The sequence below is a fragment of the Moschus berezovskii genome, chromosome 13 (assembly GCF_049115385.1).
Source record: "Moschus berezovskii isolate FMDL1 chromosome 13, NW_MosBer_1.0, whole genome shotgun sequence".
Taxonomy (NCBI): domain Eukaryota; kingdom Metazoa; phylum Chordata; class Mammalia; order Artiodactyla; family Moschidae; genus Moschus; species Moschus berezovskii.
This window is the reverse complement of record NC_142472.1, coordinates 38945611-39017699: the sequence shown is the minus strand read 5'-3', so window position 1 is coordinate 39017699 and position 72089 is coordinate 38945611. Positions and strand designations below refer to the sequence as shown.

Here is a 72089-nt window from a genome sequence, read left to right as displayed (position 1 = left end):
ACCCTGGGGAAGCTTGATAAAAACTGACAATAGCCTAGGCCCAATATGAGCCTTGAAAGTGTCGATGAGTCCTACATACCTGGAAGAGGTGAAAAAATTGTAACTGGGGGGAGGTGGCCACGATAGAGGCACCAAAATGAAATTAAGTGTAATGATGTGGAGGACTCATTTTCCTGAGAATTCTAAAGGGGCTGTCTCTCACGATAAAGATAGAGACATACACTGAGTATCGCAGGAGCGGATGGCCCCAGAGGAGTGCTGGAAGAGTGTGCAGAGAGGGGGAGAGTTTCCCAAGTTCTTTGAAAGGGAAACCAGGGGAGAAGGCGTAAAGTGTCTAAAGAGGGTTTTTAGGAAATTTGAAGAATTCTGGGAGAGGCATAAGCTTTGCCAACTTCACCCAATAGCATGGATGCTGGCAAGGATTTGGGGATCTCTGTGTATGCCAAGCAAATAATTTGCATCACTATTTTTCAACAGAATAAAGATTATGGGTATAATCCATATTAATCTATAATCCATATTAAGATATAATCCTGAATAAAATAAAAAACATTACTGAGGTCATGTGGCTCAGTCGTGTCAGACTCTTTGCAACCCCATGGACTGTAGCCCATCAGGCTCCTTTGTCCATGAAATTCTCTAGGCAAGAATACTGAAGTGGATTGTCATTTCCTTCTCCAAGGGATCTTCTCATCCCAGGGGTTGGGCTTGCATCTCTTTCATCTCCTACATTGGCAGGTGCAATCTTACCACTGTGACACCTGGGAAGCCTGAAGTCACATGACTTCTTGCTATCTATCTATACATCTTTTCATTAATGAATAATAAAATATATATTTTTGTGTGTGAGTGTGAAGAGGACTCCTTAAAAACTTCAGAAGCACAAGGTTGATGAACTCAGGTTGGAGGCAGCCTCAATTCCTTATTCCTGGAGAAGGGAAAGGCTACCCGCTCTAGTAGTCTGGCTTAGAGAATTCCATGGACTATAGTCCATGGGATCGCAAAGAGTTGGATGCACTGAGCGACTTTTACTTTCAATTCTTTATTAATCTCTCTGTGTCTTTCTACTTCATGTATCATTGTAATCATTGTACAGTGTTGAAATTTCCTGTAGAAATAGCACACAGATTTTGCTTTTAAGAAAAAACCCAGAGGCTCTTTCTGATATAGGGATTTGATGTCTTCTTTGCGTTTTCTCTTGGAAGATGAGAAAAATAAAGGGGATGATGCATGCTTAGGTCATGTCTTGGAGGCTTTTGTTGACTATGACAATGTTAAAAATATAGACAGGCAAAAGAAAACTGACTTACTTCTTGATGTACTCTGGGTGTTTATCTATTGAGTTCAGTTCAGTTCAGTTGCTCAGTCATGTCCGACTGTTTGTGACCCTATGGATTGCAGCATGCCAGGCTTTCTTGTCCATCATCAACTCTCGGAGCTTACTCATACTCACGTCCATCGAGTGATGCCATCCAACCATTTCATCTCATTCTATGTCGTCCCCTTCTCCTCCTGCCGTCAATCTTTCCCAGCATCAGGGTTTTTTCTAATGAGTCAGTTCTTTGCAACGGGTGGCCAAAGTATTGGAGCTTCATCTTCAGCAGGTTTGACCTCCTTGAAGTCCCAGGGACTCTCAAGAGTCTTCTCCAACACCACAGTTCAAAAGCATCAATTCTTCAGCACTCAACTTTCTTTATGGTCCAATTCTCACACCCATATATGACTACTGGAAAAACCATAGCTTTGACTAGATGGACCTTTGTTGGCAAAGTAATATCTTTGCTTTTTAATATGCTGTCTAGATTGGTCACAGCTTTTCTTCCAAGAAGCAAGCATCTTTTAATGTCATGGCTGCAGTCACCATTTGCAGTGATTTTGGAGACCCCCAAAATAAAGTCTGTCACTGTTTCCATTGTTAACCCCATCTATTTCCCATGAAGTGATGGGACTGGATGTCATGATCTTAGTTTTTTGAATGTTGAGTTTTAAGCCAACTTTTTCAGTCTCCTCTTGCACTTCCACATCAAGAGGCTCTTTTGTTCTTCGCTTTCTGCCATAAGGGTGGTGTTATCTGCATATCTGAGGTTATTGATATTTCTCCTGGCAATCTTGATTCCAGTTTGTGCTTCATCCACCTCAGCATTTTTCATGATGTACTCTGCATATAAGTTAAATAAGCAGGGTGACAATACACAGCCTTGACGTACTCCTTTCCCAATTTGGAACCAGTCTGTTGTTCTATGCCCAGTCTAACTGTTGCTTCTTGACCTGCATACAGATATCTGTGGCAATTAGCTAATCATGTTGTGTTTGTTCTTTGTAATGCTGATGTCCCTCTCACAGCATCCTTCTTTCCTCTGCTCTCTGGTTCAGTTGGGTTAGTAGCTTTACTTAGCAATGCTTTCTGTTTCCTGTTAATATTTAAGGACTATCAATAACCTCAGATATGCAGATGACACCACCCATATGGCAGAAAGTGAAGAGGAACTCAAAGGCCTCTTGATGAAAGTGAAAGAGGAGAGTGAAAATGTTGGCTTGAAGCTCAACATTCAGAAAACAAAGATCATGGCATATGGTCCCATCACTTCATGGGAAACAGATGGGGAAACAGTGGAAACAGTGTCAGACTTTATTTTTTTGGGCTCCAAAATCACTGCAGATGCTGATTGCAGCCAGGAAATTAAAAGACGCTTACTCCTTGAAAGGAAAGTTATGATCAACCTAGAAAGCATATTAAAAAGCAGAGACAATACTTTGCCAACCAAGGTCCGTCTAGTAAAGGCTATGGTTTTTCCTGTGGTCATGTATGGATGTGAGAGTTGGACTGTGAAGAAAGCTGATCCCCAAAGAATTGATGCTTTTGAACTGTGGTGATGGAGAATACTCTTGAGAGTCCCTTGGACTGCAAGGAAATCCAACCAGTCCATTCTAAAGGAGATCAATCCTGGGTGTTCACTGGAAGGACTAATGCTAAAGCTGAAACTGCAATACTTTGGCTACCTCATGCGACGAGTTGACTCACTGGAAAAGTCTGATGCTGGGAGGGATTGGGGGTAGGAGGAGACGGGGACGACAGAGAATGAGATGGCTGGATGGCATCATCGACTCAATGGACATGAGTTTGAGTGAACTCCAGGAGTTGGTGATGGACAGGGAGGCGTGGTGTGCTGTGATTCATGGGGTCGAAAAGAGTCGGACACGACTAAGCAACTGAACTGAACTGAACTGAACTGATGATGTGGCTCTGTGAGTGAGTATTGATGTTCTGGCTTCCTTCACTAAACATCAATTTCTGCACATCATTCAAATTTTCATTTAAAATGACTCTTTCCCTAGAGTCCCATATGTATATCTTATCCCTCATTAAATTCTTTTGTGGAGCCTGGTGGGCTACAGTCCATGGGACTCATGTACATGACTGAACAGAGCATAGCAGCAAGTTCTTTTGTGGGTAATTGCTCAGATTTTGCCATTAGAAACAATGCTGTGGTCTACAGGGTTGTGGGATCATGTTGTCTGCCTCCACCCCAAATTATTCTTCTGGTCATAGTAGTCTGAAATGCTCAGGGCACCACTTCCTGATCCTTTGCCCATATGCTCAGAAGGGGGCTCAGGAGTTGAGCCTATGGCCTGCTCACCAGCTTCCCCTGCTTACATTAGTCGATGGCTCAACAACGGGCTTGTGAGCCAGTCAGAGCCAACTACATGCGCTGATTCCTTGGCTGAGACTTCTAAGAGACGCTCAGTGTCTCCTCCAGGATTTACAAGAGGCCAGGAAAGTCTTACCGCTGACACCATCTTGCCACTACAGGGAGCCTCAGAATGACACCCATGAAGAAAGTAGAAAAGAACACAAAGACAGAAGCCACAGAAAAGAGCAAAAACAAACAGACAAAACCTGCATCTAGACAACGTTGTTTGACTTCTGGCTTCAGTCCTGTTAGGCACCTTGACTTTTCATTTATTGAACCACTAAATCCTACACCTAGTCCCCTGCCCCCTAGTACGCATCTGTCTGCCTTGAGAGCCCTGTTGTAACTTCTTTGTTCACATATCTTGTTTTGAGTTTTCATTGATTTTTTTCCCCTTTATTTTTTAATTGAAGCATCAAAGTTGTGTTACTTTCAGGTGTCCAGCAAAGTGATTCAGTTATGCACACACACACACATATATATATATATATATATATATATATATATATATATAAATCTATTCTTTTTCAGATTGTTCACATATCTTTGATCTCATAGCAAATAACAGCTGATACACACTGAGTGCTTGCCTTCTGTCCAGCGTCATGTGAAAGGCTTTCTATTTGGGATCACATTTAGCCCTTCTAATAATCATCACAAATGGCTACTACTACCATCTTCACTTTACACATAAGAAAACTGAGGCTCAGAGAAAAGAGGAGAATAAAACACAAGTGCAAAGTCACAAGCTAGCAAACAGCAGAGCCAGGATTCAATCCTCAGTTTGTTCCAGGGCCAGAGCTACATTGCATCTACTTTTCTGCTAACTTCCTTTATTCATTCCCTATGAACAAAATGAACTTTTATATGGAATCAGAAAGACTCAAACATGTAAAGCTTCTATGAAGAGCAGTGTAAAGAGTTAAAGGTTTTGATCCTGGAGTAGGACACAAGAAAATAAAAAGTTAGGTTTTAAAAAGAGCAAAAGAAGAAGGATCTGAGAGAAGTCCAGAGATAAAGTTTAATCTGTCCAGAGCTGAGAGTTCATGTGAAAACATGAGTGATGAGATTGAGTCAGATTTTCAATCTTACTTTAAAAAGTCTAATCATGGTATTAGTAGCAATGGGGAGCCCTTGATTATTTCAGAAAGTGTGAAAGACTCTTGATTTGGTGGTGCTCCATGAACCATGCATGTTCATATACTTGTGGCTTCCCTCCACATTGATTTCAGTTGGATATTTAAATTATGTTATGTCAGTTATGTCTGACTCTTTGTGATCCCACGGATTGCAGCAGGCCAGGCTTCCCTGTCCTTCACCATCTCCCAGAATTTGCTCTAACTCATGTCCACTGAATTGGTGATGTCATCCAGCCATCTCATCCTCTATCATCCCCTTCTCCTTCTGCCTTCAGTCTTTCCCAGCATCAGGGTCTTTTCCAGTGAGTTGACTCTTCTCATCAGGTAGCCAAAGTATTGGAGCTTCAGCTTCAGCATCAGTCCTTTCAAAGACTATTCGGGGTTAATTTCCCTTAGTATTGACTGGTTGGATCTCCTTGCTGTCCAAGGGACTCTCAAGAGTCTTCTCCAGCACCACAGTTCTTTAGCAGACATCATGTAAATGGAAGCCTGTTGAGCACTGGCACATTTGGGTTTATCCTCCTGGAAGGCTCTTTCTTAGAACCCAACTGTCAACTGCGAAGAAGCCCAAGCAACTACAGAGAAAGGTCCATGGAGAAGAAGAGGTCATCTGACTGACACTCCCAGCTGTGCTCCTGCTGGCATCTACCAGCTCTTGACAGCCACATGAAATGAGGTCATTTTGGATGTTACAGCCATCCTAGTTATTCCAACAGGGAGCCAAAGAATCACCCAGTCAGCCCTTAAAATGGTGAAAAACAATTAATTGCCATTGCTCTAGGCCACAAAGTTTAGGGTGGTTTGTGATATAATAGATCAGTAACACAGTTCAAGCTGGTTTTAGAAAAGGCAGAGGAACCAGAGATCAAATTGCCAACATCTGCTGGATCATCGAAAAAGCAAAAGAGTTCGAGAAAAACGTCTTTTTCTGCTTTATTGACTATGCCAAAGCCTTTGACTGTGTGGATCACAATAAACTGTGGAAAATTCTGAAAGAGATGGGAATACCAGACCATCTGACCTGTCTCTTCAGAAACCTGTATGCAGGTCAGGAAGCAACAGTTAGATCTGGACATGAAACAACAGACTGGTTCCAAATAGCAAAAGGAGTACATCAAGGCTGTATATTGTCACCTTGCTTATTTAACTTATATGCAGAGTACATCATGAGGAACACTGGGCTGGATGAAGCACAAGTTGGAATCAGATTGCTGGGAGAAATATCAATAACCGCAGATATGCAGATGACACCACCCTTATGGCAGAAAGTGAAGAAGAACTCAACAGCCTCTTGATGAAAGTAAAAGAGGAGAGTGAAAAGGTTGGCTTGAAAGATCATGGCATCTGGTCCCATCACTTCATGGCAAATAGATGGGGAAACAGTAGAAACAGTGGTTGACTTTATTTTTCTGGGCTCCAAAATCACTGCAGATGATGATTGAAGCCATGAAATTAAAAGACGCTTACTCCTTGGAAGGAGAGTTATGACCAACCTAGACAGCATATTAAAAAGCAGAGACATTACTTTGCCAAGAAAGGTCCGTCTAGTCAAGGCTGTGGTTTTTCCAGTAGTCATGTATGGATGTGAGAGTTGGACTGTAAAGAAAGCTGAGCGCCAAAGAATTGATGCTTTTGAACTGTGGTGTTGGAGAAGACTCTTGAGAGTCCCTTGGACTGCAAGGAGATCCAACCAGTCCATTCTAAAGGAGATCAGTCCTGGGTGTTCACTGGAAGGACCGATGTTGAAGCTGAAACTCTAATACTTTGGCCACCTGATGCGAAGAGCTGACTCATGTGAAAAGACCCTGATGCTGGGAAAGATTGAGGGGAGGAGGAGAAGGGAATGACAGAGAAGAAATTGTTGGATGGCATCACTGACTCAATGGACATGGGTTTGGGTGGGCTCTGGGAGTTGGTGAAGGACAGGGAGGCCTGGTGAGCTGCGGTTCATGGGGTCGCAAAGAGTCAGACATGACTGAGCGACTGAACTGAACTGAACACAGTTGAGAGTGGTCTTCTTGCTTGCCATCCCCACCCCTTCTTCCTTCCAGCGAACATGACGGGTTCTGTGGATAATGCAAAGATCAAGAGAAGGGAGCCTCAGGATAGCTGTCCTGAAGGAGCATGGTGATCCTTGCCCCTCTGGCTCTGCCTTGCCTCTTTCTGAGCTTCAGACTTTCATTTCCAGTGGGTTATCAATATTTCCAAAGCAGAATTCAGTTTCTTCCCCTTGAAGCTCCCCTTTTTCTCCTATCTTCATGTTGGTCACTGGTATTGCCATGTACCCAGTTGGCCAAGATAGACATTTCAGGCTCCTTTTCACCCTCCCTTCATGGTTGGTCCCCATGTTCTCTTACCAGCCTGTTCTGCTGCAGATATTGCACTGGAGATGGGGGGCGCCTGGATACCAATGGATCTCCTGCAGCCACTATCATAGAGGCCATGGTCACTGGGACCATTGCAGCTGGGGCACTGATTGTTCTCGAAAAGAACGGGTAGCTAGGCCTCTAGCCAATGTGTAGCTTTACCTCCATAGCCAGCGGTTCTGCCCTCTTCCTCCACCTCCAGTCTTGGCACGATGAAGACTCAGTTGCACTCAAGGCAGGGTAGACACAAAGGAGACTGCACTCCTTGTAGATTTAGAAGTTTATCCTCCTTTGTGCAGGACCTAGACCAAGGGCTTCCCAGGTGGCGCTAGTGCTAGGAAAGAACCCACCACCCAGTGCAGGAGACATGAGACCCAGGTTTGATCCCTGGGTTGGGAAGATCCCTTGAAAGAGGGGATGGCAATCCACTCCAGTATTCTTGTCTGGAGAATCCCATGGACAGAGTAGCCTGACGGGCTTTGGTCCATAGGATCACAAAGAGTCAGACACAACTGAAGCGACTTGGCACACAGATTAAAGGCACACATTTTCCAAAAAATGTTTTGAAAAGTCCAAAGCAGATTTAGTTAATATAAAGCTGAATCATTTGTGCTACATTTAGAGTGTGTTGGAGAAGGAAATGGCAACCCACTCCAGTGTTCTTGCCTGGAGAATCCCAGGGACAGTGGAGCCTGGTGGGCTGCTGTCTATGGGGTTGCATAGAGTTGGACACAACTGAAGTGACTTAGCAGCAGCAGCAGCAGATTATGAGCAGGATGCAGCATCCTGGCACTTTGTTAGCCAGGCGATCTGATTTCATTGCTTTCTTTTGGACGCACAATAATGCCATATGAATAAGAAGCCAGGTATCATTCTTAGGTGATTTTTTTTTTCCTCCATAGCCTAAAGATGACTTATCTTTCCTGTTCAGGGCTAGAAGAGGGAGTCAAGAGACCCAGGCTGGGAGTAGCTGCTTGTCTCTGTGGCATCTCAGTGTGCCTTCAGGTGTTTCCCTAGGATGGCAACAGGTGACACCCCTTCTTTTGGGTGGGTGCTGCTCCCTTCCTAGAGCAGATAACTTGGCCACCTTGCCTCCTTGCCTTTTATATGGAGCAGAAAATGGCCACGTGTTCTTCTGTCTCTCCTGGGGTTCTGATGCAGTGCAGCCATCAGCAAGTTGTGTGACTTCACACCTCTGCATCTGGGTTTCTTGTGTCTGGGGTCAGGAGACCTGCGGGGGAGGAGTGGGGGGAAGTCTTACCTCCTCCTCTTGGTCATAGCATGACCTTGAATAAGTTCTTGATTTCAGAAGGCACTCATTTTCTGGTTTGGAAAATGGAGGCAGGTAAATCAGAGAATCTCTAAGAATCTCCTTCCAGATTCAAAAAGCTTGGATATTAATATGCTGTGGAAAACTAGGCACGTATTCAGACACTTCTAGTTTCCTTACAGGACTTGGTTTTAATAGTCTCCTGCCATCTTCTTCCCTTTACTGCGACTCAGTCAATTAGACTGTGTTTTAGTTTTGTTCTGTTCATCAAATGAGGATAATAAGGGATGCCTTCGAGGGAGTCAGGGAGGATAAACTAATTAAGGGTCGGAAAGTCCTAGTGGCCGCGTGCCTGTTAAGTGGTCATGATTCTAAACAGATCCTTCTGGCTCCTCAGCTGCTCACTGCCTGAGTGTCAGATGGTCCCATTTATAACATGATGTCCTCTTTTATCAAAACAGACACACGGAGGCACTGAGAGGGTGGATCTCAGAAGCAAAGGCCAGGATGCTGACTGGAGTGCAGATGGAGGAGGGCAGGAGTCAGGAGGAAGCAATCTGAGTGGAAGCAACTGCTGGTACGATTGAGACTTGGGGACCCCAGTTTGTTGTCTATCATTGGTAAGATTAGGGAGAGCCAGAAAGGATGATGTGGAAATGGGCAGAAGCGAATTCTGGCTCTGTGTCTGCTGTTGGTGATCCTGACTTGGGGTTTCGATTTCCCCTTACTGACCTTGATTGTGTGGGGATCGGGGGCGGGGGAGAGAAGCCACGAGGGGGCAGCTCTAAGAAAGGTAGAATCTACTTCCTTAAGAGAATCTTGCCCTGGCACTGAAAAGCCTAGCCAACTCATTCAACACACCACTAGAGCATATTGCTTGTTGATCTAAGTTATGTTCTTGATGGTTTGACAGTTCAGAAACTAGAAAGCATATATTTCAGAACAGAACATAAACACGAGCCACTGTGTCTTTCAAGTTTTAAATTCTTCTTTGAAGCCTTTTTGGTTGAAATTAATTCCTTCTTAATATTTCCCTATTGCTTTTGGGATTGCCATTTATTTGAGGTATTGATGTAACTAACATGATAAATTGTAAGCTCCTTGAGAGCAGAGAACGTGTTATTCATTTGTGAGCTCCTTACAGTGTCTGCAAACTGCTTTCAACATAAAACATCTTTGATAACCACTGATTAAATTGAATTGTGTTATGTTAAATGAAGAAAGAATATAGAGAATTGAATAATAGGATTTCAGAATTTTAGGATTTTTTATTTTATTTATCACTCAGGTAAATGCTATCGTTTTTTTTTTTTTTTTGCCATTGATTTAACTTCCTTTTAAAAAAATATTTATTTATTTATTTGCCTACATGGAGGAGAGGGGGTGACAGAGGATGAGACGGTTGGATGACATCATTGATTGAATGGACATGAGTTGGAGTAAATTCCTGGAGACAGTGAAAGACAGGGAAGCCTGGCGAGCTGCAGTCTATGGGATCACAAAGAGTCGGACATGACTGAGCGACTGAACAGTAACACAGGTCTTAGTTTGAGTATTTGGGATCTTTTATCTTCACAGAGGCATTTGGGACCTTTAGCTGCAGCAAGTAGGATCTATTTCCCTGATCAAGAATTGAACCTGGGCCCCCTGCGTTGGGAGCTTGGAGTCTTAGCCACTGGACCACTGGGGAAGTCATGATTTAACCATGTTTATGAGGCTAGAACTCTCCTTTTGATGTAATAACACAAAATTAGTTTATTTGGTGTTCTAACCACATTGCCTCGGAAAGTGGAGGGTAGTGACCTAAGGGAAAAAAGTGAGATGAAATTAATTTTGTTTGGGGCAAAGGATGAAAGGATAGAAGAGGATGGGCAACAGGGTGAAAGTGGCAAAGGAAAAGTTTCACTCACTTTATGAGCTGGCCTTTGGGCAGATTTGATTTTAGTTATGTAACCTCTCACTCAAGTGGCTCACCTCTGCACACACCTTGATATGGAACAACTGAAGTCATTTGTTGCCCTATGTCACCAAACAAACACATTAAATGAAGTACACACTCATTCTGTCTTCTGATTAGGTTGAACTTTGGATAATGATGTATATTGTCAGCAGATCCTTCTGCTACTATTCTTACCACATAATTTGCTAAGGAATATTTACCTTTGTACTCAGTGTATCTAGAAGGTAGAGGTTCAGTTCAGTTCAGTTGCTCAGTTGTGTCCGACTCTTTGCGACCCCATGAATCACAGCACACCAGGCCTCCCTGTCCATCACCAACTCTTGGAGTTCACTCAAACTCATGTCCATTGAGTCGGTGATGCCATCCAGCCATCTCATTCTCTGTCGTAAGGTAGAGGTATGAGGTTGTAATTTCATGCTCTTGATAGGCAGAAGGAAAATTTACTGACCCTTAAGTCAAAGGCTTTTACCTTGAGTGGGAAAATATATAGCATCGAAGAAATAAAGTGTTCTAGACTTGCCTTGGCCTGAAGATTTACCTTATTTCTTCTCTTATTTTATAAATGAGACTACTGAGACCCTGAGAGCTTAAATGATATGCCCAAGACTGGAATCAGAATCCAGGCATAGGGTTCTATGTGCTGGATAGTGTTGCTACTTTTCCCTACTGTCTGGCTTGAATTCATAGAAATGATCATTTTCTTCTATTTTGCTTTACTTTGGGTTGCCGTTGTTTTTCAGCCACTGTGTCTGACTCGTTGAGATCCCATGAACGGCAGCATGCCAGGCTTCCTTGTCCTTCATTATCTCCTGGAGTTTGTTCAAACTCATGTCCACTGAGTCGGTGATGCTATCTAACCATCTCATCCTCTGCTGTCCCCTCCTCCTTTTGCCATCACTCTTTCCCAGCATCAGAGTATTTTCCAACGGGTCTTCTTTGTTATCAGGTGGCCAAATTGCTACAGTAGCTGAAGCTACTGGAGCTTCAGGTTTAACATCAGTCCTTCTGGTGAATATTCAGAGTTGATTTCCTTTAGGATTGACTGGTTTGACCTCCTTACAGTTCAAGGGACTCTCAAGAATTTTCTCCAGCACCACAGATGGAAAGCATCAATTCTTTGGTGCTCAGCATTTCTTTACGGTCCAACTCTCACTTCCTTACATGACTACTGGAAAAACCACAGCTTTGACTATATGGACCCTTGTTGGCAAGTAATGTCTCTGCTTTTGAATATGCTGTCTGGGTTTGTCATAGCTTTTGTTCCAAGGAGCAAGTGTCTTTTAGTTTCTTGGCTTCAGTCACTGTCTGCAGTGATTTTGGAGTCCAAGAAAATAAAATCTGTCACTGTTTCCACTTTTTCCCCATCTATTTGCCATGTAGTGATGGGACCAAATGCCATATTCTAGGTATCATATATCATATACAATTCAACAGATTGCCTTCTCTGTGGGTTGATTACCAGGATTTCTCTTCTCATGGCTACTGGAATCTTTATGGTAAGAATGTTAGGCTCCTCCTAGCCCATTTTTAGAGGGTTTAGTTTAACTTAGTATGTATATGTATGAAAGTGAAAGTCACTCAGTTGTGTCCAAATGTTTGTGACCCCATGGACTATACAGTCCATGGAATTCTCCAGGCCAGAATACTGTAGTGGGTAGCCGTTCCCTTCTCCAGGGGATCTTCCCAACCCAGGGATCAAATCCAGGTCTCCTGTGCTGCAGGCAGATTCTTTACCACTTGAGCCACCAGGGAAGTCCAAGAATACTGGAGTGGGTAGCCTCTTTTCCAGTGGATCTTCCTGACCCAGGAATCAAACCGGTGTCTCCAGCTAAGCTACCAGGGAAGCCCCCAGGTATATATGTATGTCTATACATATACATATTTTGGTTGTGCTGGTTTTTTGTTGCTGCACACAGGCTTGTTCTAGGTGCAGTGAGCAGAGGCTCCCCTTTGTTGCAATGCTCGGGCTTCTCGCTGTGGCGGCTTCTCTTGCTGAGGAGCACAGGCTCTAGGTGCACGAGCTTCAATAGATGCAGCATATGGGCTTTAGAGCATGGGCCCAGTGTTGTGGCACACAGGCTTCATTGCTCTGCATCATGTGGAATTTTCCTGGACCAGGGATCGAACCGGTGTCCCCTGCATTGACAGGCGGATACTTATGCACTGTACCACCAGGGAAGTCCTAACTTGGTATGTTTGGAAGCTAGCAAAGGATTTATGAGAAATGACGGAATCCATATATGTAATCCATTTATTGTTACTATTGTATCAGTAAGGAATGCTTTATGCTACAAATATGCTGTTTTATAGGCTTAAGCAATAAAGATAAGTGGGTGAGCAGAATTTTAACAGTGTCTTCAAAATCCAAGTATTTCTAACCTTCTGCTCTACCATTCTCTGTATTATCCTGCTTAATCATTGTTTCAAGATAGCTGCCTTGTTTCTAGGCAGCAAGAGGGGAGTGGATCAGTACTGGTGATCTTATTTCCTTCTTTTGAAGAAATTGATTTTTAGAAGCTTGTCCACCTCCCAACCTATAAATTTTTTACTTCTCATTGGTCAGAGCTGTGTCAAATGTTAACTCTTATTTGAAAAGGGACTGAAAAGGAGTTATATAGCTTTTTTTCCCCTTTTTTTAACCTATATAGTGGATATGGGCAAGAGAAATATACTCATGTGCTGAGTTGGCCAAGCTTCAATGTAATGTAGCCCAGAAGTAAATATACGCATAACTGTAAGTAATATTCCATACCAACTTCTAATTCTGTTTACTTTCTGGTCCATCTTCTCTGATGGAGAAATCAGAATTCTCACTTCTTTGTTTGGTTAGATCCAAGAGGATTTACTGGATGCGCCAAATGTGCCCAAACTGAGAGATATGCAAAATTAAAGGGTCAGTAGGCATGCTGAGCGGAGAAGGCAATGGCACCCCACTCCAGTACTCTTGCCTGGAAAATCCCATGGATGGAGGAGCCTAGTAGGCTGCAGTCCATGGGGTCACGAAGAGTCGGACATGACTGAGCGCCTTCACTTTCACTTTTCACTTTCATGCATTGGAGAAGGAAATGGCAACCCACTCCAGTGTTCTGGCCTGGAGAATCCCAGGGATGGGGGAGCCTGGTGGGCTTCCGTCTATGGGGTCGCACAGAGTCGGACACGACTGAAGCGACTTAGCAGCAGCAGCAGCAGCAGGCATGCTGAGAGGGCTTCCCAGGTGGCTCAGTGGTAAAGAATCCACCTGTCAATGCAGGAGACACTAGAGATGTGGGTTTGATCCCTGAGTCGGGAAGATCTCCTGGAAGAGGAAATGGCAACCCACTCCAGAGTTCTTGCCTGGGTAATCCCATGGATAGAGGAGCCTGGTGGGCTACAGTCCATGGGGTCACAAAGAGTCAGATATGACTGAGTCACCCAGTGTGCAGGCACACACACACACACACACACATGCACAATGGGATCAAATGTGAGTACAATCATCCAAAGGTGAGAAAGTAGATCAAAGTGGTTAAATTTATGGGCTCTGGAGCTAGATTGTTCTAGACTTATGCTCTGGCTCTACCACTTCCTAACTATGTGACTTTACCATGTTACATAACCTCTCTAAAGCCTCAGTTTTTGCATGACATTAATGAAGATAATAATAATACCTTGTTCACTGGGTTATTGTGAGCAGGTATATTTATAGGGCCCTGAGCACAGTCTCTGGCTCATAGTAAGTATTCAGTATCATCACCATCATCATCATCAAACACAAGAGGTTTGATGTATAGATGTTAGGAACTGGTGTCTAGACTGAAGAACTCTCATAGCTTGAGGTATGAGAGGAGGTTAAGTGGAAAAGCAAGAGAATGAAATCAGATAATACATGTTCCCTGCAGTGAGGTGTGCTGCCTCCTTCAAAAGGATTCTCTCTGTTGCAAGATAGTATGAGTGACTCATTCATGGGGGTGTATCTCTTGTGGCTTAAACATATCTCCTGACAGGTGGTGTACTGTATAGGATTCCAGAGTATGGAAAAGACCTGGCTGAGGGGAGAAATGCTGGCAATAGAGTTCTCATGAGAGTAGGGTAGGAACCTTCTGGTCATGGGTCTTCAGCCAAGGGTGCCACAGCCTATGAGAACCTTCATGATAAAAGCCATAGAGAATTAGCTTCTCCCTTTGATCTCTCTTGCTCTGCTTTGATTGATTAATTGTATGTGTGTTTTATGAGTCATTGGGAATGCCCATTAGCAGTGCCCACTTATACAGCAGTAGCTCTAGCAGAGTGGACATTTGGGCTTATTGGAATATAACTTGGTTCACAGACCTATGCGATGTGTAAAGTCCATTACTGCCTAGGATCCAAAATGAGGTGGACCTGCAAACACAGTTCACGTGTTTTTCACTCTTTTCTTGGCTGGACAACATCTGACTACCAAATAAAAGCTATTCATCTTTATCACAGAGAAGGCAATGGCTCCCCACTCCAGTACTCTTGCCTGGAAAGTCCCATGGATGGAGGAGCCTAGTAGGCTGCAGTCCATGGGGTCACTAAGAGTCAGACACGACTGAGCGACTTCACTTTCACTTTCATGAATTTGAGAAGGAAATGGCAACCCACGCCAGTGTTCTTGCCTGGAGAATCCCAGGGACAGGGCAGCCCGCTGGGCTGCCGTCTATGGGGTCGCACAGAGTCGGACACAACTGAAGTGACTTAGCAGCAGCAGCAGCATCTTTATCAGGGCTTCCCTGCTGGCTCAGTGGTGAAAGAATCCACCTGTCAATGCAGGAGATGCAGGTTTGATCCCTGGGTTGGGAAGATCCCCTGGAGAATGAAATGGCAACCCAATCCAGTATTCTTGCTTGGGAAATCCCATGGACAGAGGAGCCTGATGGGCTAAAGTCCACGGGGTCTCAAATAGTCAGACACAACTTAGCGACTAAAACAACAAAACAACAAACATCTTTATCAACAGCTATGAGTTGTCAGGTCCATGGCTCCCTCCCCTTTCAGAAAAGACCTGATATAGACGATAGTGTTAAACACATATGCTAGACGCTATTATCTATGTTAACTAATTTAATCCTTGAAACAACTCTGTAAGATAGGTATAATGATTACCCACATTTTTACAGATGAGAAAACTGAGGTCAAGTAACTTACAAAGACCATGAAGATGTCTGTTGTGTTGAAAAAACAAGGTGGGTAGGTCTAAGCCTGTGTCTAAACTTAGGCTAAGACCCATGACTTTAGAAAGGCTAAGAAAATTGGTCTGTGATTATTCCTGTATATTGTTTTATCCTAACTTTTACATGAAGAGTGGAGTTTACAAAGCACTGATCTAAACCCTTTGTGTTAAGACAGAGATAGTAAAAGAAGAAAAGCTCATGTCTTGGCTTTTCTTAACATACATTAGCCAATGACGTGTGCAAGGCTCTTCTTTGCCCACATCGTGAATTGATTGACAGATGAGAAGATTTGCCTTACAGTTTCTTGTGGGGCAGTTTTTAGGAATCCAGCCTCATGGAAAGGTTTGAAGTGAGGAGAGTTTGCCAAGGAAAAAATAATGAAGATTGAGGTGGATCTTGTAAAGAATAAATAGAAGGAGGTTGGGCAGGAAATTCCCAACATGAAAAATGCAGGACCTACACATGAGCAATTCATTTTCACTGGAATATAGGGGATATGAAAGGGAGTATTTGAAGTAAGAAGAATGGGAAATGGATCATGGAGGACTTGAAATGCCAGATCAAGGAGTAAAAATTCTATTCAGTAGGTAGTGGGAGACCTAATAAAAACAATTCAAGTAAAAATAGGGGCCCTGGGGAATTCCCTGGCAGTCAAGTGGTTAGGACTCTGTGCTTCCTTTGCAGGAAGCATGGGTTCAATCTCTGTTCAGGGAACTAAGATCCTGCAAGCTGTATGATGTGGGGGAAAAAAATTGGGGTTTTGGGAGGAAGGACAACTGTTATTTCATTTACATTTACATATAAGCCCAATGTGGGCAATTATAGTCACTACCTGACTGTGACTCCAGATTGGAGGCTGTGTACACCAAAGTGATTTAGTTTTATACAGATAAATGTTATATTCAAACACATATTCCTTTTCAGATTCTTTTCCATTACAGGTTATAACAAGATATTGAATATAGTTCCCTGTTACAGAGTAGATCCTTGTTGTTAACCTACATTATGTATAGTAGTGTGTATCTGTTAATCCCAGACTCCTAACTTGGCCTTCTTCTCCAACCCCTTTGGCAACTCTAAGCTTGTTTTCTATGTCTGTGATTCTATCTCTGTTTTGTAAGTTCATTTATATCATTTTTTTTTGATTCCACATATAAGTGATATCATAGGATATCTGTCTTTCTCCATCTGCCTTATTTCACTTAATATGATAATCTCTAGGTCCATCAATGTTGCTGTGACTAGCTTTGTTTCATTCTTCTTTATGAATGAGTATTGTGGCTCAGACGGTAAAGAATCTGCCTGCAATACAGGAGACAACGTTCAATTCCCGGGTCAGGAAGATCCCCTGGAGAAGGGAATGACTACTCACTCTGATATTCTTGCCTGGAGAATTCCATGGACAGAGGAGCCTGGCAGACTACAGTCCATGGAGTTGCAAAGAGTTGGACACGACTGAGCAACTAACACTTTCAATATTCCATTGTACATATGTACTACATCTTCTTTATCCATTCATCTGTTGATGGACACTTGGATTGCTTCCCTGCCTTGGTGGTTGTAAACACTGCAGCTTGCGGTATGGTGTTTCAATGCCCATTATTGTCTCTTTGACCACTACAGGTGTCTGAAAGTAAGACTGAGGCAAAGAACGATTACCAAATAAATGGTAAATGAGTGAAACTAGGATTTATGTTTTCTGACTCTTAGATCACTTTGTTCATTTGACAGATATTTTTGAGTATCATTTTAGGTACAGTAGATACAACCATTAATGAACATGGTTTTAGGGAAAATGATCATCCCCAAACTTAATCCACTGCCTGTCTTACTGGCTCCATCTGTACATTTTTGGGTTTAGGCCCTTTCTATTGCTCTAAAACACCTGGTTCTGAGCTGCCATTATCTCTTGCCCAGTTCCTTTCATAGCCTCTTAACTGGGCTCATGGCTTTTATTCTTGAGTTTCTATACACACACAGAAACTAGATTAATATCATGAAAGCAGCAGTCAGATCTTGCCACTCAGCTTCATAATACAATTCAGTGGCTCCTGTGATTAAAATCGAAACTTCTCTCCACATCGCCCAAGTCCTTGATTGGATACCCTTTCCTGCCCAAGACCTCTGATCCTCCCCGCGTCTCTCTCCGTTGTTCACTATGCTCCGTTCCCATTTACCTCGCACTGTTTCTTCAAAGATCTGATCGTGGTGTACTCCTTTACTCCTGCTGTTTCCTTTGCTTGGAATGTTCTTCTTCTAGATTCCAGCATGGCCACACATCCCCTCCCTTGAATGCCATTCAGATTTCTATTTAAATGTCATCTCCTCAGAAAGCCATTCTCTGACTAACTATCTAGCTATCTTTATGCACTTTGCATGACATGAAATTATGCTTTTAATTCTTTGTCTGTTTATTGATTGTGGGTATTGCTCATCAGGACGTAAGCTCTGTGTAGAGAGGACTTCGCTTACTGGCTCATTATGGGTTCCCAGCACCTGTAACAGGACCTGGCCTGTGAACACACAAAAGTTATCATTGAGTGAATGATTAGTATTGGGACTTCTTTCACAGCTTAAAGGAAAAGTTGTTTCATGCTTCCAAAAACTCAGCATCTATCTGTATACCTTTTCCTAACTTATCGCAGCTTCAGATTTGTCCTTCTTGACTTTTGCAACTCCTGAATAAGCGACATCCATTTTAGGCATATTACTGGCAGGCTGCAAACAGTAGAGTGCATTTCTGATTTAAATTCTTTTGGCTGCTGTGAATAGTTTTTCTCTGGTTGTTAGTAATTAAAACAAACAAGTCGAAAGACTCGTATTATTCTATTTCATTGCCAAATTGGATATTGCTCAACTCAAAATTAAATGTACACACACCCATAAAACTAGCCAAACTGGCTATTACAATTACATAAAGTTCCTTGTGTTCATTAGCAGTGTTACCTTTCATGGTTTATCCTGTTTGGCATATACATCAAAGTAACAGTCATAAGACTTATATAAAATTTAGAGCATGTAGATGTGGAAAAAATTTTAAGATTTTTTTTGTTTGTTTGTTTCCAGCTAAATTTCAACAAAAGCATAACCTGTTGCTGTACTATAAAGCTTAAGGCACAGAATAGGGAAACTCAGTATTTTGTCAAAACTTGGTATTTTCAGCCCAACTGTCAGAGTCACCTAAAAATGGCAGACATGATTCAGCTTTACTGTACTCTGCATCTTGGGAATTAGTGTCAGAATACCAGCCCTGATCTCTTTAGTGAATGATTCATTTGCTAACATGATTAACAATTCTGGGAGCCAGCAATGTTGGCCACTAATATGGGATTTTAAGAAGCTGCCTGTTTCAATGGCATTGCAAATATATTTGTTTGTACTTGGGAAGAGGGAGGTCTTGAATCTGCTCTTGTGATTTTTAATGTTTTTATTTGAACCAGGAGAATGAACTTCTTAGAATTTCTAGAGCTTTCCATTTTTTTTATGGGTAGTACCCATCCATGAGAAAAACAAAGCAATTAACCATTTAAGGGAATTGAGAGTAAAAGAGTGACAAAGCATCACCAAGAAAACCTTGTAGATCAAGTTCATAGAGGTTTGACGAGTATGTTGAGTAAAAACTATTTAATGTCAGTTCATTGCTTGATTCAGCCTTTTTGAACACAAAGAATTCAGGAAAATTGGGGCAGATGGTCAGATTGAGATTTGGTTATATGATTCTTAGTTCACATGTCTGTCTCTCAGGGTGGTCTGTAAGCTCCTTGAAGTTAAAACCTTATTCATTATTATTTCCCATTGTTTGGCATGGCAAGTTGTGTAGCTTAATTACAAGGATGATTGTGATGTTGCCGGTCATGGCTAACGTTGCTCAGCTCACCACCAGTCAGGCACTATGCTAATTGCTTGGTATACATTGCCATATTGAATTTTTTTTCTTGAAAATTTTTATTTTTTAAAATTATTTTTAAAATTTTTATTGAAATGTAGTTGATTTACAATGTGTTAGTTTCAGGTGTATAGCAAAGTGATATATATTATATATATATATATATTCTTTTTCAGATTATTTCCCATTATAAATTTTTATAGGATATTGACTATAGTTCCCTGTGCTATATAGTAGCTCACTGTTGGCTAGCTATTTTATATATAATCATGTGCATATTTTAATCCCAAGCTCCTAACTTATCTACCCCCCTTTCCCCTTTGGTAAAAATAAATTTGTTTTCTGTGTCTGTGAGTCTATTTCTCTTTTGTGAATAAGTTCACTTGCATCATTTTTTTAGATTTTACATATAAACCATGTTGTATGATATTTGTCTTTCTCTGTCCAGCTTGCTTCACTTCTTACGATAATCTTTAGGTCCATATCATCTTTAATTCTTTCAATAATATATTCTATCCATGTTTGAGGAGGAAACTGAAGTTTAGAGATGTTCATTAATTTGTCTGCAGTCACACACAGCTAATGAAGTGTTGGACCTCGGATTCCAAACCATTTCTCTTCTTTATTCTAAGTCCATATTGCTAACTATGACACTTTATGCTTGTTGCCTGAATAAGTGAGTGTAGGACCCCTCCTCCACCTGAGTGGAGTTAAAATGTGACAAACAGAACTAGACGATGATCGTGTCCTAGAACAAACCTCACCAACCAGAAAGAGATGAGAAACGTTCAGTGTGGGTAGCAAGAGATGAAAGGATTGCCTGTGTCACTGATTAGCTTTGAAAAAAAAAAAAGAAACCTCAGCGGAGAGGAAAGTAGGAATTTTTAAAAAGAGAAGGTAAGTTTTCATCCCTGGAAGCTTCTGAAGTGATATGTTTAAACTCTCATCCTGTTCAAATTCCTGTGGGTATGTGTGGAGCAGGAGAGGAGAAAGTCCATGGGGAGGTTTGAGCATGGCTCTGCATACTGAACTGCCTTCCCTCCTTCCCCGGAGTCATATGTGCTTCGGAGGCATATGGGTGGAAAGTTTTGCCCACTTTGGCTGCCTTCCCTAATGCGCGTGGGTGGAGGTTTGCATGCCCAGCACTTCCATGGGGAGTTCAGGCTGCTTTACCTGCTCTTGGGTCTAACAGGGTGAGACATGTACCTGTGTTTGCAGGCCTGTCCCAGGAAAACTTGTCATACTGGATATGGAAATCGTTAAAGCAAAGTGAGAGTCCAGGTTGTCTTCTTTTCATGTCGATACTGGGGTTGCTTTCCTCCTGTTTGGCTAGAGCACAGTCCTGATAAAATGAAGGGGGACCAATAGGAAGCCGTTTGCATGGAGTGCTCACCTCGCAATTCTCGGGACATCAACTAAGCGACATTTTTACAGACAATACTCATCCGAAAGGAATGTCCCCTTCGAAAAACAAAAGGAAAGGAATCACGGGTTTCTTTTCCAGTCATTGCCGTCTTCCCTTGATCTGGGTCTTACAAACTCGAAGGCTCTCTAGCTTTTCAGATTCTGATTCTTCCCTTCTTCGGTCCTCAAGTCTTGGTCAGGACTGTCCTCTGGCCTCTATTTGATCGGTAGTTTTCCAAGAACCAATTTAAGTCTCAGCGTACCACAAACCTGCTATAGGAAAAATATTTCACTTTCCTAAAGCCTGCATCATTAGCCATTGATGGAAGGTGTTCTTCCCCCAATGTGATTATGTAAGAATCAGTGATGGGTAAACATCCAGGTGAGGAGATTTAATTTGGATAAATATAAAGCTTGTTCGCTTAATAGGAATTTATCTGATCTTTTCTGTTTTTACTTTCTTTTCTTTGTTCTACAAATTTTCCAAAACAAGTGCTGATTTGATATTCTTCCTATTTCCTGGTCCAGGGTGAAGAGGAACTTTGTGAGACTCGACATTTTTTTGATATTTTGATAATTTCCACTTCAAGGGAAACAAAGGGGAGTACAGATGCATGCATATGCAAAACCAAACAAGATACCTGCAGAAACTGACTCAACCGTTCCCTTCCTTCACCATGGAAAGGTTCTAGTGTGAAGAAGCCATGCTTCTGAGAGGTTAAGGTATTTTCTTCATCTTGGTTGACTCTTTCCAAGCAGGTAACAGTGGATCTGGGAGAGTTTATTGCTTTTGAGGGCTCCTACCCAGAGGGTGGACAGCTTTATCTGCCCACTCCCCAGTCCCTCCTCCCAACTCTCAGGTCTCATTGAATCCATCTTTGATTTCCTAAAATGTACAAGGGCCCCAAATAGTCCCTACCTGATGCAGAGCTAATTTATATGCATCTTTTTCAAAGAGGATGAAATAGTCACTGTTTCTAGTCTCCCAATGTGATTTTTCAAAATTTTTTGACAGAACCTAATTTCTTGAATTTTTTCATGTTTATTGATTGGCAGTTTTCTCCACTCTGTTTGTGCCTTGTATGCTTCTGTGAAAAGGCTTATCAAGTCAAACCATAAGCAGACAGAGCAAATGGGACTTTTGGAGAAAAGGACATTTTTGATGGAAGCTCTTATTTTTTGATAACTGAATAAAATACTTTTTAAGGACTATTTTCCCTGTTGGGACATTTGAAAGAACAGTTACATTCATTTTATAGTTTCTGCTTATTGGGTGTTTCTTTTATCCAAAAAAGAAAGAAAGAAAATTCCACGCTCCACAAATCCATCTGTTGTTACATTTCATGAGAACAAAACGCAAAGAAAAATATGGCTAAACACACTGCATTCACGTTTTCTCCACCTTTGGACTGTTACCAGTCATAAAACTTCATCCTGTATAGACAATCTGTTAAAATAAGTTACTGAGAAACCCAAACAGGTATAAAGGTCATTCTCAGTATGAGTGGGCTTTCTTTTTGCTGTGGTTATAGCCAAACCAAAACTCACTTCGAGATGGTGTTTTATAGTTGATATTTTAAACTGTAAACCATATTATATGATTGTAGAACCGCACCCAGCAGAGTCAATTTTCCTGTTTCGGAACTCTTGTGCGATTCAGCGCATAATTCATGTTCCTTCGTCATGTTCTCACTATGTTCAGACCTCAGAGTTTACGAGCAGGTTGCTTCATTGCATTTTAAACATCGTCTCTCCCAAGGTATATTTTAAGAAAGATATGGGCAATGAAAAGGAAGCCAAATGTATCCTTCATAGGAGAGACAGAGGATGTTTAACAAACTAGGAGGAATTCTATTTCTGGAGATCTCGAGAAAATTTATCAAATTATGGGAAGGGCATATAGATTTGAGGGCAAGTGCATTTAAAGTGAAGAGAGACTCCTCTCTGCCATTTTCTGAGCTCCTGTGAGATACCAGGCATTTTGTTAAGCACTTTACCTACTTTATCTCACTAAATCCTTGATGAGTCTCTGAGAAATATAAAGACCGTAGGTTAAGAAAGATGAATGACTTGCTCAAGTTCAATTAGCTGATGGACAATTAGCTGGAATTGCACACTTAGCTGGATGTCTAGTTCTGGCCTAGTGTGGTTTTGCACCAACTCAGTCTGCATCCCAAAGCCATCTCCTTAATGTAACTGGTGGTGGTCTCCAACAACCCCGCTCCCATGAGTTTTAACCTTGCGAGGGCAGAAGAGAAGTGTTTTGTGGATTTGGCCTGGCTTTTCAATGATAAGATAGTGAATGGCTGGTCATGCTGAAAATTTAGATATTCTTGGTTGGCTAAGCCAAACTGAAGAGCTTCTCTGTGCATCCGGATAAAAAATAATGTGGGGCAAACAGACTTATCTTGCTTTTCTCTAAGCATGAGCAATGGTGAGCCATTATTTTTAATAAAGTCACAGCTGATTTTTTCCTCCTTTTGTGCAGAAAAATTTATTGTTTTCCACAACCCACACTTACCTTAAATAAATCTGTTAAAATGTACGTTTTAAATAAAACTTTTCAAATTTCTTCACTTAGCAGCAGCAGCTTAGAAGCAGGAATGTTTCTTTTCTCCTTCGGTCTAGCCTAAGGGTAAGTGACTCTTTCAGAACTTGATATATGAAGTACTGACTGACTTTCTAGCTTCCTAAATCAGTGTTCTTTACTCTCTAAAGGTAACATATTTATGGCAATTATTATTCTGAAACGTAGTATCATTTTGCTCCATTCATCTGTGCTATAAGATTGTATAACTTTCAGTCAAATAAGATTTAAAAAAATCCTCATACTCCTCCTAGTTGGAAGCTGGCTCTCAAGGGACTTATAATTTAGTTGGGCATCCTTAATTGTTCAGTTGTGTCCAACTCTTTGCTACCCCATGGACTGTAGCCCTCCAGGCTCCTCTGTCCATGGGATTTTTCAGGTGAGAATACTGGAGTTCAGTTCAGGTCAGTTCAGTCGCTCAGTTGTGTCTGACTCTTTGCGACCCCATGAATCACAGCATGCCAGTTAGTTGCCATCTTTTCCTTCAGGAGATCTTTCTGACCCAGGGAACTTCCTGACCCAGGGATCGAACCCACGTCCCCCGTGTCTCCAGCATTGCAGCTGGATTCTTTACCCACTGAGTCATTCGTTGGGGAGTTACAAAAAACAGTAACACTTTGGTTACCATAAGATGGATGGAATATGTTTTGGTGGGAGTAGGCTGGTTGATCACTGCTGCCTGGAGCAGTTGGATGAAGAGAATGAATTAGCATTTGAGTAAAGCCTTTAGGGAGCAGTTGAACCTGGTAAGATGAAGAAGAGCAGGAAGCAGAAATTGCCAAGCAATAGGTGGAACACGAGAGAAAACTCAAAGAAGGGATGAATACAGAATATGGGTGGGGGGCTGACAGAGAATATTGGGAAAGATGAAAAATAATAGTTGCCATACAATTATTGGATCAGATTCTTTGTTTTCTTTGAAGGAGTTTTCTAGATCTGGTTAGAGAAGAAAGCAAACTCTTGCAAGGACTCCAGCTGGCTAAAGCAAGACATGGGAGAAAAATTTATCCTGTTTTTCTTTTTTAAAAAAATTAATTTATTTGTTTTAATTGCAGGTTAATTACAATATTGTAGTGGTTTTTGCCATACATTGACATGAATCAGCCATGGGTGTACACGTGTTCCCCATCCTGAACCCCCCTCCCACCTCCCCTCCCCATCCCATTCCTCAGGGTAGCCTTTCTTTCACACACATTACACATCTTAATGACAGGCACAAACCTTTCCTAGTGCTGTTGTTGATAAGACAATAAATGAATCCATAAAGGAGATATATTATAAGACCAAATGGTCCAAATGAAGACCATCTATAGTAGGTTTATCAGTCTCAGAACTATCGATATTTGGAGCTGGATAATTTTTTGCTTTGGGAAATAGGCACCATCCCATGTAACAAAGAATGTTTAGCAGCATTCCTGACTCTACTTCAGTTCAGTTCAGTCGCTCAGTCGTGTCCGACTCTCCGCGACCCCATGAACCACAGCACGCCAGGCCTCCCTGTCCATCACCAACTCCCCGAGTTCACTCAAACTTATGTCCACAGAGTCGGTGATGCCATCCAGCCATCTCATTCTCTGTCGTCCCCTTCTCTTCCTGCCCCCAGCCTTTCCCAGCATCAGAGTCTTTTCCAGAAAGTCAACCCATCGCATGAGGTGGCCAAAGTATTGCAGTTTCAGCTTTAGCATCAGTCCTTCCAATGAACACCCAGGATTGATCTCCTTTAGAATGGACTGGTTGAATCTCCTTGCAGTCCAAGGGACTCTCAAGAGTCTTCTCCAACACCACAGTTCAAAAGCATCAATTCTTCGGCGATCAGCTTTCTTCATAGTCCAACTCTCACATCCATACATGACCACGGGAAAAACCATAGCCTTGACTAGACGGACCTTTGTTGGCAAAGTCATGTCTCTGCTTTTTAATATACTATCAAGGTTGGTCATAACTTTCCTTCCAAGGAGTAAGCGTCTTTTAATTTCATGGCTGCAATCAGCATCTGCAGTGATTTTTGGAGCCCCCAAAAATAAAGTCTGACACTGTTTCCACTGTTTTTCCATCTATTTCCCATGAAGTGATGGGACCAGATGCCATGATCTTTGTTTTCTGAATGTTGAGCTTCAAGCCAAACTTTTCACTCTCCTCTTTCACTTTCATCAAGAGCCTCTTTAGTTCCTCTTCACTTTCTGCCATAAAGGTGGTATCATCTGCATATCTGAAGTTATTGATATTTCTCCCAGCAATCTTGATTCCAGCTTGTGCTTCTTCCAGCCCAGCGTTCCTCAGGATGTACTCTGCATATAAGTTAAATAAGCAGGGTGACAATATTACAGCCTTGATGTACTCCTTTTCCTATTTGGAACCAGTCTGTTGTTCCACGTACAGTTCTGACTGTTGCTTCCTGACCTGCATACAGGTTTCTCAAGAGGCAGGTCAGGTGGTCTGGTATTCCCATCTCTTTCAGAATGTTCCACAGTTTATTGTGATCCACACAGTCAAAGGCTTTGGCATAGTCAAAAAAGCAGAAATACCAGATGTCAATAGCACCCCACCCCTCCTTCCCCACTTGGGAAAACCAAAAGTGTTTCCTAACATTGCCAATTGCTGTGGGGGAAGGACAAAATCATCTCCAGTAGAGACTTATACTTTATGAATAGAACCACCTAGTGGGCTTCCCTGGTGGCTCAGTGGTAAAGAATCCACCTGCCAATGCAGGAGACACGGGTTTGATCCTTGATTTGGGAGGATCCCACATGCCTCAGATGACTAAGCCTATGTTCCACAATTACTGAGTCTGTGCTGTAGACCCCGGGAACTGCAACTACTGAGGCCGTGAACTGAAACTACGGAAGCCCATGTGCCCTAAAGTCCATGCTCCACAGCAAGCGAAGTCCCCACAGTGTGAAGTCCATGCAATGAAACTAGAGAGTATTAAATAAATGGAGTGTTTGCTTTGAGTCTCAGAGAAGAGATCATAGGGGCAAATAGTTATTTACATGAAGCTGCACCCACTTTTTGCCTTGCTGTGTTCTATTTGAGAGGACTTCCCTGGTGGCTCAGTGGTAAAGAATCTGCCTGCATTGCAGGAGATACAGGTTCAATCCCTTGGTTGTGAAGATCCCCTGAAAGAAGGCAGGCATGGGAACCCACTCCAGTATTCTTGCCTAGAGAATTCTATGGACAGAGGAGCCTGACGGGTTATAATCTATAAGATCGCGAAAAGTCAGACAGGACTGAGCACGCAAGCATGTTCTGTTTGAGAATGTCTTGAATATTGTGAAAGTAACCCAAAATGTCAGTATGAGCACGTCCAGCAAACATATGGGAAAATGAATAGAGTGATGTGACAAGGCCTGATTGTCAGATCCTTTACCAGAAAGTGTAGGTCTGAGAGAGAACATATAGAAGAAGCCAGGCGAGAGCCTCCCTTATATTGGAGATTATTTACAGGTCTCACTGGAGCAGATTATTAGTTTGATATCTCTTGTCTTTGGACTCTGCATCTTATTTTAACCAGTGATTTATGTATCTTCCTCCCAAGGGAGCAGGTTAGAGATCCTGAGTTCTGAATTGTGGAACCTCAGCTTCTTCAGTGAAAGATTTGGCTGGTGAAGAATGAAGAGAGATGGGGGGAGAGTTCAGGGATGGAAGATGAGCTCCGTGTGGCAAAGATGTGTGTGTCCATCCTCCTTCTGACCAGGTGATGACAAAGTAAAGGATGAAGTCAGCCAGCTCACTTTTCAACCTCTCAGGACTCTTCTTGCCCCCAGTTCACTCACATCTTTCATTTCTGAGTAACACGTTATTTTGTATTTGACATATTAACACATTACTAATGACTAATCTCAACAATTCCTGGGGTTGGGATTTGAGGGTATACCTCTTTGGAAGTTCAGATTGGCTGGTCTCTATTTGGAAAATCTCTATGTGAAAATTTCAGGTTGAGTGTCCTCTAAAGCCTCTAATGCAGCTTTTCATCTCTTCCAGATACTCCATCAATAGGGGCATTTTTTGAAATCCAGACTCATGGACTCAAGGGTCTAGTTGCTATCTTCACTTGGACAGCTTGTAGACATCTCCAACATTACACATCTCAAAATGAACCATTTCCCTCCTCCCTGCCCAACCTGCTCCTATATCTTTCCCCATCTCATTCAAAGGTGGCTCCATCCTTCCAGCGGTTTAGGTCAAAACTCTTGAAGTCAGCCTCCACTCCCCACTTTATCTCACACCCAGTCTTCACGCGCCAACACATCTTGTTGGCTTTGCTCTCAAGGTGTATCTAAGATCTGAACATTTCTCACCATCTGCATTGCTGCCATTCAGGTCTGGGCTACCCCAAACTCAAGACAGGGGCCAAGATGACATTTTAAAACTGTAAGTCAGATCTTGTCACTCCTTTGCTCAAAACCTTTCAATGTCTCTGTATCTTAGAGTAAAAACCAGATTATTTTTGTGTGTATGGTTCTACAATTTCTCCCTAATCCTTTATCCCTCACACTTTGTCTCCTGCTACTCTCTGCTCACTCACTCAATAGCTTACCTCCCACTTGCTGTTTCTTAAGCTTAGAAGACACACCTATGTGTTCCTTCAGCCCAGAACTTACTTTTCCCAGGTATCTACATGGTTACATCTGGCCCTTTCAAATCTTATCATACATACACCTTGCAATGAGACTTACCCTGATTTTGCAACTTAAAACTATGAGCTGTTTTGTACTGCCTGCCAACATCTGACCCTCTTATCTTGCAGTCCCCTTTTCCTTGATATTTCTTTAAAAAATATTTTTTATTGAAGTACATGTTGATTCATAATGTTGCTCCTTCCTCACCCTCCTTTTTTTGGTATAAGATAGTGCTTATCGACTTCTAATACAGCTATAATTTGTTTATTCACTATATTTATTTTTTGTCTTCCATGTGAGAATGGAAACCTCTCAAGGGCAGGGACCTTTGTTTAACCCTATGACCTAAAGCACGGTCTTGCACATAGTGGGTGCTAATATGTGCAAGCAACCACTCTCCTCCCTTACCTCTCTCTCCCCACTGGTAACCACTAGCTTGTCTTCTACATTTGTGAGTGTGTTTCTTTCTTGTTATATTTACGAGCATGTTTTATTCTTTAGATTCCACAGATAAGTGATATCATACAGTATTTATTTTTCAATCTTACTTCACTAAAAGCATAATACCTTCCAAGTCTATCCATGTTGTTGCAAATGGCAAAATTTCATTCTTTTTTATGGCCAAGTAGTATTCCATCATATTATATTTACCACAACTTCTTATCCATTCATCAGTTGATGGGCACTTAGGTTGTTTCCATTTCTTGGCTATTATAAATAATGCTGCTATGAACATTGGGGCACACGTATCTTTTTGAATTAGTGTGTTCATTGTTTTCTGATATCAGACTTTGAACTCTTTTGGGGAAAATGATCCATTGAACACACTAATAGCAGTGGTTGATTGTATTCTTTTTCTTAAAGTGTGTTCCTCAAATTGTGTGAGCTTCGGGGGGCAATTAAACCTAGCCTGCTCTTGTGCCAACTTCACAGGGTTTGTGTGAGAATTGAAGAGCTAATATATGTAGAGAACTTTAAAAAGTGCCTGGCACCTAGAGGTTAAAGATTGTGTTATATTTTGCACTGTCCCCACCTCCACCGTGATTAGCTCAGTGGAGGAAAGAGAATAGGGGGTGGAAGAACATCTTTGCTACTAAAAGTCAGCTGAACAAATGGATGTATTTTGATATGACAGTTCAGCCATCTTTTCAGGTTTTAACTCCTAAGTGCTACCCTCCTCTTTTTGTTTTTTAAGACTTTTCTCTTGAGCAGTTTTAGGTTCACGGTAAAGTTGAGAGAAAGGACAAAGTTTCCCCATAAATCTCTTGCCCTCATAAGTGCATAGCCTCCTCCATTATCAGCATCCCCTGACTGTGTGACATGGCCCCACACTGACACATCACAATTACCCAGAACCCATAGCTTTCATTTGGGTTACTTCTTGATGTTTTATATTCTGTGTTTGGACAAGCGTATAACAGCATGTATCTGCCATCATAGTATCACCCAAAGTACTTTCATTGCCCTACAAAATTCTGTGCTCCACCTCCTCATCCCTCCTTCTACTAACTCCTGGTGACCAATGCTTCATTTTCTCCATAACTCTTTCCCAAGTGTCATATGGTTGGAATCATATAGTACGTAGCCATTTCAGATAGGCTTCTTTGATTAGTAATATCCATTTAAGATTCCTTGATGACTTCCCAGGCTTCCCTGGTAGCTCAGCTGGTAAAGAATCCACCTGCAATTCAGGAGACCTTGGTTTGACTCCTGGGTTGGGAAGATTTGCTGGAGAGGGGATAGGCTACCCACTCCAGTACTCTTGAGTTTCCTTGGTGGCTCAGCTGTCTTCCCATGGCTTTAAAGCTCATCTCTTTTCATCAAGGAATCTTATTCTATTCTCTGCCTGCACCAGTTTTGTTTTGTTTTTTTAAATTATTCTTCCTTCCTTCCTTTTTAAAGTTAGGCTTCTGTGCTCAGTAATTTGTCAAAAGATGAATAGAAAAATGTTCATGTGTATTGCTAATCGGCTCTATCTCAATACAAAAGAAAAATTTCAAAAAAACGTAAAAAAATGTTCGTGTGTAGATTTGCTTGTATCTTATTATGTACCTAACAAGGCAGCATCTGAATGGCATGGTCTTCCATGATAATTCTAATCTCGTGAGTAAGATTGAAGGTCAGAATCATTTATTTTTTCAGCAGTTCTTAACATAATGTGGTTCCAAATCATATAGTTGAGTGTAAACCCGTGATAAATGGCAATGAGGTTAAAATGCCACTTTTTAACAGCTCTTTTCTTATTTATATGCTTATGCTAACATTATTTCAGTTTTCCTAAGGTTCCTACCCTCAGTCTATTTTTTCCCATCATATTGATTTCTTGTACTTGCCATATTTTTATTTAACCCATTAGCTAGATAAATGTATTTTAAATATCAGCCTATAATGACTATTTCTATAGTGTAAGGCAAACTTACTGACATAAATATCATAGAAAAAAAACCAGCCGAGACAAAGGTTTAGACGTTACTATGGAATTGTTTTTACTTTCTCGCTCACGTTTACCTCTCAGTGAGGTATAATCAGGCTTTATTATATCATCTACTGAAGCTACTTTATCATCTGCTGAAATTGCTTTTTTGGTAGTCAAAAGTGATCTCTTAACTGCCAAAAAACCTTCTCGTGAGTGCTGCTTCTCCCTGGTGTTTGCAGTATTGAATTTATTCTTGAAACAGCCTCTAAACTTGGATTCTGTGGCAAGTGTTTTTTCTTTTCCCTTCTCTGGCTATTCTTAGTATCCTGCCTGGACTCTTCATTGTTCTCTAAAGAGCTGTCTTTTGACACCTTCTTGACAAAGGGTAAGTTTGTACTTGGGCTTCCTTAGTCATAAAGAATTGGCTGCAGTGCAAGAGGCCTGGGTTCGGTCTTTGGGTTCTGAAGATCTACTGGGGAAGGAAATGGCACTTCACTCCAGTATTCTTGCCTGGGAAATCTCTTGGACAGAGGAGCCTGGCAGACTACATGGGGTTGCAAGAGTCAGACACAACTTAAGACTAAAACCATCAATACCACCAAGCTCATACTTAACCTATATTTGGGTGGTTCCAAAATCTGTATGTCCAGATTTATATAATGAATTTTATACTTATTATATAAATATACACAATGAATTATATTAAAAAATTTATATAATGAACTCCAGACCCGAATTTTCATCAGCCTCCTAGAAATGTCTACAAGAATATCTTCTAGGTGTCTTGAACTCAACACGTCCCAAAGTATAATATGTGGTTTTCTACCATCAGCACTAATTTCCCTCCTTCTGTGTTCTCTGTCTCATCTCACGGCAATACTGTGCATAAACCAGGTTTGCTAAACTAGAAACATTGAAATCATCTTTAAGTCTCTTTTCTCCTGACTTTTCTCTTTTCCACCACATCCCCTCCACAGTTGCTGTCTACCTTTCTAAAATTTTACCTTTAAAACACGAAAATGATCTCCTGTTAAAACAAACAAACAAACTTCATTTTTTTTTCCATTGAAAAGGACATTTTAAACACTTTGGAATGGTTTGATGGTGAAAAAATTCTGTCAGAAAAATAACTGAAGGGAAGGCACCATGTCACTACAAAACATTTCCAAAGGTAGCAAAATAAGAGCTTCTGAATGTGAAGCCATGAGAAGAAAAATATCACTAGCATCTTGTATTTATTCTCTGAGAACCAACATAGCTTTCTTTAGATTTTTACCTTATAGTCTATAGTTTTTATTTTGTTTTTTTTTTTTTTAGCATTCTTCCTCCTATTTTCTCAATTAGGTGCAGGAAGATTTGAAGCAAGGAATGCTTCTTAAAAATGTGGGTTTGTGTGTGTGTTATTTTCTTCTGTCAGCTGTGTCTAGCTCAATATTTGCCAAATAAAGTTGGTCTGCAGTTCAGTGAACATTTCAATTCTTCAGAGCTCAGGAGGAGGAAGAGGAGAGGGCTGAGAAAGAGATCTGGGCAGGCATCACCCCACTGAGGAAGGGGCTGCGGAGAACTAGGAGAAGGGTGGTATGGTACAGCTTGGCTAGTCCACTCAGAGTGAAAGATGAGAAATCCAGTCAGTCCCCGGAGTAATAGTGAGTTTCCATTTCTTTGGTAACTTCTGACTCTGTGTGAAGCAAACCTCAGAATTTTCCTACATTACAGATATTGTGTAGGAATGACTTCATTCCTTGTAATACGGTTCTAGGTCATTTCACACGGAATGACTTAGTGTAGACAGAATTCAATCTCTTCCAAAATTCATGCATCTGTGAAGAAAGAATCTTCCATATCAACCAGTTATTCAATGATCTGTGGGTTTTCTCATTCACATCTTGACAAGTGCAAAACTAAAAAAAGGTTTCTTTTTCTCCATATGGGGTTAGCATCACTCTATGAAAGGCTGTTCTATCATTTAGAAATTTATGACTTGTTAATGACATTCCTGATTTATGCTTTGCTACCAAATGGCACTAGGTATTCCACTCATCCTGTTCTTAAGTATTAAATATCTCCACTCTCTATTCTTCACAGATTTTAGGCCTCTAAAAAGGAAAAATACATGCATGTTTTTCTAGGTTTGCTTAAAGTTTTTATTTTGTACTGGGATATAACTGATTAACAATGTTGTGATTATTTCAAGTGAACAGCGAAGAGACTCAGACATACACACGCATGTATTCATTCTCCCCCAAGCTCCCCTCCCATCCAGACTGCCACATAGCACCGAGCAGAGTTCCATGTGTTATAGAGTAGGTTCTTATTGGTTATTAACTATAAGTATAATAGTGTTTACATGTCCACCCTAACTGTTCCTTCCCCCAGACAACTACAAGTTCATTTTCTAAGTCTGTGAGTCTCTTTCTGTTTTGTAAATTCATTTGTATCATTTCTTTTTAGATCACATACAAGGGATGTTGTACGATATTTCTCCTTCTCTGTCTGACTTCACTCACTATGACGATCTCTAAGTCCATCCATGTTGCTGCAAATGGGATTATTTCATTCTTTTTAATGGTTGAGTAATATCCATTGTACATATGTACCACGTCTTCTTTATCCATTCCTCTGTCGATAGACGTAAGATATGCCCAAGTAACCTCTAGGTAAGGTAAGATATGCACAAGCTTTACATCTCCCTAAGAAGTAGGAAAATGTCTCTATATCGTTTAAGAGTGTTTATTAGAATTGAAAGTCAAAGGCAGGTTGACTGGCATGTGTTTATGAAGTTGTCTGAAATCTTTTCTAAAGAAATGTAGTCATACACACATAAGTAGGCATAAGAGAAGAAAATATGACAATCCCTGTCATAGAGTTTTGGTCATACATCTACTGTGATGGATAACAATGTGTTAGGTTATGATCTTGTACCCAAGAGTTAGTGAAAGCCAAGTCACTTCTGTGATGTGGAAGGTTGAATATTTTATGAATTTATGCTCTTGGAACATTAGTACCCAGTGTAAAGTGCTAGTAAATTTAAGAAAGATCAAATATCTATTAAGTTTCAAAAAACAAATTGAAGTGTGCTTATTGTGTACAAGACAATATTCTCCATGCTCCCTACAGAGCTGGGAACAAAAAAGAAAATTTCCTCCCTCACCAGCTTTGGGACCTTATGTGAATTAGTTAGATCTTGACTGTCACTTATAAAATAGGTATGATAATACCTACTCCATAGGGCGCTGTGACAATTAAAGGAAAGAACGTTAAAAAAAAAAAAAAAAAGAAAATTTCTGCTTTTACTGGGGATGGCTAATCCATGCTGCTGCTAAGTCACTTCAGTCGTGTCCGACTCTGTGCGACCCCATAGACGGAAGCCCACCAGGCTCCCCCGTCCTTGGGATTCTCCAGGTAAGAACACTGGAGTGGGTTGCCATTTCCTTCTCCAATGTGTGAAAGTGAAAAGTGAAAGTGAAGTCACTCAGTCGTGTCCGACCCTTAGCGACCCCACGGACTGCAGCCTACCAGGCTCCTCCATCCATGGGATTTTCTAGGCAATACTACTGGAGTGGCTTGCCATTGCCTTCTCTGATTGCTTACTATTTCTCAGGCACTGATCTGAACTTTTTACATATATGAACTTTAAAAACAATGCTAATTGTTTTGCCTGCACATGGTCTTAGCTGTGGCCCTCAGGATCTTTGATTTTTGTTGTGCCTGCAGGATTGTTAATTGGAACATGTAAACTCTTAGTTGTGGCATGTGGGATCTACTTACCAGACTAGACATTGAACCCAGGTCTCCTGCATTGGGAGCTCCGAGTTTTAGCTGTTGGACCACCAGGAAGTCCCCTCTATGAACTTTTAAAATCTTCAATTAGCTCTCTGAAATACTGTTGTTATCTCATTTCACAGATGAGGAAACTGAGACTCAGAGAGGTTAAGAACATCACCCAGGGTCCATCTGGGTAGTTAGTGGGAAAGTCAGGTTTCATACACAAGTGGTCTGTTCCAGAGATAAAGTCATGAAATAAAAATATACACAATGGGAACAAAATCAATGGTTCACTTAACTAGTGACTTTGAGAAGTATTTTCCCTAGAAGATCATTCATGGGTGGTTTCCAGCTGTAACCTGTATCCCAAGTTGCCATTGATTTTGAAGAAAACTTAAATCCTGGGCATTACAATGAGCACTGATATTAGTCTATAGCACTTGTTGATCAGCTTTGCTGCAAATATCAGAATAATGAATGGAGTCTGTCAGATACTCTGGATCTTAGAAACACCTCTTATTTTAGATTCAGTTCAGTTCAGTTCGTGTCCGACTCTTTGTGACACCATGGACTGCAGCACGCCAGACTTCCCTGTCTATCACCAACTCCCAGAGCCCACTCAAACTTAGGAAAATAGAATAAAATCTCTAGAAAACACCAAGTGGAATGATAATCTTTACATCCAGCCTATAACAAGCATGTTATTTTGTCACCATATCATGTAGAATGCCCGTACTCTCTGGATAAGTTTTATCAAAGTAAAGCAAGACATGTCACAGCTTGACTGAACTTGACTGATCAGCATGTAGAAATCTAGCAATCTGACTTATCACTAGAGAATGCTTCAAATAATCACTCTTGATAATAATATTCACACTGATGTACTTTGAAAGAAATATGTCACCAATTGTATACACCCAAAGTGCTTTCAAATGAGAATGAGTTTCACATGTTAGCTTAAGAAGACTAAAACTTAATCCAGGCTTGAATAACTTGGACATTGAGAGCAGGGAATAGCTGAGGTCACCCACAAGACAGTCAGGTCAACCTTAGACTTGAGGCCCCACCCCTGAGCAGCCGACCAGGACAGAGCTCAGAGGACCTGTGGAAATCCAGCACACTACTGGGAAACAACTCAAATCCAAGTCATAACTGTAAGCCAGACTTCATCTTTGTACAGGAAGTCCTCTACAGAGAATGGGTTCCGTTCTGAGAGAGCATTCCTAAGTCCAATTTGTTCAGAACTCCAACGAAGTTAACTCAGGTACCCAACTAACACAATCAGCTATAGAGTACTGTACTGAAATAGGTTTATAATATTTTTCACACAAATATTGTATAAAAAGCAAACACAAAAAATAAAACATTTTAAATCTTACTGTACAGTACCTTGAAAAATACAGTACTACAGTACAACAGCTGGCATACAGGGCTGGCACTGGGGGAAAGGCAAGAAGAGTTACTGACTAGAGGAAGGAGAGGAGGTGGGAGATGGTAGAGGTGAAGGATCGTCAGCAATAGGAGATGGAGGGAGGTTTAGTCACTCAGTCATGTCTGACTCTGCGACCCCATGCACTGTAGCCCACGAGGCTCCTCTGTTCATGGGATTTCAAAGGCAAGAATACTGGAGTGGGTTGCCATTTCCTTCTCCAGGGGATCTTCCTGACACAGGGATCCGACCCAGATCGCCTGCGTTGCAGACAGACTCTTCACTGACTGAGCTTACAGGAGAAGGAGGGAAAGCTGCAGTTTCACTTACACCAGATGCTGATGGCACGGGTTCTGTTTTCTTGTTGGATTCAATTCTATCTGCTGCTGCTGCTGCTAAGTCGTGTCAGTCGTGTCCGACTCTGTGCGACCCCATAGATGGCAGCCCACCAGGCTCCCCCGTCCCTGGGATTCTCCAGGCAAGAACACTGGAGTGGGTTGCCATTTCCCTCTCCAATCCATGAAAGTGAAAAGTGAAAGTGAAGTCATTCAGTTGTGTCCGACTCCCAGAGACCCCATGGACTGCAGCCCACCAGGCTCCCCCGTCCCTGGGATTCTCCAGGCAAGAACACTGGAGTGGGTTGCCATTTCCTTCTCCAATGCATGAAAGGGAAAAGGGAAAGTGAAGTCGCTCAGTCGTGTCCTCTTGAAAAAATGATCCAGTGATATTTAAGTAATAGCTCTTTTTTTTTTTTCTCATCATAGATAACGCTGTAGAGCTGGATTGGATTCTGAATGGCTGCTGCAACCTTTGTGTACCATTTTGTGTTTGGGTCTTGGGCCTTAAAAACTGACAGTGTCTCCCCAGATGAAGAAAATCCCTTTGCCATTTCCTGTGTTGTGAATCTCTTCAGTTCTTCAATTACTTCTTCCTCCTGTCTCTCTCTGTCCTTTCTCTGTGCCTCCAATTCCATCAAGACTTCATTAGTCAGCTTCTCGTGTTGCACAGCAAGGAGTTCAGTGAAGCTGTCCTCTTGCAGATCTAACTCCAATGTCTCGCTGAAGGTCACTAAGTTGCTGAAGACCTCTTTAGATTCCTCATCCATCTTCTCAAATCCATGAAAATTGTGAATAAGCTTCAGGCAAAGGTTCTTCCAAACCCCATTCATGGTGATGGCATAACCTCACGCACATTTGTTTCACATCTTTCAACGTTCACAACTTGAAGGTTTGTATGTAGGGGGCTTATTGTATATGGAAGATTGTTCTAGAAAGCTTAGAAATTTTTAATGATTATGTGGTTTGTAAAAAAAAGAAAAAAAGCCTTTTTAATATATTTCAAGTAGATTCCTTAGCTTAGCTATACCAAGGTCATGCAGGTAGATTTAATGAATTTTAACTAGAAGCATCAAGAATTTCCATAAAATGTCATGGTGTGATTCTTACTTCAGATTATTATACTAGCTACATTGTTATTAGTATTGATGAACTATGGTTAAAATATTTCTAAGCTTAGCTCTTCCCTCATTCTAGGCCTAAATGATCAGTCTTTCAGGTAGAGGCCAAAATGTGTGTGTATGTGCATGCATGTACATGCTTGTGTATTGTGTAATTATGTGTATGTAACCAAAAAAGATGTCCTTTTCATTATAGGGGACTGGAATGCAAAAGTAGGAAGTCAAGAAACACCTGGAGTAACTGGCAAATTTGGCCTTGGAGCACGGAATGAAGCAGGGCAAAGGCTAATAGAGTTTTGTCAAGAGAATGCACTGGTCATAGCAAACACCCTCTTCCAACAACACAAGAGAAGACTCTACACATGGACATCACTAGATGGTCAACACCGAAATCAGATTGATTATATTCTTTGCAACCAAAGATGGAGAAGCTGTATACAGTTAGCGAAAACAAGACCAGGAGCTGACTGTGGCTCGGATCATGAACTCCTTATTGCGAAGTTCAGACTTAAATTGAAGAAAGTAGGGAAAACCACTAGACCATTCAGATATGACCTCAATCAAATCCCTTATGATTATGCAGTGGAAGTGAGAAATAGATTTAAGGGACTGGATCTGATTGATAGAGTGCCTGATGAACTCTGGACGGAGGTTCGTGACATTGTACAGGAGACAGGGACCAAGACCATCCCCATGGAAAAGAAATGCAAAAGAGCGAAATGGCTGTCTGAGGAGGCCTTACAAATAGCTGTAAAAAGAAGAGAGGCGAAAAGCAAAGGAGAAAAGGAAAGATATAAGCATCTGAATGCAGAGTTCCAAAGAATAGCAAGGAGAGATAAGAAAGCCTTCCTCAGTGATCAATGCAAAGAAATAGAGAAAAACAACAGAAAAGGAAAAACAAGAGACCTCTTCAAGAAAATTAGAGATTCCAAGGGAACTTTTCATGCAAAGATGAGCTCGATAAAGGACAGAAATGGTATGGACCTGACAGAAGCAGAAGATATTAAGAAGAGGTGGCAGGAATACACAGAAGAACTGTACAAAAAAGATCTTCACGACCAAGATAGTCACGATAATGTGATCACTGACCTAGAGCCAGACATCTTGGAATGTGAAGTCAAGTGGGCCTTAGAAAGCATCACTACGAACAAAGCTAGTGGTGGTGATGGAATTCCAGTTGAGCTATTTCAAGTCTTGAAAGATGATGCTGTGAAAGTGCTGCACTCAATATGCCAGCAGATTTGGAAAACTCAGCAGTGGCCACAGGACTGGAAGAGGTCAGTCTTCATTCCAATCCCAAAGAAAGGCAATGCCAAAGAATGCTCAAACTACCGCACAATTGCACTCATCTCACACGCTAGTAAAGTCATGCTCAAAATTCTCCAAGCCAGGCTTCAGCAGTATGTAAACCGTGAACTCCCAGATGTTCAAGCAGGTTTTAGAAAAGGCAGAGGCACCAGAGATCAAATTGCCAACATCCGCTGGATCATGGAGAAAGCAAGAGAGTTTCAGAAAACATCTATTTCTGCTTCATTGACTATGCCAAAGCCTTTGACTGTGTGGATCACAATAAACTGTGGAACATTCTGAAAGAGATGGGAATCCCAGACCACCTGACCTGCCTCTTGAGAAACCTGTATGCAGGTCAGGAAGCAACAGTTAGAACCGGTCATGGAACAACAGACTGGTTCCAAATAGGAAAAGGAGTGCGTCAAGGTTGTATATTGTCACCTTGCTTATTTAACTTATATGCAGAGTGCATCATGAGGAACGCTGGGCTGGAAGAAGCACAAGCTGGAATCAAGATTGCTGGGAGAAATATCAATAACCTCAGATATGCAGATGACACTACCCTTATGGCAGAAAGTGAAGAGGAACTCAAAAGCCTCTTGATGAAAGTGAAAGAGGAGAGTGAAAAGGTTGGCTTGAAGCTCAACATTCAGAAAACAAAGATCATGGCATCTGGTCCCATCACTTCATGGGAAATAGATGGAAAAACAGTGGAAACAGTGTCAGACTTTGTTTTTTTGGGCTCCAAAATCACTGCAGATGCTGATTGCAGCCATGAAATTAAAAGACGCTTGCTCCTTGGAAGGAAAGTTATGACCAACCTTGATAGTATATTAAAAAGCAGAGACATTACTTTGCCGACCAAGGTCCGTCTAGTCAAGGCAATGGTTTTTCCCGTGGTCATGTATGGATGTGAGAGTTGGACTGTGAAGAAAGCTGATCGCCGAAGAATCGATGCTTTTGAACTGTGGTGTTGGAGAAGACTCTTGAGAGTCCCTTATACTGCAAGGAGATCCAACCAGTCCATTCTAAAGGAGATCAATCCTGGATGTTCATTGGAGGGACTGATGCTAAAGCTGAAACTCCAATACTTTGGCCACCTCATGAGACGAGTTGACTCACTGGAAAAGACTCTGATGCTGGGAAAGGTTGGGGGCGGGAGGAGAAGGGGACGACGGAGAATGAGATGGCTGGATGGCATCACCGACTCTGTGGACATGAGTTTGAGTGTACTCCGGGAGTTGGTGATGGACAGGGAGGCCTGGCGTGCTGTGATTCATGGGGTCGCGGAGAGTCGGACACGACTGAGCGACTGAACTGAACTGAACTGATATGTACGGTGTATGTGTGTGCATGTATGTACATATGTGTATATATATATGTGTGTGTGTGTGTGTATGAGTGTTTCTTATAGACTCTCATCAATAATATCAGCAAACAGAGACTATGTGACTTGTATCCCACAAAGAATGTTAGGCTTTGCTGATATGGTATTCTTATGAGTTGAATTGTATTTCCCCCAAAGATATGTTCAAGTTCTAACTCCTGGTGTGTGTGAGCGCTCAGTCACTAAGTCATGTCCAATTCTTTGCAGCCCCATGGACTGTAGCCCAGTCTTTTTTGTAAATGGAATTTTCCAGGCAAGAATACTGGAGAGGGTTGCCATTTCCTCCTTCAGGGGATCTTCCCGACCCAGGGAACGAACCTGCATCTCCTGCATTGCAGGTGGATTCTTTACAGCTGAGCCACCTGGGAAGCCCAACCCCTGATACCTGTGCATATGGTCTTGTTTGGAAATAAGTTTTTTTGCAGATGTAATCAAGTTGAGATGAGGTCATACTGGACTAAGGTGGAGCCTTGATTCAATGTGACTGGTGTCCTTATAAGAAGAGGGAAAGATACACAGAGAAGTGAATGGCACATAAAGACACACACACACACACAAGGAAGAAGGTCATATGGTGGTGGAGAGAGAGATGGCAGCGATGCAGCTGCAAGCCCAGAAACACTGAGGACAGCTGGCAGCCACCTGAAGCTAAAAAGATGCAAGTAAGTCATGTCCCCTAAAGCATTCAGGGGAGAACGGCCCTGCTGACACCATGACTTTGGACCTTCAGCCTCAAGAACTGGCAAACAATACATTTCTGTTGTTTTCAGCCACCCACCCAGTTCATGATACTTTGCGAATGGCAGCCTTAAGACACAAATAAAAGTATCTTGTTCCAGGTTGGTGTTGTGGGTCAAAATAAGAAAACAGGAAAATGAGAAGCTCTCTGAGTGAATCCTAAAATGTTAATTCATGTTAGTATTTTAAGCACTCTGAGATTGTTGGGATAGGGGATCTGTTCAATGTGACCTTTCCAGCTCCTTCCCTATGTGGAACCAGCTTTGAATTCTCTGTGTTTGCATGACGGACGGGACTAACACACTCCTACACGCCTTCTGAAGGGGGAAGTCGATCACCCTGACCACTGTGCCGGCCCATCACTCCCAGTGGACCAGTTTTCATTTGATGTTATAAGGTTGGTGGTGGAGGTGAGTGTTTTTGGGGATGGGGTGGGGAATTTTCGCAAAGGTCTTGGCTACATGATGGTGCTGGGAGTGATAAAACTGCATATTATGCTGAGAACTGACTGAAGAGAGAAGATTCACTGGTTGATCATCTCTGTCACCTGAAGAGATCCTTTCATTTTGGGCAGGGATGAGTAGTGTGTATATATTAGAAAGAGAGCCAAATGGTCTCTTCCATTTAGACGAATGCTTTTTCTCCCCCTAGACCCTAGAACCAACTGCCATACTCACCACGCATGATGTTGTATTTTGATGAGGTGGTGTTGCATTTTAGGGTTTCCAGAAACAGATTCTGGCATGAAGGTTAGACTGTGAGATGTTTATTAGGTATTAATACTTGAGAGAGGGAAGTAGGGAAAAGCAGGAATGGGCAGAGGAAGAGATCAAGTTGTAATAGAGACCCAGTTAAGCCTTGGCTAACCCAGCAGGGAGCTCTAGAATAAAACTGAGTTGTTCCATCATGGGCACAAATGACTGCATCCTATAATCCCCGCCTTTTTTAGCCTATGGCAAAGTCCTGACCTCAGTCAAGGGCACTCCCTGCAGGAGAAGTTTACAGCTGTAGTCTGTATGCTGGTTATACCCCTAGAGCTGGGCAGCAAATCCTTTCTTGAAAGGAGATTGGGTGGCACAGCTTTGTGTCTACCACAGGTGCTAGGAGATTGACTTCATTGACCTGGATTCCTAAGATCCTGGAGGGACGTTGAGGTGTTGGTGGTGCTGGTAACTGGGAAAGTTATAAGGGGGTATTCTGAGTGGGTAATACAGTTGATTGGTAGGTAGACTGGCTAAGCTGTATCTAGGAGATGTAAATACAGAGTTTTTCTTCTAGTTTTTGGTGTGCACCATCTGATTATCTTGGACTGTAGGTAGTGGACAGATGGAGAAAGCACAGAGCAGCCCCTTCAGCAGTCAGCATAAACACTGGGGGATCCGATTGGTAACCAGGTGACTAAATGTGTGGAGACAGAGATCTCTTTGCAAAACAAGGTAATGGAGAGGTGTGGATGGGAAAACAACCTAGAAAGAAATGTCCATTGTAGGGTGGTGTTACGGTCAAAAGAGAAGAAGATGTCCTTCATTCATTTATTCAAAAGATGAGCCTTGAAGGGTGACTGATGATTAAGTAGGTAAAGAGGAAAAAGAGGAGAATTCTATACAGAGGGCTGGGTGGCACAGGACCCTGGGTCTCTGTCATGGCCCTTGATGATCCAGATCTTCCATTTTCATTCCCTTTGCTGAAGAGAATGATAGAAAACTCTCTAGAGGGTGAGACAGCAAAGCTGAGTACACAGACTATGATGGGATTGGAAGCACTACAAAAAGTTGGTGCACGGAGCTTGAGGGCATGCTCCATGACGAGGGAAGGTCTAGGGCTCAGGCAGGGTCTAGCTGGCGGAGGATCTTACCCACCATTTCAAGGAGGTGTAGACCCCTCCTAAAGGTGAAGGTACATCTTTGAAGGGTTTAGCAGAAGAGTAACATGAGCAAATTCATGCTTTAGAATGGTCTCTGATGGAGGGAAGAATGAATTGGAAGGAGGCCAGCCTTGAGGTGGGGAGACCAACTAAGAATATTTTAAAGTGGTTTAGCAGAGAAGAGTTAAGTGGGCAGGACTGAAGATTGAATAAGCAACAGTAGGTGATAGATGAAAATTAGATAGTTAAGAACAGAGAGGGGTCAAGGATGGACATGATGTCTGGTAGGAGAACCAGGATAAAGTAAGCTCATTGGGCACTTGCAGACTTTACACTTGGTTCCACTCTCTTCATCCATGGCTGTAGGGTTCTAAAAGGGATGATGATAACCATAATTACAGAAAAGAGACTTACATTATTCCTTCTGAACAGAAACAAATGTAGAAGCAGGAATATGAAATCAGCAGATCTGGATGATTTGGGCAAGTTAATTGCCTTTGAATCTCAGTTTCTTCTTTGGTAAAACGGGGATGCTGCTGCTGCTGCTGCTAAGTCACTTCAGTCGTGTTCGACTCTGTGTGACCCCATAGACGGAAGCCCACCAGGCTCCCCCATCCCTGGAATTCTCCAGGCAAGAACACTGGAGTGGGTTGCCATACTACCTATAACTCTGTGAGCATAAATGGAAAAAAATGATTAATGTATTAATGTATATGAAAGCTTTTAGCCAGTACCTAATATAGAACTAATCCTTAGCTCTCCAGTCATTCATTTAAAGACACGGTGTTTTAAAATATGTTATTAATGTTAACATATCACAAACCGACATTTATTGAAAACCTACAATCTACAAGGCATCAGTTCAGTTCAGTCGCTCAGTCGTGTCTGACTCTCCGTGACCCCATGAATCACAGCACGCCAGGCCTCCCTGTCCATCACCAACTCCCAGAGTTTACTCAAACTCATGTCCACAGAGTCGGTGATGCCATCCAGCCATCTCATTCTTTGTCGTCCCCTTCTCCTCCTGCCCCCAACCTTTCCCAGCATCAGAGTCTTTTCCAGTGAGTCAACTCGTCGCATGAGGTGGCCAAAGTATTGGAGTTTCAGCTTTAGCATCAGTCCCCCCAATGAACACCCAGGATTGATCTCCTTTAGAATGGACTGGTTGGATCTCCTTACAGTCCAAGGGACTCTCAAGAGTCTTTTCCAACACCACAGTTCAAAAGCATCAATTCTTCAGCGATCAGCTTTCTTCACAGTCCAACTCTCACATCCATACATGACCATGGGAAAAACCATAGCCTTGACTAGACGGACCTTTGTTGGCAAAGTAATGTCTCTGCTTTTTAATATACTATCAAGGTTGGTCATAACTTTCCTTCCAAGGAGTAAGCGTCTTTTAATTTCATGGCTGCAATCAGCATCTGCAGTGATTTTGGAGCCCCCATAAAATAAAGTCTGACACGGTTTCCACTGTTTTTCCATCTGTTTCCCATGAAGTGATGGGACCAAGGCATCAAGGAGGATAAATAAATGTAACACATTGTTTCTGTTCTCAAGAATTTTGTAGCTTGTTTAGGAAAACAAAATTTATATATGTGAAAAACATAAAACCAGTAAAGTATTTAAATCTTTTTGAGGATTCAGGTGTCAAGAGGGAACTTGAGGCAAGATATTGATAATAACAACTGTCAGTTGTTTAATTAGATGAATCCCAGGGATGGGGGAGCCTGGTAGGAGTCCGTCTATGGGGTCACACAGAGTCGGACACGACTGAAGTGACTTAGCAGCAGCAGCAGAGGAAGAAGATGTCCCTTTATTTATTTATTTTTCTTTTGAAGATGTCCCTTTAATCTGAGGTTCTTAAAGAAGGCTCTGAGGAAGAAGTTGGATCTGAGTTGCATTTTAAAGTAAGATTGGGGGAATGAAGGCTGGGATAAATTAGGAAATTGGAATGAACAGATACACACTATTATATAAATAAAATAGGTAATCACCAAGAATCTACTATATAGCAAAGGGAACTATAGTCAATATTTTGTAGTAAACTATAAGGGAAAAGAATCTGAAAAAGAACATATGTGTGTGTGTGTGTGTATGTTATATCTGAATCACTTTGCTGTACACTTGAAACTAACACAACATTGTTGTAAATCAACTATGCGTCCATAAAAAACTAAAATCCAATAAAATAGATTGGATTTTGTAGTGTGGCTCGGGGGTTGGTAATTGTCTGCCCTGCCCACTGCCTGTTTTAGCACGGACCTATGACTAAGAAGGGTGTTTAAATGGCTGAAAAAAATTGAAAAAGAATATCATGTTGTGACACATTAAATTATATGAAATTTAAATTTTAATATTCATAAATGTTTTATTGGAGCACAGTCATACTTGCTCTTTTACACCCCATCTGCACTGCTTTTGAGATACAAAAATTCTCCAAGCCAGGCTTCAGCAATATGTGAACCGTGAACTCCCAGATGTTCAAGCAGGTTTTAGAAAAGGCAGAGACACCAGAGATCAAATTGCCAACATCCGCTGGATCATGGAGAAAGCGAGAGAGTTCCAGAAAACCATCTATTTCTGCTTCATTGACTATGCCAAAGCCTTTGACTGTGTGGATCACAATAAACTGTGGAAAATTCTGAAAGAGATGGGAATACCAGACCACCTGACCTGCCTCTTGAGAAACCTGTATGCAGGTCAGGAAGCAACAGTCAGAACTGTACATGGAACAACAGACTGGTTCCAAATAGGAAAAGGAGTACGTCAAGGCTGTAATATTGTCACCCTGCTTATTTAACTTATATGCAGAGTACATCATGAGGAACGCTGGGCTGGAAGAAGCACAAGCTGGAATCAAGATTGCCAGGAGAAATATCAATAACCTCAGATATGCAGATGACACCACCCTTATGGCAGAAAGTGAAGAGGAACTAAAGAGGCTCTTGATGAAAGTGAAAGAGGAGAGTGAAAAGGTTGGCTTGAAGCTCAACATTCAGAAAACAAAGATCATGGCATCTGGTCCCATCACTTCATGGGAAATAAATAGATGGAAAAACAGTGGAGACAGTGTCAAATTTTATTTTTTTGGGCTCCAAAATCACTGCAGATGCTGATTGCAGCCATGAAATTAAAAGACGCTTACTCCTTGGAAGGAAAGTTATGACCAACCTAAATAGTATATTAAAAAGCAGAGACATTACTTTGCCAACAAAGGTCCGTCTAGTCAAGGCTATGGTTTTTCCTGTGGTCATGTATGGATGTGAGAGTTGGACTATGAAGAAAGCTGATCGCCGAAGAATTGATGCTTTTGAACTGTGGTGCTGGAGAAGACTCTTGAGAGTCCCTTGGACTGCAAGGAGATCCAACTGGTCCATTCTAAAGGAGCTCAATCCTGGGTGTTCATTGGAGGGACTGATGCTAAAGCTGAAACTGCAATACTTTGGCCACCTCGTGCGACGAGTTGATTCATTGGAAAAGACACTGATGCTGGGAAAGGTTGGGGGCAGGAGGAGAAGGGGACGACAGAGAATGAGATGGCTGGATGGCATCACCGACTCTGTGGACATGAGTTTGGGTGAACTCCGGGAGTTGGTGATGGACAGGGAGGCCTGGCGTGCTGTGATTCATGGGGTCGTGGAGAGTTGGACACGACTGAGCGACTGAACTGAACTGAATTGAACTGAAGTTGAATACTGTGTCTGAAACCGTATGGTTCACAAAATCTAGAATATTTACTATCTGGCCCTTTACAGAAAGTTTTCTGAGCCCTGGTGTGGAGGATGGAGGGAGACATTCTGAGTATGTGGGATGCCAAGAGTGCAAATGATTGTGCTGAAAAGAAACAGAGAATGAGTCATTAGAGGAGTGGGAATCCACAGGAGCCCCACGGAAGCCAAAGGAGGGCAAGAGGGGCTGTCTTGAGAAGTAGGGAGTGTCAACACTGCCAAGGAGTACCACGAGCAGACAGAAACGCAACTGAGCAGAGACACGGGCTTTGCAGTTTCACGTCACTTGTTGGTTTGAATCCTATGAAACACAAGGAGTAGAAGGAGGGCTGGAGGTGAGGGAGCAGAGGCAGAGCCTAAGAAACTGGGTGGATGTAGTAAGAGTTAGTAGAGAAATACCTGTGTGATTTACCATAGAATAGAGATCTTCACATATTTGTGGGTGGGGATGGGGGATGGGAGGGCTGGGGAAGGCAATTCCAGAAGGACCTTTGGAAGAGGCTCCCTAGAGCAGGACTATTTGAAACAGTGAGGCTGGGGAAACATCAAGCCAACATTTTTTTGACAGACTTCTTTTTTATGTTCTTAAATTCATTTTATTGAGAGTAAAACAAAAACAAAACAATTCACTCATTTCTTCTACCGCTCTAACCCTACTTCTGACAATCTCCAGTCTTGTATTATCTGTGAGCTAGTTCTTTAAACGTTTTTATTAGCGTACAGTTGTTTTACAATGCTGTTAGTGTCTACTGTACAGCAAAGTGAATCTGTTATACATATACATATATCCCCTCATTTTTGGATTTCCTTCCCATTTAGGTCACCATAGAGCACTGAGTAGAGTTCCCTGTGCTATTTAGTAGGCCCTCATTAGTTATCTATTTCATACATAGTATCAATAGTTAGATAAACCTTGAAGCCATCTCATACAGACCAGTACCATTGAATCAGCTCCTTCAGAGTCCTTTCAGCTAAATGTTCCTGAACTCTGAGTTAAGAGATGCACGAAGAACTGGGGGTCAACAGACTAGGGTTTGCATCTGTCCCAACTTATGAGCAGTTGGCCTTGGGAAAGTTGCTTAAGCTCTTTGCCCTCTTTGCTTATCTGGGAACAGTGGATGCTAATACATTCATCAGAGGATTATTGTGAAAAACAGTGAGATGATTCTGTCTGGAACATATCAAAAGCATGGGTTCTGGTAATTAGCAAATTCTCAATAGCAAGTCAATATTAATGCCATTTCAGTTAAACAATAATAGCTAATCAGGAAAGTGTCACTATGTTAGGGGACATTTGCTTTTCTTCCCGGAGATGGAACAAATATTGTGTGTCACCACTCCCCGTTTCTATGACTGTGGTACTTTGTCAGTTGATCGCAGAACTCTCTCACTGAAACCAGATGTGGCCTCGGAATTTTCTCAACCCAGTGTTCTAGAAATACTAGCAATTAGAGTTGGCACAAGACTTGAAACATTTTATATTCTGACCTAATGCCTATTTAGCTCTCTATAACATATGCATGGAATTCTTCCTGGAATTTTGCCATTGGGATCAATAGATCTGAACTCATAGTTTAGAAGCAAAAATGTCAATCTTCCATGTCCTCTTCTACTGGCCAGTAATGTCCTTGATCTTACAAAATAAAGACCACGTTGTCATACTTGCCCTTGAGGTAAATTTTTACAAAAGTCTTGTCTTCTGAAAGTATCAATGACTTTGAAATTTGAGAATGGAATTATAATAAAAGTAGCCTAAGATGTTACTTCTCTATTTCCTCCAAACCTCAGGGAACATTTAAACCTCATTGGTAAGGACTTAAATCTAAACTTTGGTTAAAGGTATTGACCAAGTTTTCCTCTCCATTCATTTATTGAAATCAAATAAATGCATCTGACTGAGGGGAGACATTTATATTCCTGAACTGAGAGCTCTTGATAAAAGATTTACTCACAAAGCAGACTGCAATTCCTGCCTTTTCAAATTTCTCTGTCTGTTATGAAAGAATTTTTCTTGTACTGTGTATGAGGAAAATATATGCTACATTGGAGTGCGCTGATAAGATCATGTTTCTATGGTACCATTTTTTTCTGAGTATTTTGGTATTTTAAGATGTTATCTTTTTCGTTTTCACAGCACGCTAGGAAGAGGGAAGGACATGTTGTTCTCACCTCACAGTGAAATTGAGGTAAGCAGTTACTCACTGTCTTGCATAAGTCACTGATTGAGCTGGGGATGTGATAGCAAACAGCCTTCTATTCACGCGTCCACCCTGACCCTGCAGCATTTCTGGTCAATCCATTAATCCCATTTTCTTGTTCTTAGTTAATGACTACAGAGTTGACTCTGCTTATCGGCACTGAGGGACAAGAGAACAGGACATAATCACAAATGGTAGATGATATAAAAGTAATTTGGATTTGGCGATAAAATATGTTTTTGTACTTGCATTGGAACTCGGGCGTGTCTGGTGTTCTGGAAATTTACAGCATTCCAGTCCAAGTGGAGAAACTATGCAAGGGAGACCCAGGGCACCTCGTTTGTCTCTTGATTCTCAGCCCACCTGCTCTACCCACATTGCCCTGCTGAGATCAGAGCCTCATCTCTTGACTGATTCACTGATCCAGCCTACGTAAATCTGTCTTGTCTAAGTTCCATTATAGACATTCGTCTCTTCTTTCTCATGGCTATGGGAGAAACCAGTATCTTGGATTAGGAATTGTTAATAATTCCCTGAAGTTTTATTTTTAATACAAGGTATTGAAATGTACTAAGGAAATTTTAAAGTCAGATTTCTTGACTATATAATTATAAGAAGAAAGAAACGGAAAGCAACACAGATGCCAGGTAATGACATTGAATGACAGACCTCTTATAGGAAAGTGAAAGTATCTTCTTACTCGAAGTTTTGTCAGTGATGAGAATAAATTCTTTTACATTTATGCATCATATGTTTAATTAAAAAAACCCACAAACATTGCTTAGTATCTACTCTATGCCAGCAATGATTAGGGACTGAATTGATGATAGGAATTTGCACAGAAACAAATAAAAGAAGTTGAAAGTTAAAAGTGCTTGGAGGTAACATTTAAAATTTTTTAAAAACAATTTTGTTTATTTATCTTTGGCTGTGCTGCATCTTCATTGCTGTGTGGGCTTTTCTGCAGGTGTGGAGAGCGGAGGCTACCCTATAGTTGTGGTATGCGGGCTTCTCATTGTGATGGCTTCTCTTGTTGCAGAGCATGGGCTCTAGGGCCTGTGGGCTCAGTAGTGTGGCTCCTGGGCTCTAGGGCACAGGCTCAGTTATCGTGGTGCACAGGTTTATTTGTTCTGCAGCATGTGGGATCTTCCTGGACCAGGGTTGAACCCATGTCTCCTGAATTGGCAGGTGGATTATTTACCCCTGCACCATCAAGGAAGCCCTTGAAACATTTTGATTTTTGGATCATTATTTATTTATGTGTACATTTAATCAGTTCATTTATTGATTAAATTTTAATGCATTCACTTATATTTAATATTAATAATCTTTAATTGATGTGTTTATCCATAAAAAATCTAAGTACCTACTTAAATGTCTACTGAGTGTTAATTTTTCTCTCCATTTATTCTCTCATTAACTAGGAGCAATTTAAAATAACATTGCTTAACCATCCAAAAGAATGAAATAATGTCATTTGCAGAAACATGGATGGACTGAAAGATTATCACACTAAGCAAAGTAAGTTAGAGAAAGACAAATATCATATGATATCACTTACATGTGGAGCATAAAATAAAATACAAATCAACGTATCTACAAAACAAAAGCAGGCTCACAGATGTAGAGAACAGATTTGTGGTTGGCAAGGGGAAGAGGAAGCAGGGGAAGGAAGGAATAGAAGTTTGGGATTAGCAGAGGCAAACTAGGACGGATAAGCAAGGTCATATGGTAGAGAACAGGGACCTATATTCGATATCCTATGAAAAGCCATAATGGAAAATAAAAAGCTGACATCGTTCAAAATTATTTTTAATTTATTCATTTAACACTACAGATGTGGATAACTCAAAAGAGTCAAATTGTGTTACAAGATTTGTTTGAAAATCTTCATTCTTCTGTTTTCACCTCTCCTTCTCTACCTTCCATATCCATCCTCCTCCAATATGTTTCACTTCCCTGTCTTCACAGACAACTGTCCTTAATTATACCAAGTGATTTGAGGGGCATGGTATTTACTTCCTTGTCTCAAACAACATGCTTATATTCTTCCCTTTCTCTCTCTTCTCTCTTCTCAGCTTTAGGAATCATGTTTTGATTTTGACTACGGAAAATGAGAACTTAGTTTTTCAGACACACTTTCCATCCCCTTCTATATTCATCCATATTTCCCATCTTTCTCTCTTTACATAAGGTAGTTACATAATACATAACATACTGTACATAATATAATACACTCCATACAAGTATATGGAATAAACCAGATAGTATATTATTAGTACAGTTCCTTTACTATGTAAGTTTTGCTTTCCTTTGTCATCCTTTTGGGATTTTTTGTCTTTTCTTTTTTTGTAGACACTAGTTTTTATTGTTATTTGATGTTTCTTCATTTTGACAAAGCATTTATTCTACTTGCTTTCTGTATGCTGATGCAAGGCAGACAAATAGTCTGACCCTTTGAATGTCTGAATACACTTTTATCCTTTCCCCAACTATGGTTAATGGTTTTCTTATGAATGGAGCTCCACATTGGGAATCACTTTTTTTTCTTCATAATTTTAAATATACTGCTTTATTACTTTCTCCAATGTTTTTGCTGGAAAGTCTAGTGTCATTCTCATCTTCGATCCTTGATATGAAATCTATATTGTCCTCTCTGGAAAACTGTAGGATAATCTTTTTTTCTGGCCCCAGTTTTCTATAATTTCAGCATGATGTATATGATTGTACATCTGTTTTTGCCCACTGGATTGTACAATTTGGAAAACTCATGCTTTTTAGTTCTGGATAATTTTCTTTAATGATTTTATTGATGATTTCATTTCATCCATTTTCTCTGTTCTTTCATTATGAGATTTTATTATTTGGAAAACAAATGTGCTGAATGAATTCTCTAATTTGGCCCTAACCTCCCAATTTTCCATTACTGTCCTTTGCTTTTCTTTCAAGGATATTTTCTCAACATTATCTTTCCATCTTCTATTGAATTTTTTTCTCTGATATACAAAAGTATTATATATTTTTTAAAATTTCCAAAGCCACTTTGTTATTTGAGTTTATGTTGCTGTTACTTTGCCTCTGAAGATGTTAGAGATACTCTTTGATAAGGTTTCTTCTCATTGCATTGTCTCTGTTTACTTTGCATTGTTTCTTTCCACACAATGTCTTTTACATTAAATGCCTGTTAATTGTTTGGTGATCGTTGGTTGTCTGTTTATAGTTAACAGTGGGCCCTAAAAGCTGTTTGGAATCTCTTGGCATGAGGTTTGTGTTGCCAACTGTCTGCTTCATCAGAAGTTTTATTGGTGAATCCATAGTGTTAGCATCTTTAATTCTTTTACCTAAGCCTTGCTACATTCACCCAGAGAAGTCACCACAGAGCTCTTTTCTGAGGAGCATAATTCTGGCTGTCAGTGCTTTCAGAGATGGAGAAGGTTCAAGGTCTGAAGATTAATTTTGTACTTTCTTATAATCCTTTTCTCTTCAGAATGGTCCCAATGCCTTTGACTTAGCTTGGTGTCCTCTGATCCATGGTGCGGTGGTTTAGTTGCTAAGCTGTATACAACTCTTTGCAATCCCATTGACTGTAGCCCTCCAGGCTCCTCTGTCTATGGGATTTCCCAGGCAAGAATACTGGGATTTTCTTCTCCAGGGGATCTTCGTGACCCAGGGATCAAATCCAGGTCTCCTGAATTGCAGGCAGGTTCTTTACCCACTGAGCTGAATTCTTAGTTGTGGCTTGTGAAATCTAGTTTCCTGACCAGGGATTGAACCCAGGACCCCTGTATCGGGAGAACAGAGTCGTATACACTGAGCCACCAGGGAAGCCCTGCTTTGATCCACAGACCTTTTTATCTTGTCCAGAGAGGAAGCTTTCAGTTTTCTCCTAGAGTAGGCTGGGATATGTAAATTTTAATGGTTTCTTCTTTTTTAAAAATCATTAAAAAATATGTATTTATTTATTTGGCTGTGCTGGGTCTTAGTTGTGGCATGTGGGATCTTTAAGTTGTGGCTTACAAACTCTTAATTGTGGCATTTGGCATCTAGTCTCCTGACCAGGGATCGAACCCAGGCCCCCTGCATTGGGAGAGAAGAGTCTTAGCCCCCTGGGTCACCAGGGAAGTCCCTTAATTGCTTCTTAATCACACTTCTAATCAATCCTCTTAGTTTTTAGCTCTACTTTCATCCCTGGCTTAAGATTACTCAGTATTGCCAATTTCCAAGGTTTTGGGTGTTCTGTGGTACAATCTGATTAATTCTTGGCTTTCCCTATTCTTTGCTTTCTGAAATATGCTAAGTCATTAACCACTAATCTTTCTGCTCTTCAGTTTCTAAAATTCAATAGCTCTATTCATATTTCCTATTTTCTTTGTTTTTTTGGGTTTATGACTTTCCAAGTCCATTTACTGTTATTTTGGTGGACTTTGCAAGGTAGTGGAGGCTTATTTCTACCTCTAAATAGATATTTGAAATTATTAACAACTTTTATTAGTTAAATATCCAGTCCCTCTTTCAGTTCAGTTCAGTCGCTCAGTCGTGTCCGACTCTTTGCGACCTCATGAATCACAGCACCCCAGGCCTTCCTGTCCATCACCAACTCCCGGAGTTCACTCAAACTCACCTCCATCGAGTCGGTGATGCCATCCAGCCATCTCATTCTCTGTCGTCCCTTTCTCCTCCTGCCCCCAATCCCTCCCAGCATCAGAGTCTTTTCCAGTGAGTCAACTCTCCGCATGAGGTGGCCAAAGTATTGGAGTTTCAGGTTTAGCATCAGACCTTCCAATGAACACCCAGGACTGATCTCCTTTAGGATGGACTGGTTGGATCTCCTTGCAGTCCAAGGGACTCTTAAGAGTCTTCTCCAACACCACAGCTCAAAAGCATCAATTCTTCGGCGATCAGCTTTCTTTACAGTCCAACTCTCACATCCATACATGACCACTGGAAAAACCATAGCCTTGACTAGGCAGACCTTGGTTGGCAAAGTAATATCTCTACTTTTTAATATGCTGTCTAGGTTGGTCATAACTTTCCTTCCAAGGAGTAAGCCTCTTTTAATTTCCTGGCTGCAATCAGCATCTGCAGTGATTTTGGAGCCCCAAAAAATAAAGTCTGACACAGTTTCCACTGTTTCCCCATCTATTTCCTATGAGGCACTCTATAAAGAAAATTTTACATACAGAATCTCAAAGGAATATACACTGACCCTAACAGCAGAAGAAAGAAGTACCCTAACAGTAGAAAGAAGATGAAGCAGTGAAGTAATTAACTGGGTTATTAACATTCGGGGTATCCTAGTCAAACTGATACCTGTGGGCTAAGCATAGTAGGTATTATCTAGTCAACATAGCACTGAACATTGTTTAAAAGAGCCTTATTTTACAAATATTCTTTCATATGTATTTTATAAGCCTATACTTCCAGCCTATACTTTTCAGAATCAGGTGATCTATCAATATTGGTCTGCATTTCCATATGCAAAAACTGGCTTGCATGGAGAAGATGCAGTTTGCCTTTCATGTTTCAACAAGCCCCCTCCACTCCTTCTCTCTCCCACCCAGCCTGCTTCTTATTTATATTACCTGCCTGGCTCTTGTAGGCAATCCAGCCTTAGAGGATCAGAACACTGGACTTCATCTTCCTTGAGGAAAGCAGTCAAAGGAATAGGACAACACTGAAAATCAGCTGCTAAGGGAGCCCCAGAACAGATCCCAGCCTTGTTAGCCTCCACTTAATCTCTTCTAGTGGAGTTATCCAGTGGACCCTATCAAGATGCGTTTTGGTGAACATGGACTCATAGCAAGGGAGTAGTTCATATAAACCAAAAGAACAAGGCACTCCTTGAAAGCAGTTCAGATGTGTTTATCTTCCAAGAGGACTCCATATTCATGTTGTCTTGCCAGGGACCGGCCAAAGTAGAGCTCTCAGTCTGAACTCCCTGCTGATGAATACAGTATTTCTTTAGTTATATTAATATTTCAGCTTATGTTCAAGTCTTGTTCCTGAAAGTAGTTTTATTCTGGTAGCTCATGACACTAAAGATTAACAGTAATAACAACTGCAACAACAAATCTTCACTGAACATTTATTCATGCCATCAGAGGCACATGCGTTATATTAAGGAATTCCCACAAAATATGCAAAATAAGTGTTACTTCTAATGTAAAACTTATGAAAAACGAGGGTTAAGCGATTTATTCAAGGTCACATGATAACGAGTGAACTAGTCAGAATGTGAATCCAGTCTGTCTGATTTTAAAGCCTGTGATTATTTCTAGGATTCTGAATTGGTATATCTTTGTTTTCATCTTGAATTGCCAAGACTCTTGGCCACACTGGTAGAAGCCCACTTCGGCTTAAACAACAAAAGGAAAAGTACTGAAAAATATAGCCAAATTGAAAGAGCAAGGGTTTTGCTGACCTTAAGCAGTGGGTAAGACTGGAGACCTAGATGGCTCACTATTTATCTGCTTTGTCTCTGCTTCCCTCTGAGTGAGGGAGTGAAAGTTGCTCAGTCGTGTCCAACTCTTTGCAATCCCATGGAATAGTCCATGGAGTTCTCCAGGCCAGAATACTGGAGTGGGTAGCTGTTTCCTTCTCCAGGGGATCTTCCCAACCCAGGAATCAAACCCAGGTCTCCCACATTGCAGGCGTACCTCTGGAGAAAGCTCCATTTCCTTGCATGGGAGCTTGGCTTGATCCGTGATGGGGGGTTTGGGGAGAGATTGACTTGATTGTAGGCAATCTTTAATTCAGTGATTTGAGAAACAAGTGATTCTTCATTTGGCATTCCCAGCAAAGAAATCCTGGGAAGACTCTCAGCAGTTCTGAATGGCTCATATGTCCATCCCTGAACCAATTGCTATGTCCAGGAAGACTGCAAACTGAGTTCTGCAAAACCCTTTAGTAAAGTTGATAGAGCCTATTAATATAAGGAGAAGGGAGAAAGAGAGATGGATAGATAAGAGCTACTGTGCCTCTATTTGTGTTGATTCTTAAATACAGAATTCTGTTTTACAAAAAATTTATTACTTTTATCAATAAAAAAGTAAAAAAAATTTACAAGACAAAAAATGCCTAGTATTCACAGGATAATCTTAATGTTCTTGCTCAAAATTCTTGGAGAACACTTCACTGCTGCCTTCATTTTAGAGCCTATAAGAGGCTAGGTCACAAATTAGCAGTCCGTGGGGTCTGACACGACTGAGCGACTTCACTTTCACTTTTCACTTTCACACATTGGAGAAGGAAATGGCAACCCACTCCAGTGTTCTTGTTTGGAGAATCCCAGGGACGGGGGAGCCTGGTGGGCTTCCATCTATGGGGTCACACAGAGTCGGACACGACTGAAGTGACTTAGCAGCAGCAGCAGCAGCAGAACAAGAAGTAATCTTGATTTAGATATTTCTAAATAGAGTTGGACAGGGAGGCCTGGTGTGCTGTGATTCATGGGGTCACAAAGAGTCGGATACGACTGAGCGACTGAAATGAACTGAACTGAACTGAACTAAGTCAAGTCTCACACAAGGTAAAGGATGTGTGGACTTAGTGGACTGATGAATAAAGAGGGAACTACTGTGGAGGAACAATTACCAGGGAAATCCTGTCTTTTTGCTGGGTGGCAGAAAGACTCCCAGAAGTTTTCAGACTGACAGTGTTGTTGAAAATTTGAGACAGAAAGAGTCCGTGAGTTAGAACCAAACTTCAGGGAAGTTTGAGCTACTTGAAAGTGACTTAAAAAAAAGAAGAAATGGGTGTGCTCTCAGTTGGCAAGTTTAAATCCTTCTCACTCTGTTCTACTACTCTGAGGACCCATGAAGAAAATGTAAGAAAATGTAAAAAAATAAAGAACATTTCATGTAAAGATGGGGACAATAAAGGACAGAAATGTCATGGACCTAACAGAAGCAGAAGATATTAAGAAGAGGTAGCAAGAATACAGAAAAGAACTATACAAAAAAGGTCTTAATGATTTCAATAACTGTGATGGTGTGATCACTCACGTACAGCCAGACATCCTGGAGTGTGAAGTCAAGTGGGCCTTAGGAAGCATTACCACAAACAAAGCTAGTGGAGGTGATGGCATTCTAACTGAGCTATTTCAAGTCCTAAAAAACGATGCTGTTAAAGTGCATCACTCAATATGCCAGCAAATTTGGAAAACTCAGCAGTGGCCACAGGACTAGAAAAGGTCAGTTTTCATTCCAATCCCAAAGAAAGGCAATGCCAAAGAATGTTCAAACTATAGCACAATTGTACCCATTTCACATGCTAGCAAGTTTATGCTCAAAATCCTTCAAGCTAGGCTGCAGCAGTACATGAACAGAGAACTTCCAGATGTACAAGCTGGATTTAGAAAAGGCCGAGGAATCAGAGATCAAGTTGCCAACATCTGTTGGATCACAGAAAAAGCAGGAGAATTCCAGAAATATGTCTGCTTCTTCTTCATTGACTATGCTAAAGCATTTGATTGTGTGGATCACAACAAACTGTGGAAAATTCTTAAAGAGCTGGGAGTATCAGACCACCTTATCTGCCTCCTGAGAAACCTGTATGCAGATCAAGAAGCAAGTTAGAACCAGACATGGAACAACGGACTGGTTCCAAATTGGGCAAGAAGTACATCAAGGCTATATATTGTCACCCTGCTTATTTAACTTATATGCAGAGTACATCATGCGAAATGCCTGGCTGGATGAAGTTCTAGCTGGAATCAAGATTGCTGGGAAAAATATCAATGACCTCAGATATGCAGATGACATCACCCTTATGGCAGAAAGCGAAGAAGAACTAAAAAGTCTCTTGATGAAGGTGAAAGAGGAGAGTGAAAAAGCTGGCTTAAAACTCAACCTCCAAAAAATGAAGATCAAGGCACCTGGTCCCAATCACGTCATGGCAAATAGATGGGGAAAAAATGGAAACAGTTACAGTCTTTATTTTCTTGGGCTTCAAAATCACTGTGGGCAGTGAATACAGCCATGAAATGAAAAGATGCTTGCTCCTTGGAAGAAAAGCTATGATAAAACCAAACAGTGTATTAGAAAACAGACATCACTTTACTGACAAAGGTCTGTCTAATCAGATTGTGGTTTTTCCAGTAGTCACATGTGGATGTGAGAGTTGGGCCATTAAGAAGCCTGAGCACTGACGAATTGATGCTTTTGAACAGTGGTGCTAGAGAAGACACTGGGAGAGTCCCTTGGACTGCAAGGAGATCAAATCTGTCAATCTCAAAGGAAATCAACCCTGAATATTCATTGGAAGGACTGATGCTGAAGCTGAAGCTCCAATACTTTGATCACCTGATATGAAGAGCCAACTCATTGGAAAAGACCCTGATGCTGGGAAAGATTGAGGGCAGGAAGAGAAGGGGGTGACAGAGGATAAGAGGGTTGGATGGCATCACCAATTCAGTAGACATGAATTTGAGCAAACTTCAGGAAATTGTGAAGGACAGGGAAGCCTGGTGTGCTGCAATCCATGGGGTCACAAAGTTGGACATGACTGAGTGACTGAACAACAATATTTTGTTTGCGTGTGTGAGTGGGTTAAATTGCAATATTCTACCATCAGATCAGATTTACTTTTAAAAAGAGCACTCAGACTGCGGTTTTAAGAATGTATTGGGGAGCAGAGGGATGAATGGCAGGAAGATATGTTAGGAGTCATGTGATGACCCAGACAAGAGCTGATGCCCTGAACCAGGGAAAAGTAGAAAGTAGGAGAGAAAAGGGGAGATGTGAGAAATAGTAGAGGAAAATTAGGACTTGGCGATTGATTGGAGAGGGGAGTGAGAAAACAGAAGAGTGAAGAACTGGCACGATTCTCCATCTAGCTTTCTGGTTTGGGCATCTGGATGGATGAAGATACCATTTACTGAGGGAATAAAACCAGAGGGAAGATCAGTTTTGGGTGGGCAGAGATTCTGAGCTTAGTTTTGAACATGTTAAGATTGAAAGTGTTTATAATTATATTAATATACATACCTAAGAACTGTCTCAAATTAGTCAACAAATCCTGTTGATGCATTGTTTTTTTTCCTATCTGTTCTTTTTTTTGTCTTTTTCTTCTACCACCATAATTGGGATTACAATCACCTCATATCTAGAAAGTTGAATAGTCTTCTATCTTCTGTTTCTCCTAGAACTTGTATAGGGTTGCGGTATTAATCTACTCAAAAGCTGGTTTTGCTGTGTCATTCTCTATCTCACAGCATCTCACTGCTTTCCTATTGCCAACAGAATACTTCCAAAATTGCTTACAGTTTGACTCCAAACTACTCCAACCTTATCCTACTCTTCCTTTACTGAGAATTTGCCTCAGTTTGCCAAACTATAACTTCAAATACAATATACTCATTTCTCTCTTTGCAACTATGCTCACGTCATAGCCTTTTGCATGGCCTGAGCTTGCTTCTTCTCTCTACCCTTCTGACCCTTGAAACTCAGCTCTTAAAGCTCAAATCTTCCTTGGAGGCCATCAGTTAACTCCATTACCGTTCCATTTGAGTCCCTCACTCTCCAAAACTCTACCAGTTGCTGCCCATGCCCCTTACTCCCATTGGCACTTCTTCCCATATTGCATTGTTTTGCAATTTCATTGTGTTCATTTAATCTCCCGATATAAGCTTGAGAACAGAGATCAGATTTCATACTACTTTGATATTCTCCAGAGCACCTAGTATACTTCTATGTACAAAATAGGCACTCAGTAAATATCTATCAACTTAAAAAACTAAAGTCCATTTTTTTCCCTTCCTGCTAGTCTTATCGCTGCCTGAGTAAATGAAGTTGATATGTGAAAGCAGTTGAGATTAAGCATGTAAAGTGGAAGAGTAAATAGGAGACAGGAGATTTTATTGAAACTTCATGATGTTAAAAAAAATCATTAACTATTAATTCTACTTTTAAAGCTTTAAAAATATTTAGATTCCCTGTCTCATCCTCATAGCAATTTGGTGTATACTTTAAGTAGTGAAAGGCACAGAGGTGCTAAAAATTAGAACAATATATATTTTTTAATTGACAACAGAAATAAACTTGTTTTAATCAAAAAGTTTTTTGATTTTTCATATTATTTCATAGCAAAAGTCAATAAATCTTAGTGTAAATCACTTTTTCTGTCTCTAAATTAGATTTGAAACAAAATCTCATTTCTTTTAAAAAAAAGTCAATGAAAAATAAAATATTTAGAGCAAGTTTGTTGGTGTAGATAATAATGATTTGGTTCTGAATCTAAGTCTTCAATAAATATCTAAGTTTGGATACCAAAGTAAGCACTAATAAAAAATAAAAAAGGAAAAAGCACTCAAGCTATGGTTCAGTGCAAACATTTTCCATGAAATAAGTGCTTCTATTCTTATTACAGAATTAGAGAAGTCAACTTAATGCATATTTAAGTCAACAGAAACTGTTCTAGGTAAATGAATTTAATCTTTATGGTCACTGACACACAATATAATCTCGTTTCTCTCAGGATTTTCGTCTTTAAGTAACTAAGTGACTCATAAGCTCAGAAAATATTTTCTGGTACAGGTAAGTCAGAGCTTAGCATGAAATATTCTGAATATTTCTTCTCCTCTTCAGATGAGTATTTCAAAAATAACAGCTCCTTCCTGGAAGGTGTAATTGGCTTTTGGTTAGGAATGTCTAAAAATGGTTGTCCTTTTGTGGAATGCATTTCAGGACAAACTAGAATATACTTTTTCCTTTCTCCATCCATCAAAATCCTACCAATACCTTAGGGTGTAGCTCAAATGTTGCCTCTTTTACACAACTTTGCTTTATGTGAAGGCAGAATTAATCATCTTTTGCACGTTTTTTGTGGGACAGGGGTAACATTTCTTACACTATTCATTTCAATTTACGAAGAAGCTCCATAGTTGGTGTATATGTTTGGTTTCACCCCATGGAAATTATAAATTATTCAGTTTTATATCTCCCTTTATACCTTAACATAGTACTTTACATGTGGTAAGTGATAAGTGAGTATATTTTATTTTTAAACATTAAAGCAGTTTAATCAAAATAATACATAATTGTGGTTAAAAAATGCTATCAGTTCAGTTCAGCTGCTCAGTCGTGTCCAACTCTTTGCGACCCCATGAATCACAGCACGCCAGGCCTCCCTGTCCATCACCAACTCCCGGAGTTCACTCAAACTCATGTCCATCGAGTCGGTGATGCCATCCAGCCATCTCATTCTCTGTCGTCCCCATCTCCTCCCACCCCCAATCCTTCCTAGCATCAGAGTCTTTTCCAGTGAGTCAACTCGTCACATAAGGTAGCCAAAGTATTGGAGTTTCAGCTTTCGCATCAGTCCTTCCAATGAACACCCAGGATCGATCTCCTTTAGAATGGCCTGGTTGGAGGGTTTATAAGGAGAAAACAATAGCCCCCTTTCCTCACCTGTCACTACCACAAATCTTGATTATCAGTGTGGTGGTGGTTTAGTCACTAAGTCTGTCTGATTCTTGTGACCCCATGAACTATAACCCTCTAGGTTCCTCTGTCCATGGGATTCTCCAGGCAAGAATACTGGAGTGAGTTGCCATTTCCTTCTCCAGGGGATCTTGCCAATCCAGGGATTGAATCCAGGTCTCCTCCATTGCAGGCATATTCTTTACTGTCTGAGCCACCAGGGAAGCCCTGATTATCAAGGGAACTATATTTAATTTTTCTTTTTTTTTGATTTAAGTTCTTCTCATGGTTACCATCATTTCACTAAATAATATACTTAGTTCTCTATTTTTTTTTTTTTTAGATTTTCTATTGATTTTCTGTTATGGAAATGACTATTATGGGAGATGAGGACTTTTTAAACTTACATTTTTATCTTTCTCTCATGTTTAAATTGCTTTCTTTCTTAAAGACGGTATCCAGTCCCCCAAATAAATGGAATATTCTTAGATACCTTCTAGGGACTCTGTCCTCTCATGGCAATCAGCACGGTTGCTCCTCACAATGCTGGTTCACAGCTGCCATTTGGGGACTTCTTTCTTTTCGTTCTATCTTGGTTGAATTTTCTGGTTTCCAAATCTCATCTTTTCTTTCTTATTGGTTTTCCATCCACATTTTGTGGAAGTGCATCCTTAGCAAACCTTAATGAGGGACATTTAGGAGGGAAATTTTCTTAGCTCTCCTTGAGTTTTATTTGATTTAGAGCTTGATTGTATAAAGGATTCTGTATTGAAAATCAATTTTCTTCCAAGCATTGAAAATACTGTCTTCTGGTGTCCACTGCTGCCAATGAGACATCCAATACCAGATGGAGGAGTGTCGCTCATTTGTAGATGAGAATCTCTAAGATTTGAGACTCTACTCTTTATCTTTGGGTTTTGAAAAATTTTCAGTGATGTGTTTAATTGAGGACATGTTTTTACTCTTCAGCTCTGGGATAGTCTCAATTATTTTCTTGATGATTTTATATCTATCTATGTCTTTATTGAGGTATAATTCATATACCATACTATTCATCCATTAAAATGTACAATTCAGTGGCTTTTGGTACATTCACAGGATTGAACAACTATCATAATTCTGGACTTTGAAAATGTAGAATATTTACACCACCACAAAAAGAAACTTTATACTCCCTGACAGTCACTCTCCTCTTCCCTGTTCCCCAGCTCTTGGTACACACTTCTTGTTGTTGTTCTGTCTCTCAGTTGTGTCTGACTCTTTGTGAGCCCATGAACTGCAGCACACCAGACTCCCTGTCCATCACTATCTCCCTAAGTTTGCTCAGACTCATTGAGTCAGTGATACAGCCAACCATCTCATCCTCTGTTGCCCCCTTCTCCTCCTGCCCTCAATCTTTCCCAGCATCAGGGTCTTTTTTCAATGAGTTGGCTCTTCACATCAGGTGGCCAAAGTATTGGGGAGCTTCAGCTTCAGCATCAGTCTTTGGAAGGACTGATGTTGGCACACACTAGTCTGCTTTTTCTCTATGGATTTGCCTACTCTGGATATTTCATATAAATGGAATCATATGATATGAGGCCTTTTGTATCTGGCTTATTTCATCTAGCATAATGTTTTCAAGGCTCAACTATGTTTTAGCCTGTGTCAGTATTTAATTTCTGTTTATGCTGTGTCGCTTCAGTCATGTCCGACTCTTTGCAACCCCATGGACTGTAACCTGCCAGGTTCCTCTGTCCATGGAATTCTCCAGGCAAGAACACTGGAGTGGGTTGCCATTTCCTCCTCCAATTTCCGTTTATGGTTGCATAATATTCTATTACATGGACATAAAACATTTTGTTTATTTATCAGATGATGGACGTTTGGTCTTTTTCCACTATTTTTTTTTAATGAAAATAGTAACTGTGAGCTTTCAAGTGCAAATTTTAGTGTGACCCTGCTTTCATTTTTCTTGGATATATATCTCTGAGTGGGATTACAGGGTCATGTGTTCAGTAAATATACTTTAATTGCTTAGATCTTATCACATTTTCTTAGTTTTCACTTTCCATGGTATCTTGCTTTTTATGATTTTAATATATTTTGAACCTCTCTGAGAAAAACCAGTTGGCTTCATTAGTTACCATTGTGTGCTCCAGAACTTATTTCCTATTCACTGATACTATTCCCATTCTTCAGTTCAGTTCAGTTCAGTTCAGTCGCTCAGTCGTGTCCGACTCTCCGCGACCCCATGAATCACAGCACGCCAGGCCTCCCTGTCCATCACCAACTCCCGGAGTACACTCAAACTCATGTCCACAGAGTCCAATCTCTTTGTTATTTTGGGCTAAAATCTGTACTTGTGATTAGCAACATTTTACTGGAGTGTTATCAATTCAGCATGTTGAATTCAAATCCAGTAAATTATATTTATTGGAGTATTAATTTGTTAAATGATTATCCAACTGCCCCACTAAGTGCCTATATAGTGGAGGCAAGTAGATTCTTTACATATTGTCTATCTTCTTACCTTCGTGTGATAGTCATGCTGTACCTTACAAAAATCTGAACTATGGAAAACCGACCTTACAGAGAAACAACCATTACAGCAATATATTTGATCCTAGTGTGCAAGAGATTATGAACATGCTTTGACTTTCTCTTACACTGAAAAGAGAAGAATGAAAACCTTATTGATACTTTTTAAATTTTCATTGAGTTTGCTTTTGATTCACATTATGACCAAAGACAAATCAAAAAAATTCTGCCCGCCCCCATCTGCTAAGTAGAATTTATGATCTCTCCAGAGTATTATCCCTGGAGAAGGAAATGGCAACCCACTCCCGTATCCTTGCCTAAAAAATCCCCTGGATAGAGGAGCCTGGTGGGCTACAGCCCATAGGGTCACAAGAGTCAGAAACAACTGAGCAAATGAGCACAGAGTGTTATGGCATGAACTTGCTGACTACTGAGAATTATTATATAAAACAAATTTCCTATGTTCAAACAAATCTAAAATGGTATCAGGTAGATATCATCTTCATGTAGAGTAGGATGTCAGTCTGTTTCCCTTTCCTTTCCTGGAAGGACATGTAACTCTGGGAAAAAATGATCATTGATACTGCTTGCCATGAAGGGAATGAACAGTGTTACTCTCACATATTCCATGAATTCTTTTACAGGGGGTTCCATGGCTGCCGCCACCAGTCAGGAACACTGATGTTGTGTGCTCAGTAACTCCCTAACTCTTCAACTCTTCCATTTCTGGAGAGAGGTTTCCTTATGAGCAGGTAGAGCCAGGTTCCTTAATGACCATGTGACCAATACTTGTTTGATACTCTATTTGGTGGGATGTGAGTACTATCTTGTAATGAGTGGGTAAATGGATCTGATGAATGCAGGTGACTTCCTTTCCAAAACTGAGCTCACTTTCTGCAGGGGAACTACACGTTTCTATGTATGGTCTTGAGAAAGTTTTCACTATTCATCAAGATTTCCTCACTGGCAAAGAGGGATACCTATAATAGCTCAATCAAATAGCCACTGTGGCATGATCAAACAAGGAACCTCAGAAATGAATGCTCCATATGGCCCCATTTGTCAATACCTTTATATACATGGGCGGGACAAACACACCACACACACACACAGAATTACTAGTGTGAGGCTTCATTCCTTTGCCAGCATTAGCATCTCTCATTGCATTCCAGAGCCTATATGATTTAAATTGATAATGAGTTACAGGCTTAAAATTATATGCTCTAGGATGACTCATTATGCATAGGCATACTTCTATCCTCCAAATGTGCTTCTTTTAATTAAAGGACTGGGAAGCTTTTAGAGTGTGGATCTGTTAATCTAAATCATGGAGAATAATCCTTTTCTTAGTGAGCCTTGAGCTGCATTAGCCCTTGGTGTCGCTTGTGATTTTCTCCAATAAATCTCATTTCCTTTTTTCTAGTTTCTAATTGGTATCGGTTTGATGTTGCTAGTATTTAAAACTTAAACAATCCTAAATTTTAAACTACACTGACTTTCCAGGAGGACACATCTGAGCCAGGATTTCCACAAGTGCAATTCCATCTAGGAGTTTGGAGAGAAATCAAACTTGGGTGTGCTATATCAAGCCTCAGGTGTGTCCTAGAGACTGAATTCCTTGGCATTGCTTCTTTGATTTTTTTCCTTCTATTTCTTCCACAGTCTTCTTTTTTCCCTTTCAAACCATGGCCATGGTGGCTTTTAAATGACTCTAAACCTCAGGAAATAAAGACAGTTTTTTGTTCCTAGGGTTAATATCTTGTCAGTGGACTGAGACCAGGGCATCTCTGCCTTCACACCTGTCTGGTTTTCCATGGCAAAGGTATTCTGTGTTGAGTAAAGGTCCCACTGCAGGATATCTAAGAACCATTGAATCTTAGGAGTCCTGGGCTTGTGAAAAATGAAGTGATTGATCTTATGAACTGGCCGGGACAAAAGAGAGCAAGAGTCTTAAATTATGTATTTGTTCATGAAAAGGCTTAAGGGCTCTGAACCACATACAGCCCTTAATTCCACACAAACACCTTTCATTGAAGCTAACAGCTACCATGTTATCTTGATTGAAGTCTTTGGAGAACATACAGAATATGTTGATAATTCATATTATATCACACTGTAACTTAGGTGCTTGCCAGGGAAGCATACTTCTCTCTTCAGAAAAAAATTAATATTTGCTTGATTCCCCGATAAAAGGAATACTACAAAAGAATATTGCAAAACCTTGAAGGCTTGGCAGGGTTTCCTATGTGGGTGGAAAAATGTTGTTCTGAAGCCAGAGTGGAATTGCTCATGAAAATATAACATAAAAAAATACGTTAAAAAAGAACCTCAATCATGGGAGAAAAAATACACACATAAATGTACAAAACAAGAAAGCTTATGAACTTTACCAGCATGTATTAAATAAACATGATGATATAATCCTAATGTTATTAAAATGGCAGCTCCTTGATATTAGAAATAATAGGAATCTCTTTCTTATGCTGATTTTAACCCTTATCAGATTCCCACTGTGTTTGGATCTATGTCTATTGGGTGTTGATATATTTATATCTTGCTTCTACCCCAAATCTACCTCTACCTTTGTCATAGAGTGTAGCACTCTTGCTCCTCAGAAAGGAAGCTACTTAAGCTTTTAAGCTTTATTCTTAGTTGAGGTTATAAAAAATTTAAGTGTTGGAATGTCCCAAGTCTAGAGGTAAAAATCTCTCCCCTTATTCCAGCTTCACTCTCTGAACTCTTACTTTAACTGATTTTCATACGTTCCCCCTCTTACCCAACCATAACCTCTTATAGAAGCTTCAGCACAGTAATGATTTCTACCTTATGCTGCATGATAAATATGTGGGACAAAGGAGGTTGAACAGAGCTGTAAATGGCTAGTTGCTTAGACAAAGATTTAGTGTTTTCAATTAATGACTCATTTATTTAGTTGAGAGGGGCATATATTTTGAAGTGTTTTTCCTAAACCTTATTCTATAGATATGGATCAATCTTCTCCCTTATGAATATCAATTCTTTCCATAGAGGTCAGCGAATGTAAGGGATGTGACTTCAGAAATTCCCTATAAAGGAAAGATGGTTAAAGTAAATTGCCATTTTTATCCTATCTCATAGATCCTGGGCCTGTGTCTTAATTGTGCTTCTTTGTTAGAGACATGTAGTCAATTTTCCCTAAATTGGAGAAGCTATTCCTTGCTAAATAAAGAATGGAAAGAGAAGGCTTCACAGAGCAGATTGGGGGTGATTTTAAACAAAAGATAAACTATAGCTTAGCAGAAGGAGTAGGAGAAATGGATGATTAACTTTCCCGAGCAGTAGTTAATGAGTAATCAATGAAGCATTTCTTCAGTACTTCCTAGATTCCCAAAAGTGAAGTAGGCAACCTGAGAATCAATGAAGTCTCTGACATGATATTTAGCCTTAAAGGGAACTTAGCCTCCAGTTAGGTAATACGTAATTTACATATCAAGTGAAAGCACTGCATTCTGTAGAACTCTCTGAATGCATAAGGGGTTCAGAAAAGGGAGATGTGAGTGATCCATTGAGAAGCTGGGGTAAGATAAAAGAAACTTAAAGATGGTCAGTGGAGAATTTAGGTGGACACTGAGACTACTGGTCTGAGAAATGAGTGGTTGCACTTGAAACCTGTTGAGGAGACATGCATAGGGTGCAGTGATGTTTGTGAAAAATTAGTTTGGGGACCCTGATCTTTGAAAGCAGATGAGTTTATCCTTGATAGAAAGGGAAACCTAGTGGGTTCCTAATGAAAGCACTATTCCGGGAAGATGAAACAGTCAGCAGGGGATTAGAACAGAATGGAATAGTGAGGGACACTGGAGGCTAATGATCTGCTAGAAAACTATTAAAAAAAAAAAGGTTATAGATGTCACATAGCATAACATTAACCATTTTAAAATGAACAATTCAGTGGCATTCAGTGCATTCACGATGTTGTACAACTATCACCTCTATCCAGCTCCAAAACATTTTCATTTTTCTTTTTTTTTGGCCACTCTGAGTGGCTCAAGGGATCCTAGTTCTCCAAACAGGGATCAAATCTGCGCCTTTGGCAGTGAAAACATAGAGTCCTAACCACTGGATAGGCACGGAATTTCAAAAACATTTCCCTTATTTCTAAGTGAAAGCCTTTACCTTTTAGAAGATGTTTTCCCCCATTTCCCAGCCTTTGGCTACCATCAGGCTGTATTTTGTCTCTACAGATTTGTCGGTTCTGAATAGTTCATAAAATAGAATCACATAATTTGTAACATTTTGTGTCTGGCTTGTTTCATTCAGCAGAATGTTTCCAAGGTGCATCTACCTTGTTGCCTCTCAGTACTTCATTCCTTTTCATGGCTAAACAATATTCTGGAAGTGTATTTCTGAGTAATGTGGAGTAGAGTGGTGTACAGGGTTAATCTAAAATGTGTTTTGAAGCGAGGAGTGATGGTTAAACTCTATAATTCCATTTTGTTTAATAAGAGAAGAATCTAAGATGGTTATTCTGGGTGAATGGAGATTGTACCTCACTGATAGAAATAGAATAATTGAAGGAAGAAGGATTTTAGGAAATAAGACTGGAAGTTTAGAGTAAGAGTGAAATTAGTAAATAGAGATATCTCATAGAGATGTAAATTCAGGAAAAAAACCAAGAGTTGAAGTCTAGAGTAAAACATTTCATAATTATTCCTTAAGTTTAAACTGATAGTGGTAAGTTAGAGAATAGTCTGGAGTAGGAATGGAACACTCCACAGGATATCAAATGTAAATTTTATTCAGCAAAGTGTTTTGCTCTGCTTATAGTGGGACAAAGTTGAAAACTGAAGATAGAGGATTTATGAAGACCGGGAGACATGCTGAAGAAGTATTGCCCAGGCTGATAGCAGCTGGTGTGGCAGTGGGCATCTAGGATGACATGAAGTTCAACAGTGCTTCAATTCTGCTAGATGCCGAATCTACAGAGATCGGAAAGGTGGTGAAAATGGTGGAAATTCCATACGGTTTTGCATCAGATAGATTAAACCAGGCTCTGAATTAATTCTTTTTTAGAAATAATTAAAAAAAAAATAAAAAAAAATAAATAAAAAAAAGAATATTCTTATTCCCAATCCATTTTAAGACATTCTCTCTCTTTACATTAAAAATAATTTGTGTATAAAAAAAAAAAAGAAGAATTAATACTTCAATGTAATTAAGTGAATTATTTAACTTTTCTGAGAAGATTAAATGAGATAAAATTTGTGAAGGTGAAAGGTACGTAGTACTCAGGGAATTACATATATATGTAAGTATATATGTATATGTGTAATGTGTATATATATATATATATGTAAGGCTTCCAGATGGCTCAGTGGTAAATAATTTGCCTGCCAATGCAGGAGATTCAGGATCCATGGGCTTGATCCCCGTGTGGGGAAGATTGCCAGGAGCAGGAAATGGCAACCCACTCTAGTATTCTTGCTTGGGAAATCCCATGGAGAGAGGAGTCTGGTGGGCCACAGTTTGTAGGGTCACAAAGAGTCTAATATGACTTAGTGACTGAGCACACACACACACACAGCATCATGTATATATATTAATACACATGTATACATACATATATGCATATACATATACATTATATACATATATATGAATGTATTTGGTATGTGCATGTATTTGGAGGGATGAGGCAGACACAGAAGTATGCTGAAAACTCTATGTAGGGTTCATGCTTTGGGAGAGGTGAGCTTTTTTTTTTTGGCTGCTCCATTTGTGAGAATCTTAGTTCCTCGACCAAGATTGACCTCAGTGAACTCTGCAGGGAAAGTGCAGAGTCTAACCACTGGACCACTGGGGAATTCTCTGGGAAAGATGAATTTTTAAAAAGAAAAGTGAACGTAAAGACAGATTTATTCATTTATTTGCTTTTAATCATTTATTTATTTTATTTTGTCTGTTCTTAAAAGGCTGTATAAAGATAGTTTGCAAAGATGCATATCATAAAAGAGTACTTTCTAAGGATAGTTTGGGAAGGCACATATAGCATAAGATCAAAATAAGTAAAAATTAGGTTTAAGAAAAATGAGACAAAGGGAAAAATATGACAATAAGCCAAAGGAGAAGCCTCAGGTTGGTTTAGAATAGAAGTCTATTGCTGTAAATTTCATACCTTTGCTTGAGACAGGCTGTAAGTTCAGCTTGAAATCTTAGTGTTCTGTTTGATACAGAGTCGTTTAAGAGGAACCATCCTGCTGATCAAAGGCTGAGAGAGGGAAGTGAGTGAGGAGGCTGACGTGGTGGTTAACTGCAGATATTAAATGGTTTTCTTCTGATGGATATTCACTTTATTGCTGCAAGCACATTCTGCTGTCCATCTGTTAGAAGCTTATGTAAAACTTGGCTTAATTTGGTTTTCAGGAGCAAGTTTAAACAAGTAAAGATTTTACCTGTGAACTTCCATGTAGTTCCTCTATTATTTTGCACCTCACTGAGTGTTTTATTTATGTTTTTTGAAGCCCATATATTGAAGCCATTAGACGGAGTATGAAAGAAAAGAAAAAAAAAATGTCCTTGGTGGAAAAGGACTATGGCAATTGGGTTGTTAGTTCCCAGAATGGACTGGTTTACAAAGAAAAGCTGAGCAGGGGTCAGAAAGAGGAGGCTGGCCATCTTAGCACCTTCTGGATCTTCAGTTGGGCATCATTATTTTGTTTGAACTAAATTGCCAGAATATCAGACACATCCACATTTTAAATATAAACGTGCTTCAATAATACATTTCTAAGCCAAGTATACATAATGTTTGATTATCTGATCTTGTCAGTCACCCACATATTAGTTCTATTCCTGTTAGCAGTGAATGAGAGCCAGCATTAACTTGAAAGATCATATGCCCATGTTTGTGCAGCTTTAAACATTTTAAAGCATTTCAGGTTACCTGCTATGGTCTGAATGTGTCTGCCCCAAATCTATGTGTTGAAATCTAACCCCTAAGGTGATGGTACACAGAGGTGGGCTCTTTGGGAAATTATTAGGTCATAAGGATAGAGCCCCCTTCATGGATCACTGCCTTATTGTGGCAAAAAGGCTTGCATAACTCAATGAAGCTATGAGCCATGCCTTGCAGGGCCACCCAAGACAGATGGGTCATAACAAAGGTTTCTGACAAAACATGATCCACTGGAAGAGGGAATGGCAAACCACCCCAGTATACTTCCTGTGATATCCTCACGAACTATATAAAAGGCCCAAAATATATGACACCGAAAATGAGTTCCCCAGGTATAAAGGGGTCCAATATGCTACTGGGGAAGAGCAGAGGAGAATTATCAGTAGCCCCAGAATGAATGAAGTGGCTGGGCCAAAGCGGATATGACACTCTATTGTTGATATGTCTGGTGAGGAAAGTAAAATCTGATGCTGCAAAGAACAGTATTGTTTAGGAACCTAGGATGTTAGGTCCATGAATAAAGGAAAATTGGATGTGGTCAAGCAGGAGATGGTAAGAATGAACATCGACATCCTAGGAAGCAGCTGACATAATAGATCTAGATAACAGTGTTCCTTAAGAACTATGGCAGAGGCTTGTAACATTGTACAGGAGATGGTGAACAAAACCATCCCAAAGAAAAAGAAAAGCAAGAAGGCAAAGTGGTTATCTGAGGAGGCTTTACGAATAGTGGAAGAATGAAGACAAGCGAAAAGCAAGGGAGAGAGGCTAAGGTACATCCAATTAAATCCAGAGTTTTAAAGAATAGCTAGAAGAGACGAGAAGGTCTTCAATGAGCAGTGTTTCGTATTAGAGGAAAACAGCAAAAGGGGAAAGACTAGCGATCTCTTCGGGAAAATTGGAAACATTTAAGGGAGCATTCCACCCAAAATGGGCACAATAAAGGACAAAAATGGTAGAGACCTGGTAGATGCTGAAGAGATAAAGAAGAGATGGAAATATATTACGTGGAAGAACTGTATTAAAAAGATCTTAATGAACTGGATTACTATGATGGTGTGGTTAGTCACCTAGAGCCAGACATTCTGGAGTGTGAAGTCAAGTGGGCCTTAAGAAGCATTGCTGTTAACAAAGCTAGTGTATGAAATGAAATTCCAGAACTATTCAATCCCTAAAGTAGGATGCCATCAAGGTTTTGAATTCAATATGTCAGTAAATCTGAAAGACCTAGCAGTGGCCACAGGACTGGAAAAGGTCAATCCTCATCCCAATTCCCAAGAAGGGTAGTACTTTGGTATTACCATGTGCCAATGGTGTCCAGTGTGCATCATCGAACAATTGCATTCATTTCCTGTGCTAGTAAGGTCATGCTTAAAATCTTGCATTCCAGGCTTCAGCGTTATGTGAACCAAGAACTTCCAGATGTCCAAGCTGGGTTTAGAAAAGGAAGAGGAACTAGAGATCAAATTGCCAACATTTGCTGGATTATAGAGAAAGCAAGGGAATTTCAGAAAAACATCTATCTCTGTTTCATTGACTATGCTAAAGCCTTTTACTGTGTAGATCATGACAAACTGTGGAAAGCTCTCAGAGTGGTGAGAATACCAGATCATCTTGCCTGTCTCCCGAGAAACCTGTATATGGGTCAAGAAGCAACAGTTAGAATCCTGTATGGAACAACTGATTGGTTCAAGATCAAGAAAGAAGTACAACAGGGCTGTCTGATGTCACCCTGTTTGTTTAACCTATACACTGAGCACATCATGAGAAATGCCGGCTGGATGAGTTACAAGCTGAAGTCAAGACAGGCTGGAGAAACATCAACAACCTCAGATATGTAGATGATAC

At 40.6% G+C, this 72089-nt stretch overlaps 1 long non-coding RNA gene across 1 annotated transcript; it reads left to right on the top strand.

The window, feature by feature from the left end:
• Nucleotides 1-40376: 40376 nt before the first annotated feature.
• Nucleotides 40377-68332, top strand: LOC129556623 (uncharacterized). Its single transcript, XR_008686040.2, has 4 exons — nt 40377-40499; nt 40899-40985; nt 48305-48356; nt 68114-68332. It is a non-coding gene; the product is annotated as an uncharacterized LOC129556623 (long non-coding RNA).
• The last annotated feature ends 3757 nt before the right edge of the window (nt 68333-72089 follow it).